Source organism: Dasypus novemcinctus, chromosome 9 (assembly GCF_030445035.2).
Source record: "Dasypus novemcinctus isolate mDasNov1 chromosome 9, mDasNov1.1.hap2, whole genome shotgun sequence".
Classification (NCBI taxonomy): domain Eukaryota; kingdom Metazoa; phylum Chordata; class Mammalia; order Cingulata; family Dasypodidae; genus Dasypus; species Dasypus novemcinctus.
Window position 1 is genome coordinate 27218607 of NC_080681.1, and position 72089 is coordinate 27290695.

A 72089-nucleotide genomic window follows, 5' to 3' on the forward strand; every position below is an offset into this window, starting at 1 on the left:
CTACGATGCAGTGAGGTGTTGTCAAGATTTTTTTAAAATTTCCAATTAGTGTTTGGAGAGCTTTCACTACAATGTCATCAGCTACAAGCCTGTGTGAAGGCATTTTCACTGCTGACAAAACCAGGAAAATATCATGTCTTTCCAAGACTTACAAAAAGTGACGAATGTAACGTTACATGTAGACTTTTTCAGGATGGGAAACGACACCTTAAAAAATTAGATCTGTGCCACTGATTTTGCATTAACTCGTATAGGTCATCACAATTGCTCATTATCAAAGTAGAACTTAATGAAAGAAAATATGTTAATCCGTCTCATATTCAAAATGTTTGCTTTGTTATTATACTTGAATTTTGCTGTTTTATGGATAACTTTTATTTTAGCTTGACACTAAGGCGGACGTAATAGGATGAGCTGGTGTTCAATAGGTTAAAAAGAATTTATTTGATTTTAGGAAAAACTAGATTCCATGTATGTCTTTCTGTAATTAAAAAGCTTTTCTGGATAGGTAGATATTGGCCATTCCTCAGTTCTTCTAGACCACAGACAAGACAAAAGAATGGTTTCTTATCTACCAACAGGATAACAATATAGCTATGTATAAACTAACATTGTCCCTTAACCTGACAATGCATAATCAAACATAATAAAAATGATTTTGAAAGAAAATCCAGTCATTTGGCAAAACATTTCACCTTAATTTTATTTCAAAAATTATTCTTTCAATTTACAATCTGCACTAATGTATTGGGCTTTATTTCTTCATCTAAATGGCTACATTCTACCTTTCAACCCTACGTTAATCTCCCTTTCCTTTGCTACATTACACAAATAAATGCTGAATACTTAAATGGTTTGTTGGTCTTCAAGAACAAAATATAATTTCCTATTCAACAGAAACAGGTTAGCAAAATGTAGGGACCCTGTTAGAATTTTAGATGTAATTTTAAAGAACACATGTAAGCCCTCCAATCCACAAATATTTATTTAATGCTTAAGTGGGCCTAGCACAAACCAAATGTTACACAAGATTCTCAGAGTTAATTGAATAGACAGCAAGACTAGACATGCACCTGATGAAACAGTTCAACAGTAATGCAGTCAGTATGTCCTTAAGGACCAAAAAGAGAGGTATCTCACTTTTAAGCACTACCATTTCTTTGAACAGGCCAGAAAGCCAACAACGCATAAGAGGAAGGTAAGTGAAGGGACTCAAATCACCATTTTGTCACTAACTAGTTAGCCTTTCTGGGACTCAATTTCTTTTTGCATACAAAAAGGAGATACATTTACATAATTTCTGAGATCCCATTCCCTCTAAAGTAGACTGGGAGACCTAGCTTTATAAAGGGGTTAGGATTTCAGCTATATCACAATAGTTGGGAAATATTTGATTAGTGAGAAGGATCTACAGGAAATACGATCCTGATGAGCAAAAACTGGAAATCAAAGGAGAAAACGCAATTGTCAGGAGACAGTGACAAGCTTGACTAGAATGAAAAGTAAAGGTGAATTGAGAGAAAAAGGCTATAACAGGAGAATTCCAAGGCCAGGCCATGATTTGAACTTTTTCCATTAGGCTGTGCAGAAATATGGGAGATTGTTCAGCAGGACAGTACTAAAATCTCTATCTTAGGAATATTAATCACATGTAACAGATTGGTTGAAGGGGAGGAGACCAAGAGATAAGTGAAAGGTGACTGTCATATCTAGATCGTTTAGACGTGAAAGCCTGGACCAGGGTGATAGAAAAGAGAATGGATGGAAGCACTGACATAAGAAAATACTGAAGAAGGAAGAGGCAGAGTCAGGTCACCAACTGATGGTGGCTAAAGGAGAAGGAAGAACCAGAAATAATAAACACTTATTATTATTTTAGGCGCCTTAAAGAAGGGCGTTGGCACTGAAGAAAAAGGAAGAAAATTAGCAGGGGTATGGAAGGAGGATCATCAAAAGATCATGAATCTTCACTTAGCAATTGTTCTCTGCACCTATACAATGTATACTTCTCAGAAGTGGCTTGGAAAAAGTTGAGTTGAGCTATATTAGTTAGGGAATAATTATAGAAGACTAGGCAGAGGCGCAATGCCAAATAAGGAGTTATAATATTTTTTAGCAGATCTCTGCACAGGTTCAAAAGAGGTCCTTACATTTCTTTCCTGAAACACAAGGAGAGGTATTTATTCCAGTATAAAATTGCTTTAGGCAATAATTATACTGGTAAATTTCATTAATTTAAGTCATTCTTCCACGAGCATTTTCACTGCAAAAAGAAATCAAGCTAAAACTTGGCTCATTACTAACTACTTACTCCATATAGCATATATTTTGTTGAGCTAAAATAAATCTACATAATTAAGTTTACTAGTAACTTGTGCCATTATATTTTGTCAAACCAAAAAGTGACATGCAATTAAACGTATTTGGCTTTCTAACTTTTCCTGTTAAGATGGGTCTTTTAAACATATTGGCAGCCCTTCTCAGAAACAGGATTTTGATCTTGTAGAAGCAAATACTCACTTGAGAAAATGGTATTTGTGAGCACAGACTCGTGTTACTTTGTCTTAATGAGGCTCAGTCAGTGTTTACCAGGTAGAATTTATTCAATATACAAACATGAAGGCAATTATGCTCTTTCCTTACAGCGTTTAAGTGGATCGCCTTGCCCAAGGAGGCCTCTTTCCTAGAGATCTTATCAGCATAAATGAAGTAAATCTTAACACCTGTAATGTAGCTGTTATTCCAAACTTAAACATGGGTGTCCCAAAGTATAGATAGGGACAATGAGATCTTTGGAGGGAATTAAGTGTTGTATGTCAGGACCTACCCAACCACAAAGAATAGATCCTGTGACTTCCTTCTATGTCTTTTGTTCCCACACAATATATAAGCAAACATCTAAATTACATAGAGAATGCTCAGTGCTTATTTTGTGAATTGAAAAGTTCTAGAATTTGTTTCTTTGGCATTGCCCACTTTTTATATCCAGAGCCAAGCAGTGGGTACACAGTAGATAAGTAGGTATTAAAGACATATTTTTGAATAATTGAATGAATAAATATGTTTTCCTTCTAAGTTTAATCTTCTTATCCTAATTCTTGTGAAATGAGCACAGAATTAGCCCAGACTGTAATGGTGGAAATTTAAGCACTTTTGGCAAATTAGAATAACTCTTGGTAATGGCTAATTCCATCCTCAAACAGGTGATATCTACGGGTAGAATTCAATATCAGCCTTGGCATCAAAGCACTTCTATAAAAATTCGATGCACCATTTCCCAGTCTTTTCCATATTTCCAGTCTGTGAGTAAACATTGACATAACAGCGGAAACCAGAATGTGGGACACCTTACCCATTCCTATTCTCTATCGCCTGCCCCTAACGGGTTTCAATTTATCAAAAAAGGTAATCCAGTAAGATTCCTTGTATTCAGGATACCAGAAAGAGCTCCATCCCTCCAAACGAATGAGAACACAGGCAAAAGCTTGAGCAGGTAGGTGAAGGGGGATTATATACGGTCTGACTTGCAGAAGCCCCTGGAGACTTCCAAGAGACTTGAATATAAATACTAAGACTCACAGTCTGGCCGCCTGCTTGTTGGGGAATGACTGCCACTCTTCAGCCTCTCAGGCAGCATTCGAAATGAGGAAGAAAATTATTCTGGGGAAGAGTCAGAGTATCCAGGATTGGCGCTAGGTGAAAGAGTGGAGAGAGAATTTGAAATGTAGCAAACTAGGGTTCATTCATATTTCTTCTCTGGCACAAAGCTTCAGAACTACTGTCAAGTTCCCCTCTCAGAGGGAGGAAGAAATGCAAAGAGCTGAAAAAGTCCATACCTCTAAAAGTACAACAAAACATTTAGTAAAACTAAAAATGAGTTGCTGCCTGTCAAGGGCTGTGCAGGACAATCCATTAGAATTTTTAAAGATGTTTATTAGCACTTGTATTTATACTTTTTATATAAAAAATGAGAAAAAATGTGCTTTGGTAATATTTATTACACATATGGACACCGACAGCCATGCTAAGGCCATACGTCATCGGCCTCATACCCCATACAATACAAAGCCCAACATTGGTTAGCTTTTAGCACATTGTGATTTGCCACATTTTAAAGTGATTTATGGATTACATTGTTGTTTATAATGGATGTTTGCAATTATTTGACATAACATGGAGTGTATATGTGAACATCTATTCTGTATTTGTGCAAATTAATTATGTTGAGGCAAAGTATTTACAAGAGTTGTAAAAATTTCAGATTATTCATTTATATATTTAATCTCAATTTTTATCTACATCCAACTTTCCTCATCTCTCCCTCTTTATATATCTACTGCTATCTAACTTGCTAACTAAGGGTGTTCTAAAAAACTGCATTAGTGAGGAACACATTCACAGAGTCTGAAGATCACTGTTACAGAAAGCAAAGTGCATAAATTGATTCCACCTTGTAAATTCATCTGTCCCTTCAACAATATTTTCCCTACTTCAGAGTGGTGGCAGTAGCCACTGTCAGGAGATGTGATTTTAATACAAAGGAAGCAATACCTTCCTCCAGGAAAAGCAGGAACAATCAAATCAAAGGACCTGGAGTACCTAGGGAGTGGGGATTGAGAAAGGTATGCCAGCTCTTGGATTGGATGGTGAGGATGTTTGTGTTGGTTTATTATGCTAATGGTTTCTAAAGTCAGAGATAATTCTTTCATCTATCAATTCCTTTATTCCGTTATCTATTCATCCAAAAGTACTCTTTTTTTTTTTTTCAGGAGATGCCAGGGATTGAGCCCAGGACCTCACATTAAAATTATATAAAAGTAAATCATTATATACATAAGTTTATGTAAGACATTTAAATGTATAGAAAATAATGAGATTATAGAAACACATTTTAAATTCAATGTGCAAGAGCACCAAATATTACCTCATACAAGCACCTGCTGCTTTATGTTTGATGTTATAAATACATGGTGAAATTTCAATCTGCATTTTAATATACTTTTGGTCTTCAAACTAATATTTTAAAATGTACATAAATCATGCTTTTCCTTACACAATTTATCTAAAGTAAATGAAACAGCCATGCTTAACATTTAATTGAGAAAAACAACAAAATGTTTTTATCTGTTTTAACTATTATTAGAGTGCATCAAAATGAACTTTATAATAGAATCTTTTAAAGATGCTTATTTAATACAAAACATTTAAAAATCAGTTGTTATACATTAAGAAACTTAGAGGATGATGTAAACTTTCATAAGGAATAATGAAAGCTATTGAAGGTGAAAGAAAGAGAGAAAGAAGAGAGAGCAGGAAGGAAGAAGGAAGGAAGGAGAGAGGGAAGAAGAGTAGGGAGAGAAGAAAGAAGAAAAGATAACCTGTAGACCATTGCACCATACTGTGTTAGGAAGGACAACTGAATCTAATGTTTGTTTAGCACTTTCTAAACGTCAAGCTATGCAGTATAGTTCTTCACCTAAAGGAGTGATTTCATCTTTACTCTTTGTCAGAGGCAAATTTCTTTCCTCAACTTTTTTTTCCCAAATTTTTCTGCAAAGGCCAGATGGGTAAATATTTTAGGTTTGCAGGCCATATGGGCTCTGTTGTAACTACTTAGCTCTGCCATTGGGAAAGCAGTCACAGAAAATTTGTAAACAAATGGGTGTGGCTGTGCTCCAATAAAACTTTATCGACAGAAATTTGAATTTTTCCCATTACAGAATAGTCTTTTTAAAAATTTTTCAACCATTTATTAATGTAAAACACTATCTTAGCTCACAGGCCATACAAAAGAAGTGTCAGACTAAATTTGTCCTCAGAGCATTAATTGCCCACTTCTTTTCTACATTGTCTTTACTGTTGGGATTAAGACATTCCTAAATTGTTCTGTCAGATGAATGAGGTTACCCTTACAGAAATTTATTTGCATGAGGCATTAAGGAGCCTCATCAGAGGGAAACATCCCAAAAGGGTGTGGGGGAAGAGTTGGGCAGACAACCTCTGTCTAAGGGTGGAAGGGAATTCTGATTACAAAATATTTATTCACACAGCTTTGTCTCATAGGGTCATCCCCAGGAACTTGGGTCTGAATTCTCCAAAGGGTTTTAAGTTAAAATTTAAAGAAAAAACAGTTCCTCTAAGACTGCTCTAAGGGATCAGAATAGAAGCAGCACTGTTCCACAGCCTCAGAGTATTACACAAAAATGTGAGAAGAGCATCGTCCTCCACTTGGCATCAGAATCCTATAAACTATGGCCCTTTAGGGACTCTGGGACAGCTATGGCATTGTAGAGGCCCAGCAAAAAACAGCTGGGCACAGTGGGTAGGATGTAAAACAAGGGAAGAGGGGCAGAACAGAAAGCAAGAAACAGAAGAAAGATTCTACACAGCCATAAACGACAGAAACGGCTGTGTGCCCAAAAACAGGACCCCCAGAAGAACAGATCTTCCCTCGAAAGTGCGGGAAGAGGGAGGCCCTGGGGCAGTGGCAGGTGGGTCGCCTCATCCATTGTTACACAAAGTGCTAAAGATTTCAAATAAGTAGCAGTAAAACAGGGCTCTTACTATAAAAAAAATAATCCCACTTGGGATTCCTCACATAATTTATTCCTTAAATAATTTAATTTATAAAAATCAGAGGAGGACATTACTTGGTCCTAAAGCTAATTCTCCTATAGAGTGGCCTAACAGGAACTGGCAGCAGGTCTGGAGGAAATGCATCTTGTGCAGTCTTTTATGTCCAGGCTTCGACTTGATATGATTTTTATAGGGAGTTTATATGTGTGAAACTGAGAGCAGAGGCTCCAAGAATAGGTTTGCAGGGTTTTTTTTATACCAAGTTTAGTTCAGAAAGTGACAATCTAATATCTGAGTAAATTTTTGAGACTCAATTGGTACAGAAAAAATATTTTCAAGATTGATCTTCATCGTTACATAAATTATTTTTTAAAATGTGGGTTGCTAACCGAGCACTTACAGCTCAGTACTTATCCCCATCAATAAACACACATCTCTAAACACATTAATAATGGCACTTTACAATTAATTTTTGGAATTGATTTCCACTGTATCATCATCTCACATTACCTGACAGCACAGAATGCAACTCTTGCCTGCATAGAGGCTGCCCCTCGGGGGTGGCTTTCATGAACACAGCAAGGAGAAAAGTTTCAGAAAGTCATTTTAAAAATGACTGAAGTTGTGTCTTTGTTTTCCATGCTGAGTCAATATATATTTTTTTCAGTTTTACATAGCAGTTCCTAAGTAAACCAAAGCCACAGGCAATGCCTCCTAGATAGCAGTGCTGTGAGAAGTTCCTATCCTGCTTGAGTCATTGATAAAAACCCTCATTGCTCCACAGTCCAGAGCAATCTTCACCATTGTTGCCATTGATATTGTCACAGTGATACCCATCTTTGCCCATCACACTTGATTCTTAGGTTTCTATGTACCTGAAACCAAATTTCTAAATTCCACAATGTAACAGAAAGGAAATTTTGGAAGGACAAAATAATGTGTGCTTACAGCAAGTCCACTCTGCCTGTGAAGGAGACCACTGATGTCCACAGACTCCAGTCTGGGAGCCATTAAGAATGATCGGTGTTTTCTTTCCACCAAGACCCACTGTGTAACCCTCAGACTCTGCGAAATTGTGGTTAACATACACAATCATGGGATTACAAACCACTTCATCCATAACAAATTTTCAATCAAAAAACACACCTAACTTATTAAGTTGCACCTCCAGCTGACTTTGTATTCCATTTTCTTCCTGCATTCAGCTGGAAGCATTCACAAATAGCAAAGTATAATGCTTCCCATGTTATGTGTTGCCAGGCAATCAGGGCAGAAATAATTAACACGAGAAAGTGGACTGCCAGTATCCTGCTGAATAGCTCTGGAAAGAGTTCAAATATGACAAACATTCTTAGCTGTCCCTTCTGGGACACGTGCTCTGAAAAAAACAGTTTGAAAGGACAACTGCCAACTCTGGTTTCAAACAGTTTGACAGCACTACAGAATTTCATTCTCAAATCTGACTCAGTTTTTATTTAAAGGAGAATTCATCTACGCACACTCTGCCTTTCTGTGCCCATTCCTAACAGAGTCCTTCCTGATTTCCTGCTGCCGCTGTTAAAGTTCAGCTGCCTAATGAAGCTAATCCTGAGCTTTCTATAAATGTAGAATTCATGCTGAATTCACAGGGAGACTTGGGTCTGTGAAGTGAAGAACTTTGTGGCAGGCCGAGGGGGATCACAGATTTTTTTTTAATGCCCTACCTGGCTTTCTCTCTCTGTTTTACATTAAAAAAAAAAAAAAAAAAAAGTTGGAAAGCCAACAATTCAGTAAACACCTTCCCACAGAGAAATCTTCAACAGAAGTACCTAACATGGGAAGCAGTGTGGTAGATATAAACAGTTTTGAAGAATCATAGTTGAGTTCATTGCAATTCAGGTCAATGGACATCTGTTGAGTACTCATGAGGAACAAGGCTCCAAGTTCAGTGCTAGAAGCTATTATCAGGGCATAGCCATAACCGTGAAGAAATTTTAATCTGCTGGGAGAGACAGGCATGTAAACACTTACTTTCTCTCTAATGACTTGCTTTAGCTATATATGCTAAAATAGTCTAACACGAATCGTCTAGACAGGGTGCAACAGATGAAGGGATCAGGGATGCCTGTAGTTTCATAGATGTTAGTATTAGAAGGGGCAACGGTGACTATTAGGTATACCTCCCTCCTAAAACATCGCCCCTCTGATAAAGGATCATAAATTCTTCATATGAACACTTTAGATTTGGAAACCTGGGTTTAAGTTCTGGTACCAAACACATTCGATAAATATTTATGAAGCGCCTATTATGTGTGCTGATCTGGGATATGAAATAAATAGGAGAGTCAAGGTCCCTGATCTCATGGATAGAAATTATTTGATGTGAAAGACCGATATTTGGCGAATGATCAAAAGTGTGTTGGGGGTCAGGCAAGAAGTACAATTTTATGCTGCCCTCTTCTCGCTGTGCATGTGAGCATGCCTCCTTACTTCTCTCGACTTCAATTCCTTATCCATAGCATGAAGGAGTTGGAGAAGGTCATTTCCAACTCTGAAGTCTATAAATTCTACAAACAGAGAGCTAGCTGCTTTGTGAGGAAGTCTGCTGTCTTTTGAAATCACTGAGCTCTTTTAAAAGCTTGGTCTGTTACAAAGAGTATGCACCTTTGGAGCCCAACAGATCTGGTTTAAAATTGTTAACTCCACTAATTGCTAGCAGTGTAACACTGGGATAATTACGTTATCACTCTGAGCCTTAGTTCCCCTGTAATGTTTGAATAATAGCAAACTAATATTTGCCATGAGGATAAAAAATATATATGTGAAACAAGGAGCATTGTATAGTGACTGGCATGAAAGTGAAAAATTGCTGCTGGTAATCCTCCCCTAATTTTTTGCACTGGATCCCCCCCCCCCCCCCCCGCCCCTTCCTCTCTCTTACCATCTCTCTCTCTCTTTCTCTTCCTCCTTTCTTTCCTCCCTCCCTCTCCTCTCCTTCCTTTCTCCCTCCCTCTTTCTGGACCGCTCTAATTCTGCCTTCTTCCTTGCTATCTCTCTCAGTCATTGAGATATGATATCTATCGAATGTATTCAACATCACATTGACATTTATTGCATGCCTATGTATTTTCCAGGCATCATGCAAGGTGATGGGAATACAATGGAGAACAAAACAGTCTACTCAGTTCCTGCTCATGTAACAAATGTCTAATTTTTCTCTAGCTGTCAATCTACTTTCTAAACTAAAGCTCTCACAGTCCTGACCTGTTGCTCAGGGTGCTCCAAGTCTTGGACTCTAAGCAACATCCTTAGTGACCCTTAGCCATTTGCAGAAGCTGTCCACCAATAATTTGTTTTTGTTGCTACGGCAATGTTTCCCTGCAATGGTCTGTAGTCTTTAATACTTAAATCTACCCGGAAAAAAAAATACCAAATCAATCCCTGTTTCATGCAGTCACAAATAAATATGGGTTACACTTTGCAACCTGGTAATTTAAAACTGAACCTAATTGGATGAAGTCCTCACTCTTTGAAAATTTTTACATCACTTGAGTGTATCTTTTTGAAGACTGGCAACTAAAATGGTCTCGCCTCCCTGAGAAATTGAAAAAGAACCTATACAAACACAGCTAATTTTCAAGTCCTGACAGAGGTTCACATCTCTTTAGTGTTCACCTTTGAAGTTTCTTTGCCCAGAGTCCCATTCCCTTAATTAGTTCCCAAACAGATGAAATTATTGGCATCTCCTTTTCTCTTTCCCAGATCAGCTATTTTTAGTTATGGCATTCCTAATTTCCTGAAAGATTCATAGTGAAAACATTTATCCTTTTGGGCTCCCTCAAGTTATTTCCAATTATTGAATGGATTTCTGACCTGCGATTTAACAGGCGTCCTTCTTTCGGAAATAGCTTATGTTATGACTTTGAGTTTCTCTCCCTGTTTTAGAATCTCAAAATTACTCCTGGCTCTCTGAAATAGATTCACCCTTTCCCTCTAATGACTTGCTTTTCATTTTTGCCATTTTTATTTTTACATTGGGTAAGCTGGTTATCATTTGGGTCATTTTCTTTGAGCAACTCTGTTCCCATTGCTCGTGGATTAATAGAGTTGCTTCCCCATGTCCCTGTGGACCAGACAATCAGTGAACTACGCTGGTCAATGAGACCTGATGAAGTGTGATCAGTAAATTCTCTTATCACCATGGTAACCAGTATATTTCTCAGACAGTGCCCTATCTTGGTACCTTGGGGAGAGAGCTTGATGACACATCACTAAGATCTCCCTCTACATTAACCTTGTTTGACTCAGAGTCTTTGGGGATAATGTTGCTCAACCAATTACAAATCCATAAAACTATATCTATAATTCTGCATCTTATCTGCAGTGTTATCATAAGAAAATTTGTCAGATGCTGGTCAATGTAGATGGTATCCAATTTATTATTTTAATGATCATTTACAAAAAGGAAGGAAGTGTTTTAGCTGAATTATTTTTAAACTCCAAGTTGAGTCTTAGTGTTCTGTCTTTCCTAAGGGCTCACAAAACCAGTTTAATTTATATCAGAGTTTTTGGTTTCTGGTTTAATCTTGACATGAGATAGAATTTCCTTGAATTGATTTAAACCTTTTCTTTCTCTATTTTCCCTGGAATAATCAATATGGTTAGTCCATTTTCCAATTTTGTAAAGAAACTAGTTTTCCATGTCAGTTTCCATGTCAATGGACATCTTTGTGTGATGTGACCTAATTAAAATTTCACTGAAACAACCTTAACCATTAGGATGCTCCATTCCAATCTTCTCAAAATCATAATCATTCGCAAAAGAATGTAGTAGGGTAGTTTTAGGTTGTTTACTAATTTATATGGGTATGATGATGCTAATTAGGTTTTAATGAACTAATCCAATAAGTTCTACATCTCCAAACCATTGTTTCTCAAGTGATTAGCAATCTCCCCAAATCATATCTGTTTTTGAGGCAGTGACCTTATCCAGACTCTTTTTTTAAGGCATATCTTTGCTAGATGATAAAACACCCCCACAAACCATGGAAGCTCACATTTTGCACGCACAATAATGTAGGAAGTGATATACCTAGCCAAGGCTAATGGCTTATCTACTATAAACCATAGATGGGCATTGGCAGCTTTTCAGATTTCCACTCAACATTTTTGCAATTTAAGGCAGACACTCAGCATCACTTGAATGCACTTTTGCAGTTTACTTCATCATTTCATGTCACAGCCAAACAAAGTAAATAATGGAACTTTTGCATTATTATAAGCCTCAGGCATAACAAAAATTTTGAGAGACTTCACCAGCTTATGGGTGTGTCACAGGATATTACATTAACAATATCAAATGTAATTGGTTCAGAATCCCAAATTTAACCACCATTACAGTTATTACATGACTGCTAATGACTTCAGTCCTCTTGATGTTCCTTCACTATAGCCACTCTTTCCCCAAGTAGTCACCTTGCCAATGACAGTCTTTGGTATTCTCTGTGGGAAAATTCTCTTCTATAACATTTTTATGAAGAGCATCCCAAAGCTTCAAAATACCCTGTAAAACTCTAATGGTACTGAACAACACTGAGTTATCTAATGTCTTTATTTCAGTGACGCCACCAGATGCTTGAAGTCTGTCTGACAGCTAAGGACACAAGTCCATTCTCTGGATCCAGAATGGGGTGAGGGGAACCACCCTATACTGTACATCTCCCTGGTTTCTCATACACACATACCTTCATCTGCAAACTGCTGCACAGAAACAACACTTTAAGCATTCTCATTGCTCCCATGCATATCAGTTCACCTGAGCAGGTGGTACCAGCCCAGATCAACACTGGATACTATCTCATTTTACATTCTGCTAGGGCATCCTGCTTAACTGAACAGAGCACTCTTTAGCAAAAGGGAAAAGTGACAAGAGGGCAAAAATGAAATCAGTCTACCTTTTCTTGCTTTTTCCCCCTTTCTAGCCAGCAGAAAGTAACTTTTTTCCAAAAAAATAGTTAAGAGATAGTGATGCTTGTATCTGCTCCAAAGACGAGGGTCACAGCTGGAACCATTACACAGGCATCTCTTATGACTGAATCACTGTTTAGTGCAGGTCTGTTTCCTTACTCCTAATGAATCCTGGCTTTAGAATTGCAGGAATTCATCCAGCAGAAGAGAGGACTGCACTCATATGTTATTTGTCCATAAGTGAATCACCTTCGATAGACCTAAATTCCATAATTTTGTATGATGGATGCTTGAGTGTTTTTTGAGTCAGCCTTGAAAATCAGGATACAATTTGGATATATTGATAAGGACTTTGCAAATAACTATTGTGTTACCAGGCACACATTAGTATGCTTAAAAGCAATCTCAATTACAAAGAATGGCATATGTATGATAAAGTGATGGCTAGCAAAATGATGACCACCAAGGCTTAAACCATTCAGGATTACATTTGGTATCTGAAACAGTGAATTTTCTGGAATAGGTTTTATAGAGCTTTCTATAAAATATACCTTAGTGAGGTAGTGTAATTTTCTCACCATCAAAGCATCTGCTGGCATTGATGCCCTTGTATTTTGTGGGGTTTTTTGTTTTTTTTTTAAAGATTTATTTATTTATTTATTTATTTATTTATTTATTTCTCTCCCCCTACCCCCACCCCGGTGGTCTGTTCTGTGTATATTTGCTGTGTCTTCTTTTTCCGTTTCTGTTGTTGTCAGTGGCACGGGAATCTGTGTTTCTTTTTGTTGCGTCATCTTGTTGTGTCAGCTCTCCGTTTGTGTGGCACCATTCCTGGGAGGCTGCACTTTCTTTCGCACTGGGGGGCTCTCCCAATGGGGCACACTCCTGGCACATGGGGCTCCCCTACACGGGGGACACCCCTGTGTGGCAGGGCACTCCTTGTGTGCATCAGCACTGAGCATGAGCCAGCTCCTCACGGGTCAAAGAGGCCGGGGGTTTGAACCTCAGACCTCCCATATGGTAGACAGACGCCCTAACCACTGGGCCAAGTTCACCGCCAGTGCCCTAGTATTTTGAACAAAGGATCAATAGTCATATATCCCTGGAATGCTTTTGTGACTTGTTCTCGTAAAGGTGGATTCCTTTGTTCTCTGACCACTATTTAAATTAAGGATGGTCAACTCAAATAGCAACAAAACAGATATAAATGAGTGAAAATAACAAGGAGCAGAAGGTAATGTGGTGAACCTAAGATGGAGTCCAGTTTACCTTTCTCTTTCTAGGGGCATTAAAATTTAAAAAGGCTGTACAAGCCCAAACAAAGACTTTTGCAGGCCAAATCAAGCCACACCTAAGGAGGCCCAGTGCCAAGATACAGAGCTCAGCAATCCTTGCCACATCTGTTCACAACTTCTTTTCTAAATGTATTCATATTTCCCTCTTCCAAACCAGACCCACTCCCCTTTCACACCTGTAGGGCAGACTTAACATTTCATTCCTGTTTTTGTAAAGTTGTTTGGGGAAAATGGTAAAAAATAGTACTAAAATAGAATTATTTATAGTGAATTCATAACTCAGTGTCATTTAATCTTATGGATCTCATGTATGAACTCCTTCATCCTAGATCTACTCAGAAATTGTAGTCTTTAATAAATTCAGACGCCTAGATTTACTTTGTCCATAAAATGCAAACAGAGCTACAGATAAAGCAGTTTGCTAGTAAGTGCCATTTTCAACTGCTAAATTAAAACTTCAGAAGTCCTTTAAGATAGTAATAGCAAGTCAATGACTGACTTCCAAATATTTTTTAAAAGCTGAAAAGGGTAAAGACTGTATTAATGTACAGTCTTATCTGCACCTCTCACAGATTTTAACTAGTTATTGTAGCTATTGTGTGTTTAAATAAATACAAAGAGGCGATGTACTTCAGAAACAGTTATTTGACTTCAAAAATAATATAAGATTCAGATACTGTTTGTCTATCTCAAAGTTAAACCTCTTAGAAAATAGTTAAGAATAATGAAATGGTTCAGATGGCAGGATGAATTTTCAAGAAATAAGTGAACCTACCATAAATATTCATAATCATGTTAGTTTCACTTTTTAAACAATTTCCAAGATGTTAGCTTGCTACAGTGTAACTGCTGGTCAAATCAGAGGCACAAAGGTTAGGTTATGCTTCCTTCATTAATGATTTGGCTCAATGCACACAGCAGTATAATGTATTTTATGATGAGGGAAATGATATTGGTTTGAGAGGTCTCATGTAACAGTCATATCCTGTCCAAATATAATTTTGAAAACAATCAGAGCCATTATGGCTCATACAGAAAGAAAGATAAAGACAGATAGCAGTATATGGGTTTTTAATAAGTAATTCACCCCAGGTCTTGAAACATCAGATTGCCAAGTAATGTTATTAATATATAAGCATGTTGGTAAAGCCATGTATTCTTTCCATTGGTTGGCTTCAGATATGTTTCCAATGCAAATATTGTGTAAATGTATTGAATCCAAGCTATGCAAATCAAGAATGTAATTCATCTTTCAAGAATTTTAAATGATTATTTCACATGCCAAGAAGCATTTTTCTGGCAATGGTCTACTGACTATTTTTATCTAACATTTTCCACTGGTGGAATTATGCATCTTTTGCTGAATATTGGATATTGATGGTTTAACAGATTGATCACCTCTCAGCCTTTGTAGTTAGTATCTCATGAAACATATTTGCATCTTCCATAATGAAAAATATGTGGTAAGAGACTCTTGGTATTATTTAACTGGTTTCGTGTAGGAAGGAGAATGTGTGTGTGTGTGTGTGTGTGTGTGTGTGTGTGTATCTTCACAAATGAGAATCTAAAGCAAAGAATTAAAAATACATCTTAAATCCAGCATGTTTGATCATCAATCATGTTGTTGGAGCAGATTTCAGAGACACTCCTTCCATCTGGCCTGCTCTCCTCTCCTCAGCCTCCCTAAGACACAGTGGATCTCCGGGATACAGCTTGTCCTCATTTTAACACCAATGTTTTTACTCGAAGCCTTAGCCTTAACTGCAGAGCTACCCTGAGCAACACCTTCAAACATATATAGATTAATCTTCTACATTATTTGTGAGCCTATGTATCTTCCTCATGAACTGGCAAGTACCTCTTTTCTGGGTCCTATTCATCTTTGATACTTTGCCTTTATCCTGCCTCCACATAACACAGTTTTTAAAAAATATTATAGCTATTAATTGTAATGAGGTAATATTTATTGAACACTTTTTATGTGCTAGGTACTGGTCTAAGGATTTTATATTATTGTTTCACTAAATCTTTATAATGGCTCCTTGAGGTAATACAATTATTATCCCCATGTTTTTGAAGAAGATATGGAAGCAATGAAGTTATGGTCCCAGAGTTGAGCAAATGGTAGAGCCAAGATCTGAAGATTGGGCTATAGGACCTTCACTCTTAGGAATAAACTTGACTGCATGCACTCTGTTCAAATATTGTTTAAATGTATAATAATAATAACAATGGCTAAAATTTTTTTCTGTGCCTGGGACTATAAAACATCTTTCTAATCATTGATAGAAGAGGCAGTATTGCAGAGTGGTCCGGCGCTCTGCTCAGCTGCCAAATGGTCTTGGTTCAAATCCCAGAGCCACTTCTCATTAACTACGTGAACTTGACTAGTGCTGGTACAGTCCCATTTTGCAGATGAGGAAAACGAGAAACCAAAGGGTTCAGTGACCATGTTCTGATCATGATCAGAGGTTTGCATCCTCTTCACAACATCTTCCAACTATGATTATTAATCAAGAGCTGAAGTTTTCTCCTGATGAGAAACTTGCAAACTCCAGATGTAGCATACACTCTAATTGGGCAGCAGAAACTTTTGGAAGGTTTCTGCTCTTAATTGAAGAGGACTACCTTACCTGTAGCTTCTACCCATTAATTCTAGTTCTACCCTATTAGGTAATGGTCAGATTTTAGGTATCGAAATGAAAATCCTAGAACTCTCAGCTAGCCTTTTAGCTAAACTCCATGCCTTTGTCAACAACACAGCAAAATTATCATAATTTATATTCTACTTCATGGCCCTTTATGTATTTGATGACTGATCACATGGGTGTTTATATCTTTTTCCAATATAAACATCCTTCTTTCTTCAACCGCACTTATTTGAAGGCCTGTTCTTTGCAATGTATTCTGTAATTATTTTCTGCTATTTACTAACCATAAATGACTTCTCCCTGTGTATTCGGCCCTGAAGATTCCCACCCCTCAACCCAAGTACTCTCTGCCTTCAGTCATTGACCACTATGGTAGTCATATGCATTCCCTGATTCTCTCATTTTATTTATTCCTGATTGTGGTCTAAGCTAAAAAAAAAAAAAAAAAAAGTGTTTTGTTTTTTTTTAATTAGGAAAAAAGAAGGGGCTCTTTAATATGACTTGTGTAGTTTCATGGAACATCAACCCTGGAGCAGAAATTCAGTACTATTACAGTTTAACCATGTAGTATAGTGTGTACATATAGATATACATAATCTAAAAAATATGACTGCAGTATGCAAAGCTGACCTTCCATTCACAAAAACATTCTTCACATAAACCTGTCAACTTCAAGATCATTTAGATAACTGCATTAACTCTGGCAAACTCAGTTCACCGAAATTGTTTCCTAATAATTGAAACCACCTTCTTTTTCTCTCTTTTTCTCTATTGGTATTATCCATTTTGTGTCTTTACCAACAATAATTTCCATCTTCTACTCGATTTCTCTTTAATTAATCTGTGGATTCCATTCCCTACAGTTTTTTCCAAGATTAATTTTGAACTTACTCTATGCACTTGCCATCAGTCAATGGCTGCTCATTTTATAAGAACCCTTTACTAAAATTAAAACTTTTCAGAGAGTGGATACTCCTTAAAAATAATCATACCAGCTGTGAATGAAGCCACAAGTCAAGGCATGAGGAAGACTTATACGAAGGGAAAGAAAAATAAGGTCAGTTTCACACCTCAGCCTATCAATTCTGTTAGCATCAGAAAACAAGCAAACAACCACAAAAACACCTGTCTATGCACCGGATGCTGCTAAATTACCGCAGAATGAATTCAGTGCAAATCTAGATCTCTTGACTCCTTACAAAGGAACATAGTTATTAAAGATCTAGGAAGATTTCCTTGATCCCAAGAATTGAACCAGAATTAGGTCTTAGTCTTGGTACCAATATTTGGGGCTGGGAAGCATAAGCAGGCAGGAGCAACACATGCAGAACAGAAAGCAGTGAAATTTAGTTTTCCATTTAGCAAAGGAATAAACATATAATTTGGATATTTTACTTGTACATATTTAAGAATAAATTTTAAATTTCCAACCACTCACTGTGCAACAGAGATACTGAGATATGCTACAATCTAAAGAAACCTCAAAGCTGGGGCTACAAATGAAATAGAACCCTATGAATAGAGAGTTTTCATATACTGTATGTTATCTATGTTTTATTTTGGTTTTTTTTGTTTTGTTTTGTTTTGTTTTTATGGTGCTCTTGGCAGTGTATTAGATGGTCCAAGGGAGGAGAAAATACCCACCCTAACATATTATTTGTACCAGTAAAATGTTCCCTTGCAAATAAAACTTCAAATTTCATCATAGCCTACAGAGAATTTTGAGTTCAGGAAGCTTGGCAGGAAGGATAGAGAAAAAGTAGAAGATAAGAAAAGTTATTTTTAAAAATTGTCTTAGTTCAACAATTATTGAAAATAATTTTTATAGAAAATTGGCGTAAATACAGCCTCATCCACATCTTTGTTTATCCATTTGTTCACTCACTAATGATTTATTGATTGCCTACACCACTGTGCCAGGCACAAAATGCATATATCCATATTACAAGAAGCAAACACAATCAAACTGGTGCAATCTTACTCTTTCCTTATAGTACAGCTCAAAGGCCACTTCCTCTGGAGAGTCAACTCCCCAAAAGAAAATGAAGATGATCCCATTTTCTTCCAGGTTCCATGGAGCTATATCTATATTCTTTCTAGAGTACTTCGCACTACGTGCTATAATTTATCATAGTGCTATGCACTTAGTAACTCATTAACAAATGGCTACTCACTTTTGAGCTTTTAGACCTTCCTTCATGTCACACGTTATTACAGCAACAACAATAACAAAAAAAAAACCTACCCTTTTTATCAATTAATTGGAAATTTGTGGAGAGATTTCTAAGGACATATTGGTAAAAATTTCAAAGCAACAATTTTGTGCTGATTTTCTTTACATAAGAACGTACTTGGGGAAAACTCAATCATATCTGCATATGGGTGTCTTACAGAGGCCTTAAATTGTAGCCCAAATTGTATGGATGTATGTCTTTTCCCGAAGACATGGATTACAAAGGAGATGGATTCTCCCAAGAATGGAGGACAAATAGACCCATGGAATTTAAATGACACATGCACTGAAAGAGAGGATGGGTAGGATTGGGAAGAAGAGAAACACAAACACCTAATTACATCTCTTCTGGAGTTATTCCATTCATGATGCAAACATGAATAATAGACATTACATGACTTAACAAGAGCTGGCAAAGCCACGAGAATGCCCACAGCGATCTTTTCCTACTCCATGTGTTCAGGGTGTCCATAAAATGCAGAAATCAACTGTCTGCAAATGCCCAGTGTGAAGCATATCCTGGAGGGCCTGGCCAAGTATGGCTGACTGTGTAGCCATGAGTTTACCATCTTTAGATTTTACTGGCTTAATTTTTTCATGAAATCCAAATTAACATTACTGGATGTTACAATTTCTTCCATTCTTTGATTTTCTGGATCTGCTCACATGTAACGAGTATACTTGTATTACCATAACAACAGACTTACAAGGCAAAAATTGACTTGGTTTCTTAATCAACATCATATTTTCTAACAAAAAATAGATACGTTCTTTCAAATTGTATAAAGAATTCTAGAATTTTTAAAAGGTTATAAATGCCTGGGAGTCACTGATATTAATGCAACTTTCAACCTACAAGCACAAAAAACAAGACAAAAAGAACAATGACGATCTATATGATCACTGTACCTCCAAACTGTCTTTGAAAATTACACTGAAACTCTGATCTTTGTAACTGGTCAGAAAGTTTGCCTAGCATAGAATCTATGGACTTGGGATGGGCCTGACCCTGGCACATTAAGAAACCCCATAGAAACTATTCCTGATAGTTTCCTTTTTGTATCATTTTTGTTCATTTTTCTCCAAACTGATAGGTCATTTCCCATGTAGCTAAACAATCTCCCTTCTACCCCTCCCTCTCTCTCACACACACACACTCTCACACACAGTTATTGAGCATTTGATATCTCGCCTTATAAACTAATAAAATGCTACTTTATTTTATTGGTCATCACACACAAGAGAATACTACAAATACTTTTAGATAATATAATACTCCTGGGAAGTAGTGCAAAGAATGGGGACATACCTGAAGTATTGAACTATATTTACGGAAACTCACTTGCCTAGGCTACAAAATTACAGAACCTTGGAATATGAAGGCACCATTAATATCACCAAGCCCATACTTTTCATTTAAAGATAAGAAAGCTGAGGTGCATAAAGGTTAAAGAATTTGGCTACGATGATTGTATCTGATTATAGATAATAGATTCAGATTCTGCCAGATTCCTTTACCATAGGATTAATGGCATCATCTCAAATCTTCTCTTATGGATTGCTCAGCCCAGGAAATAATATCTTATTAGATTCTCAACATTATTATTCTTGAATTTGGTTAAAATATCTTTCAAATTTTGGTTTCTGGAAAAAGAAACCCCTGAAGTATTATAATGTTATGGCCACCAATGTACCCTAGGTTCTGCCAAGATGAATTTCGTTTTATGTTTGTGGAAAACTGCAAGAAGTATTATCAGTTGGGGTAGTATCAGCAGCACATCTCAGAGGCTGTGTAGAAAACAGATCATTGGGAGTGCATAGTTGTAAACATTGTCCATGCTTTAAAGTTATCAGAGTTGACCTTCTACCTCTCTTCATATTTCAAAGACTTTATTGTCATAAGTACAATATTAGATGATTATAAGATCACCTTCTTCCACATTCCCAGTTCAGGAAATAAGATGGGTGTACAAATGTTCCAAGCATGGTTTAATTTTGTAAAGAATATGAAATGAACCATATCAACTGAAAAGAAATTTATTCTGGATAAATAAAATTATATCTTACTACTTTATGAAAGGAAAATGGTATATGAGCTGGGAGAAGCTGGACAGGTGTCACAAGAGTGTCAGGTTTAGGAGGAAAACAAACAAAAAACATTGCCTTAAAGCAAATGGTTCAGAACCCTGGACAGTTGCCCAGGTGCTGCTGCTGCTCCTGCTGCTGCTACTGTTGCAAGTACAGCAGCTACTGCTGCTGCTGCTGCTGCTGCTGATACTGTTGCAACTGCAGCTGCTGAACCCTTCCTCCCTCCCCTTGCTCCCTCCAAAATGTGGTTATCCAAGCTAAACAAATACTTAACTGTTTGCAGTCCTTTAGAATTGCTGTTGATGGTGCCTTAGTGGCCTCAGAAGAGACAAGGTCAACTGTCTTTAAAAACATTCTGAAAAGCAATATTTTAAATCATCTGGATATTTGTATACTACCTTTTTTCCACCTCCATAATATTTCTTTGAAGGCCTAAAGAAAAGCAATGGGCTACATTTCTAGAAGAGTGTAAAGGAGCGCCCCCTCCCAAATTATTTTTAATTGAGACATTTTGCTATTCACAGACAAAGGAAACCCCTAACTGAAATAGTTTATCTTTCACTGACTCTGCAAAGTCTTTGCAAAGAAGTATGTCAGAACATAGAGCATTGGACACTTAATTGCAAGGTGAAAAAAATATTCAAATCCATTTGTTTAGAGTGCAAAATGTAGTCCATATTCAGAAAAACCTACACCACCCTTTCATGAATGCTTGAAAAACCACTTCAGTTTGCCAGCTGGTTTTGGTGGCAGTGGTACAGATTATATTCATGACAGAGCTTGAACCTTGCAAGAAATAGGAGATTTCAGCAATCTCAGGCAACATCCATAAATCTTGTGCAAAATTCAGCAACTAGAGATAGGTTAGCAGCTATGTTTTCTTCTATTTTAAAATGAATGCCTTATGCATTTAAGTAACAAATACATGACATAAGTGACCCTCAAAGCATATATCTTCAATCACAACAGAATTGATAGTTCAGTCATTATGTCCCTTATCAATGCATATCTGGATGTGTCAGGAAAAAAATAAAGTTACTGAACATAAGCTTTGTAAACAGAAAAATTACTGTCTTATAATTCTATGCTCTATGAATATTGTTAAAATGGAAGCTTCTGTTAACTCAACTAAATACACTATTTTAGTCTAGTGATACTGTGTATACATTTAGTCCTGCTAATAACATTTTTTAAAGAAATCAAAGTGATCTTTTCATTTTGGAATTTTAAAAATCTATATATTTGTTTCCATTTATTAATGAAGTTTTTGGAGAAGATTTGGCAGCTCATTTGCTGCAAGTTAAAAAAAAAAGGCTGAGGAAGCTGAGAATTTTCTCAAGGCTTTGGAGTGTAGCATTAAATGAGGATACCCAACCTTATTTCTATGTCCATGCTAATTCTAGGTCCTCAATGTTACAATCTACTCTAGAAGCTGGGACAAGTCAGGACTGGGGTAAATCTGGAGAGTCCACTCCAGACGGATGACTTCTCTAAGAACACTCTCCAGGTTCACACTGGTCTAAAAGTTCCCAGAGACCATTCAGAGATAAGCCAGTTATCAAGTCAGTTTCAGTTATAACTCATTTTGGAATCTGCTTCCCCTACAAGAAAACCTTGAACCAATGATTGCTTTCCACTCATAGAGGACCTTCATTTTAGAAATATAGGGATATGTTCTAATATTTCTAGAGGTTTGGTCTCAATCTGAAATCCCACGGAGTAAGTCAGGAATAGTACAATATAAGTAAACTGGCCCTTTACTCAGTCATGCCACGAGACAGAAGTAAAAGGTGGCAACTTTTGTGTCATCTTTGCACTTTCACATTTTACTCATGAAAATGATTAATTATTCTATAACCTATGAGATTTTTTTCATGCCAGAGAATTAGTAATAGCCTGGAGCAGGAGAAAGATTCGTGTGTCCTAAACAGATTACAACATCTTCATTCTCTGCTATATTAGGACAACGATAGTGATAGTGATTTTGTGCCCTGAGTAAATATTTCTAATTTTTCTGTTTGATGATGACAGTCATCCAGCATGGTAGAGGGACAGCTTTTTGGAACCAGGAGAAAATTGATGAAAAGTAAGGTCAAATGCATTGGCTAGCGTTCATCAACTGGTACAATATCAGAACCACTTGAAGTCACTGTGAGAAAGATCTGTACTATATGCATTCACTCACATATGATCTGTTATATGTTCTCAAACTCATGGGACTGTGACCAACTATAGAGTCTCGTGTTTGGTTTTATGCACATTTTTAAAGGGAGATGTACCAGGTAAGTATTCACAGTGTATACTAATGTAACAATAAAAAATAATAATAATTTAGCTCAGGGACCTCCCGGACTTGCTAGCATGTGAATTACATAGCAATAAACACAAGATTTATTTGGGGAGAGTTGGCATATGGTACTGGTGAGAACAAATACATAGGTTTGATTTCTCACTTGGGCCAGTTGATATAATTCTGGGAAAAGATATATTCCAGAGCCCCAGGCTGCATTACAATCCCATCCAGTCAATTTAAATATATGTGACCACAAGGGAATTTAGGTGAGAGAAAACTGTTAGCTCAGTAGAGAAATGACCAGAAGTCAGCCTTTATACAGACAAACTTTTAATTGTCAATTTCTAAGTAACAGGTTTTTTTCAAAATTCTCTGTTTTCTCTAGAAATTCACTGATTATTCTGGCCTGTAGGTGTAGGAATAATACCATTATGTGGATTTAAACATTTGGAGATTTCTGTTTCATGAATTTGAAGTTCCATGATTGATACTAACACCAACAAATTCACACTAGATTTTTTTCTTACTGAATAAGTATCAAAACCTCAACAGTGAAATAAATGATGGTTTATAACTTGTTCACAACATCACATTTTGCATGTTTCTTGAAAACCCATAGTTAAGTCTGACAATAGTATAAATAAAAATCTCTCTGATCATGCAAAATTAATGCCAGTAAACATGGAAAGAAGAAATTGTCAGTAATTGTTGGCCTAACGTTAATCTTAGTTTTTCAGATGAATTGTGATAATTCATCTGTTTCTTCTTGCCCTTCAATTATCTCGTTCATATTCTTGCTCCAAGTCACTTTTACTCACATAGCTCTTGCAAACTCTGCTGCCCTGGGACCTGAAAGGATGCCAGAAGTAATAGAGAAAACTGAAGTCACATTTGTATACATGCTGTATCAACCAGAAAGTTCAGAAAAACGCAATTCTGGACACTGGAATCCATAAGACTTCTCCTATCACTTTCCAAGTTTATGACTTATTTCTGGACCTGCTGTAGGGAACTTCTTTTTAAGTCTAATAATTATTATACTCTTACATGTGTAATTCTTCCTGACCATCTAAGACTCAAATCTTTCCATCACCTACCTCACATGAACACATAGACTTTCTGCTCTCTAGAATTAGAAAGCATTTCCTAAGATTCCGAGCATCTTCTGAATGTCGTGTGCTTTGAGGAAACCTGTACTCAATTTAGCTGTACCTATAGGAAAATTTCATTATGTGACTAATATCCTTGACACCACAGCCAAATGTCATATTAAATGTTTTATGCTTTGCAGGTGACTGAACTATCCAGAGAAAACCCAGATGCTGCCTTTACAAGAATTAACCTGAATTAACCAACTGGTATTATCAAGTAAAACCATAGAAATATGAATCAGAGTTTTTAAAAAATGCCTACTCTATTATTTAGCTTTCTCAGAGTAATCTGGACAGTCCTTTAGTATCTAAGCTTGGCTAATACTAACTAGGACTTTATCAGTCAGCTCCATTTTTGAAATACAGAATTCATATAAAAATTTTTCTGAGTAAAGAAGACATGCCTTCCCCAAAATAAAAATAGAAATGTTTCTTTGGTTAGTAAATAAATTTGCTTATTCATGAGAGCCATATCTTTTAAAGCATCATAGTACTATTCCCTAGTTTCTGTTTTAGAATAATGTTTGTTTTTGCTTCCCCCTTTGACACCTCAGTACCATGGCTTTATGACACAACAGGGTACTCTTGGTTGGTGTGTTAATATCACAGTTTGAATGCAGTAAACCATGAATTCAAAAGAGAGAAACTACAAAGGACCAGAAAGTGTATTACTGGCTGAATAAACACATCCTGAAGTGGTAATTCAAGTTTTATTTTGTCACTTTATTAATGATATTCATTATATTATAGGGTATTATATTACATAAAAGGAATCATATGCCCCCAACTGTATATGGATAATGCTGTAATTCCATCAAGGCCTTCCAGCAATGCTATAAACTACCTGAGCAAAGCTTGAATAGCTTGTTTATCAGCACCAGAACCCAGAATGGAATAATAGCCCTGATTTTATATACATTGGGGATGCATTAAATACCACAATATGTATTTATATCAGTCAGGTATACTAAATGAACACAATTAAAGTGAAATTGTGCAATGATATAATCAATCATCGCCCTACAAGGAAAATTACCACACATCCCTTTGGAGTTCCAAATCCCTTTCCATTTCTGTCCATCAACAAATCAGGGACATAAGAAAAAAAGGAGAACAAATGTGCACTGTCCAAGTGAGAGGAGAAGAGGAATTCTTTCCCCAAATTAGAAATCTAAATGGCTGCTGGAGCTTGCAACTTTCTATGCTGCATGCAGAGAACACCCAGGCGTGTGCTGTACCACCGCATGCTTGCTGTGACACAGAGGGAGTGGAGCTCTCCTCTGCACAGTATGTCTTCACTCCTTTCTGGAAAGCACAGATACTAAACCTTTTCCCATGAAAATATGAGACAACTATACTGGCCTGAAAAATAAATCATAGGACATGTTAGCAAGTATAGCATTTTGATATAGTTAGGAATTCCAAAAATAGATATTGGATTATGTTGGTAATTTGGTCTATTACTGGGCATGATTGAGTTATGATTAGGGCTTTGATTGGGTCATGTCAGTAAGGCGTTGAGTCCCCACCCACCAAGGGCCACAGATAAAAGGCATGACCAAGGACAGAGTTGGAGCTTTTGATGTAAGAGTTTTTGATGTTGGTGTTTTGATGTTAGAGTTTGATGCTGGAGTTTGAAGTTGAAGCCCTGGGAAGTAAGCTCACAGAGGAAAGAGAAGCCAGCCCCAGGGAGAAAGGCACCTTGAACCCAGAGAGAAGTAAGACCCTGGAAGGAAGGAACCCAGGAAGCCTGAACCCTTGCAGATGTCAGCAGCCATCTTGCTCCACCACGTGAAAATAGACTTTGGTGAGGGAAGTAACTTACATTTTATGGCCTGGCATCTGTAAGCTCCTACCCCAAATAAATACCCTTTACAAAAACCAACCAATTTCTGGTATTTTGCATCAGCACCCTTTTGGCTGACTAATACAGCAAGGATTGAGAAAGAAAAGAAAAGCATTCTTTTAGAGTGGTCATGGCCTGCATTAAAGCATGGAACATCAAGGGAAAACAGTTAACATTTATTAAGGATTTAATAAATGGCACTATGTGCCATACTGTGTTAACTTCTTAACATGCATTATCTCACTTAATCCTATGACTCCAGGGAAGGGCACTGCTATTATCTCCATTTGACAGAAAAGGAACCTCCAGCAGTGGTCCTGTAGCTTGACCAAGATCCCAATGCCTGAAAGGATCGGAGTCTGGTTTTCTAAGTCATGAATGCTCTAAAACCATTGTACATGGTGATATACACACAACCTGTGAGAACAATGCCTCTTCCCATTTTCCAGAGTGAAGAGTTACATCAGGAGAAGGGTGCTGAGCACTTTCATGTCTGTACCTGGAAGCTTCCCCATCATACTAGAGTGGAAAGAAAGCTCATTTCATTACAACATTATATATTACCATGTCCCAAGTTCCCAGAATTCTTGGTTCTTTGGAGAAGCCATTGCAGTCTTACAAAACTGAAAACACACACACAATCCCTCACAGCATCATTCTAGGGGATTCTGAGTGAAATTATAGGGGCTGTGATGTGGGAAATGGGAAAGATTTTGGGGAGAGAAGCAGGAACTAGGTAGTTAGGCCAGAGATCTGCACTGAGTAAAAATACGGTAAAGTAGATAATGTTTACTCATAATGGAAATGTTAATTAATATTCCTAAAACCACATTGCCACTGTTTGTTGAAATTGGTTTAAATCAAGATACATCTGTCTCAAAGTCTATCTCTTAACCCACTCTGTGTTTGGGGTCGAGGGGGTTTACTATATTTCCCTCCTCTTATTTAATCTCCCTGACAAACCCAGAAATCTCATAGTATAAGCTGTGCAAAGTAACTTGTCTGTGCCTGGCACATGAAAAGCATGCAATTCATTTAAATTACACAAATGGGAATTTTATTGTCATAGGAGTACCTTTTATTATCTTTTTTTCTCTCTCTACAAATAGAGTTATTTCTGTTGTATTATGATGCAATTCTAGTCAGGATTGCAGGGAAAAGAGTATAGCCTGTGGACAATGAACAGGGTCTAACCTTAGCGTGAAATTTGTTTTTGGTGCTCATCTTTTCCTGGATAGAAAGGTAACCTGACATTCTCTTGGCTTTAACCACGAGGAGCTTAGTGGTCAAGTAAAAGTAGTCTGGGTAGTGAGTTTTCAGTTTATCATCACATGAAGGGAGACAATAAACTCAGCCAGAAAGAAGTCATGGAGAAAAAAAGGACAGCAAGCCTGGAGAACAAGCTATATTTTTCTAACTATGTTATCTATACTGGTGCTGTGCAATAGAAATGTAATGTGAGCCATAAACGTGAGTCACCTATGTAATTCTTATTTTGCACTGTTGCAGACATATGTACATTTTAAAACATTTTATCAGAGAAGTTACAAGTTCACAGAAAAATCATGCATAAAATAGACTCCTGTCTACCCCCCTCACACTGCAGTTTTTCCTATTATTAATCCTTTGCATTAAGTGGTACAATTGTTGCAAGTAATGAAATGATATTATTATAATTATACTATTTACACTAGGATCCACTGTATTGTATAGTCCTATTTTTAAATTTTTTTATTCTAATTACAACTACACAACCTATAAGCTTCCCCCTTTTAACCACATTCAAATATATAATTCAGTGTTGTTAATTATGTTCACAATTTTGTGCTATCATCACCATGACCCATTACCAATATTTTTCATCACCCCAAAAGAAATCCTGTGTAAACTAAGCATTACCTCCCCCACTCCTTTCCCCTAACCTGGCCCTGATAACCTGTATTCTAGTCTCTAATACTATGATTTTGCTTATTCTACTTATTTTACATCAATGAGATCACATGATATTTGTCCTCTTGTGGCTGGTTTATTTCAACTAACATATTGTCTTCAAGATTTAGCCATGTTGTCGCATATATAAGAATCTAATTCTTTTTTATGACAATAAGATTCCATTGTGTGCACATACCACATTTGCTTTTCCATTTATCTGTTGACACTTGAGTTGCTTCTGTCTTTTGGTAATTGTGAATAATGCCACTATGAACATCTGTGCGCAAATATCTTTCAGGTGCACTTAGAAGTGGAACTTCCAGGTCATATGGTAATTCTATACTTAATTTTCTGAGGAACTACCAAACTCTTTTCTACAGTGGCTGTGCCATTTTACATTTCCACCAGCAATTAATGAGTGTTCCTATTTCTACACAACCTCTCTCACAGTTATTTTCTGTTTAATAGTGGCCATTCTAATTACACTTTCTTTTTTTAAGATTTATTTATTTAATTTATTTCTCTCCCCTTCCCCCCCACCCTGGTTGTCTGTTCTCTGTGTCTATTTGCTGCATCTTCTTTGTCCGCTTCTGTTGTTGTCAGCGGCACGGGAATCTGTGTTTCTTTTTGCTGCGTTATCTTGTTGTGTCAGCTCTCCGTGTGTGCAGCACCATTCCTGGGCAGGCTGCACTTTCTTTCGTGCTGGGCTCTCCTTACGGGGTGCACTGCTTTTCGCGTGGGGCTCCCTACGCGGGGACACCCCTGTGTGGCATGGCACTCCTTGCGCACATCAGCATTGTGCATGGACCAGCTCCACATGGTCAAGGAGGCCCGTGGTTTGAACCGGGGACCTCCCATGTGGTAGACAGATGCCCTAACCACTGGGCCAAGTCTGCCACCTAATTACACTTTTGATTTGCATTTCCCTAGTGACTAATGATGTTGAGCATCTTTTCCTGTACTTTTTGGCCATTCACATATCTTCTTTGGAGAAATGTCTATTTAAGTTTTTTACCCATTTTTTAATTGGGCTGTTTATCTTTTTGTTGTTGGGTTATAAGATTTACTTTTATCTTCTGGGTATTTAATCCTAATCAGATATGTGGTTTCCAATATTTTCACCCATTAGGTAGCTTTTCTTTTTACTTTCAGGATGAATTACTTTTATGCACAATAGTTATACATTTTGATGAAGTCCCACTTACCTATTTTTTTTCTTTTGTTGCTTGTGCTCTGGGTATAAACTGTAAGAAACCACTGCCTAACACAAGGTTCTCAAGATGCTTTCCTATACTATCTTCTGGATTTTTATAGTTTTGTTTCTTATATTTAGGTCTTTGATTCATTTTGAGTAAATTTTTGTATAAGGTGTGAAGTTCAGGCCCACCTTCATTTTCTGGCATATGGATATCCACTATTTCTAGCACCATTTGTTGAAGAGATTATTCTTTTCCAGTTGAGTAGACTTAGCACCCTTGTCAAAAACCTATTGGCCAAAGATGTGAGGGTTTATTTATGAACTCTCAATTCAATTCCATTGGTCTATTTGTCCACCCTTTTGTTAGTACTATGCCATTTTGATTACTACAGCTTTGTGTTAAGTTTTAAAATTAGTGTGAATCCTCCAAGTTCATTCTTCTCTTTCGAGGTAGTTTTTACTATTCAGAGCTCCTTACCCTTCCATATGATAGTAATATGATGATTTGGTTTATGCAAAGAGGCTGTTGGGATTTTGATTAGGACTGCATTGACACTGTAAATCATACATGTATTCATATTTCCTCATAGCCACATTTTTAAAAAGTCAGGTGAGGTTAATTTCAGTAGTATAGTTACTTAAATCAATATATCCAAAATGTTATTCTTTCTATATGTAAATACTATAAAATACTTATTGAGATATTTTGTATTTTTGTTCTAGGTTTTTGAAATCTCTACATATTTTACATTTACATCACATCTTACTTTTGTGTAATAAAAATAATGACTAATCTTTACAGAGAGCTAATTATATGGCAGCCACTGTTACACTACAGGGCATATATTAACTTACTTGATATTGTCTTATCAACATTGACAGATGAGGAAAACAAAGTGCAGAGAGTTTCAGCAAGTTGTCCACAGTCCTAGAACCAGTGAGACATAAATGTGAAAATTGCACCGAGGCAGTATTGCTCCTAACCATGCCTCTTCTGTCAGTGTCTTCGTCACATGCCTAACCCCTTAATTACTGGCAATGACAGCAATAAGAGGAACAATGTATATGGTTCTAGGATAAAAACCAGATTTTCTGAGCCTCAGTCTGGTGGTTCCATTTCCTAATACATGCATTAAGTAAAACCTCAGACCCTTGACTGCATCAGAACTTTTACAAGCAACTCTTTTCAGTTTAACAAGAACAGGCTTCCAAAATTTCTCTGCATATAGTCAAGAAAAACACAGCTGTTACATTCAGAAGATACTTGGCAGCTAATGGACAATTCCATAAAGAAGAAAAAATTGGCTGAGGTGAAATGCCTTTTGTTCCTTTCCCATTTCGGTCTTTTCTTATTGCTTCTTATTTCTTCTCCCTACTGATGTTGCATACTCTTTAAATTTTTGGTGGAACAATTCCAAAGGCATGGAGATTCAAGAGATCTCTTTGGCCAAAATTTGGAGAGGGTCACAAAATTTGGAACAGTAAGGTATAAGTAAGTAAAGAATGAAGTCCTGAGAAATTGCTATGGATATCAGTCTATAAATTCTCTTCTTTCCCTTCCCTTTCAAAGTATTCACCAATGCAAAGGTGAGGAAAAAACAGCCTTCCCACCCACCTACCCAACCTTCAGGATTCCTAGTGCCTATTCAGTGCTACTCTGCTTCTCTAAAGCTGTTCATGGGACTCAGTACGTAGAAAAAGAGGGCACTTTTGAATTAGACAAACCTGATTGAATCACTCCACTATCACTATCGTAGCTTCAGACACCTCATGCAATATTCCAAGGCTTGGTGTCTTCATCTGCTAAATGTGTATATTAACACCTACCTCTCAGAGTTACTATAAAAATCAAATGTTTATACAATATTCAGTATAGTGCCTGGTGCATAATAACTTTTCTTTAAATGATAACCATTAATAACATTTTAAGGAGAATGAGGGGAGGCATCCTTGTCCTTAGAGATTCTCTTTGTACAGGACTGGTGCTTTTCCATATGTAACATCCAGGTACTATACAACAAATCAAAACAGGTGCCCACCTTAGGCCAGCTCTCCTGGAGTATATCTGCTGAACTGTGACTCTGCCTATACAGATGCAGTTCTATGGTCTTCCAATTAAGGTAAAAGACACATGATGGAAATACGAAATTCATTTCTCAGAGCTAATGAAAAGAGTCTGTTGTATCCTTCTAGTATTTTTCCATTCCTTTCTAAGTTGATGTAAGGAAGCTCCTTTCTGTGAGGAACTAAAATAATTTCTCTAAGGAAACATTTTGTCCTATAACCCCTTTCCAACCTGACAAACGACAGAGCCAAACAAGTGGCTCTCTTCTCAAGTTCTTTGTGCCCAAGAATTATATCCAACCTCTAATCCAGAACCACTGAGTCACAATGGACAGTCCACACATGCCTGTCCACAATATGTCTCTGGTAAATTAGAGTAGAAATGCTAAAGCAGGTAGTTAGGAGTCATCCCCTTGAACAAAAGCAAGAGTTGTGTTCTGCCCTCTGGTGCTCTGGTGAGTCACAGGAATAGAGTGGTGATTAGAGAATTGGGCTTTCCCCAGCCAAACTGAGGAAGTATGGGAGGTTTGGGACCTTTTGTCTTGCATTTATGAGGCCTTCTCTAAGAAGATTCACATAGGCTCCGTCGCTGACCCATAGAAAGAAGACTTAAATTCCAAGTCTTTTTCACAATAGGGTTTTTTTTTCAACTTTCAAGTAACCACATTACTGAAAAGACTACATAACTTATACAGCACAAAATGTTCATACCAGAGCTCAAGACCTGTTGATGAAATGCTAACAACTGTAAAGAGGTAATACTGATCCATGTAAAAACTCTAGAGTGAGGGAGTGTTAATAGAGCCTTCAGATGTTTTCCCCTCTACTTTTCCTTGCTCTCTAAATAAACCTATTATGAAATCCTTTAATGTAAAAGGGAGAAAATGCAAAATCCCTCTGTTCATTAAGCAAAAAAGGATTAAGAACCATGGATAGACCAAGGATGGATATAAGATATGGACACTTTCTTTAAATTCACTATCTATTAGAGTTGTTGGTTGCCCGTATAAATAATTAATCACTGTGATATGGGCTCTAATGGCAGTGACTTAAAGGAGCACTAGGTTAGATTATTTAGGGGGTTTAGATTGTTAAGTATAAGGAGTGGATAATAGAAGAAGAGTCAAAAAAATAAAACAAATAGAAAAAAATTGGACTGAAGGAACACCTCAAGAACTCTACCTCATATTTAGAGTACTTAGCCTTTTGCTCCATTGAGAAAATCAGGACCACCAAATGCAATTTACAACAACTTTTCATCCCCACACAAGCAAACTCATTGCTAGGTCTACACACCCTTAGGCGCCTTCCTCCCACCTCAGATGGTAAGGTGTCTTTCCAACCATGCCTAAAGTCTGACCAACTCCCAGATCCTCCCACCTTCTCAGAAATACATTGAAGGCAATTTATCTTTCTCTCTTCTCTATTCCAAACCTCTTTCCCAACATATTCCCACAGCTTATAAACATGCTCAAGTTTCTCATCTAATAAAGCTCTCTGTTGATGTTGCAAATTCCTTTCATCACTGATTTAATCCAAATTAATCCGTTTACTCGGCTTATTACTTCTTTCATCTCTCAGTTCCTCACTGGAAACTATCTTCCATCTTCCTTTACTGAAAATGATCTTGCCAAGCTCACCAACAACTGGCTAATTGCCAAATGCAATGGACATTTTGCAATCTCTACCTTATTAAATTTCTGCTTCATTTGCCACTGTTCAACATCCTCTTCTTGGAATTCTCTTCTCTTTTAAGCATCTGTGCCTTTAAAACTATTGGGGTTCTCCTGAAGGCGCTTAAGTTTTCTCTCCTGGGCTGTTTTCTTTTATCTGCTATTTAAACCTTTTCCCCCAGGGTTTTGGCTGTACATGTAGCTGTATAGCCTCTCCCATGCTCCCCAATAAGAGAATGGAGATGAAGGGGGTGTCTGACATCACAGTCTATATGTCTAAGTCTTCACAATCTGGAAATCAAAAAGCCTGAAAACCATACTCCATGTAGTTCATATGAGGGAAATGGGCTTGTTTTATCCTGAAAAGTGCAGAGAACACAAAATGTCTCCGTATAATTGAAGAAATCTTTTGCTAGAACTTTTGTCTTTTGGAAATTTTTGCCTAAATGCTTGCATAATTTAAAGAAGAAATTATTAATGATGGGTTTAACTCCACATTAGGAGAGACTGTCTCGTAAAGGGAGTGAGGTCTGTCAAGTGCAGCATTCCATCATGTCAGGGCTTCTCTAAATTGAATTAATTGGGTAGGAATTTAAGTTATATGAACTCTAAGGTTTCTACTTTTTAGAAGGTTCTTGCATTGGCTGTGCTGCCTCCTTATTTTGTTCTCAGCCTCTTGTAGAAATCTGTTGTACACCTGACTTTCTGGTTCAGTAGCAGTAGCAAATGAAAACTACCACTCCTTTTTCCAGTAAGAGCAATATTTGTAGGCCTCAAAAAAGAATAGTCTTCCACACAGAGTTTTAGATTAAATCCTACTCCAGGAACTTTTAACTCCATTCTGTTTCAATAATCAGCTCCTCTGAATCTTGTTTTCATCCATAAATGCTCCAACTTTGAAGGTATAAAAATCCCTTTTGGTGTCTGACTACAATCTCCTACTTTGTTTTCTTCTATGACATACTCCTTCTGAAATGGTCCTTCCACTTCAAAGTAAGTTCCTTTAGCTCCTTCCATTTTTGACCAGTATATTCCAACTTGTTTCTTTTATTACCCAACCTGTTCCATATTTTCAGAGTTTATATTGCTTTCTCATTCCCATCTTCAACTCTCTGGTGAAACTGTCTGATTTCACCAAATTTCACCAAATTTATCTGATAAATTACCAAGCCTAAATAAGTTCTAAATTTTACTTTCTATAATCTGTACTGAAACTCTAATCAAAGAGTACACAACTGTGTCTGCTGATGCAGCAACAATTTTTATGGTTGTCAATCTTAGCTGAATCCTTATCTCTTCAAGATCTTACTCATTATCTTAACAGATAACCTTACTAGGTAGGGTTACTTACTTAGCAAACTTAAGTAGGTAGGCTTGCTTTATAGGGAAAGATAAGTTATCCAGTAGTCCCCATCTTATTTCTCCAACTTCTGAAATTATTTACATTCATTTTCATCTTTATCTCCTTGTTTTTGATCAAGGATACCGCTTATATTGTTAATACCCTCTAGTGTCATCATCGCTCTTATTCCATGAATTAACTCCTTCCTATTGTACCTCCTCTTTCCTCTGAACTAAGCGATCCAGTGATTTTCCCATTTTATATGGATCAGTCAATAGGTTATGTGGAGAATAGACTTGAGGATATAGGAAGAGAGTTAAGAGATCCTTGTACTGGTTCAGGCAGGAGACAATAGTGGAATAAAGTAGAAAATGGTAGTAATAGGAACATTGAAAAGTTTCAAATAATAATTAGAGGATAAACTCAGAATGGTGATTAATATTATTCCATATTATAGGCAGCATATCTTGTTGCTGCCACCAGCAATGAAGCACCACTGGAACCCTAATGCTACTTGTCCCTGATACTGGATTATGTTGGTACCATCACCTTCTGAAAAAGAAATTCTTTGCTGTCTTTTCTTCCTGAGGCACTTACTTCAGAAGCTAGCACATCTGATTGGCCAATTTAAGGTTAGATACCTACTTTCAAGCTACTTGGGAACATTGCCCCAGGAAAGCAAGAGTTTGGCCTTTTCAGCATCTGTTTGGAGGAAAACTACATCAACATCAGAAGAGCGACTGAATTCTGGAGGGAAAATACAAATATGATTTATACTTGGCAATGGATTTTTTTAACACAAAGGCAAATTTTTCTATCAATTTTATTAAATGAATTTGCCAGTCTTTTAATTCCAATTTAACCTTTTTATCTTTCTGCACCTTGAGTATGTCCTAACATTTCAGTTACCCATGCCCTGCCCAAAGCTTTAAAACACCAACAGATTAAATAAAAATGCCTATCCTGATGCATGCCCCTGGCAAAATTAAAGGGGACAATGACAAGAACAAAGCTCTGTGGGACACTAAGGGGTTAGAAGTTAATTTTAATCACTCTCACTGAAAGGTTGCCCAATGGGCTGTGAAGATGCTTAACTGCACTATGACCCAGACTTCAGTTTTCTATCTTTTTCCTAAGCAAAGTTTCCAGAACTCTTCTGATATCATGACCACCAAAATCCGGGTGCTGCCATGTTGACAGTATTCTCTTGATTGACCAGTACATAAAAACTATCAAAAGTAAAACAAAAGGAAATAATTTTGGCTTGGCTTTTTTTTTTTTTTGTATTAGTAAAGCAAGGATGAAAAATAAGAACAGAAAGATGGGGAAATGGAAAACAGGAACACTCCCAGAGAAGCTGTTACAGAACATTGGTCCTGAAAGTACTTGGATGGCTAATCCACCAACAGATAAGCAAAAGGAGACGATATATGATCTGATGATTTACAATTTCACCTGTTGATATAAAGTGCCACAAAAGAAGATGTGTCAAATATGAAGTATGGCTAGAAGCCCTGCAGCGAAATGTTCACCCAAAATAATATGCCTCAAACTTACTGTTCTGAAAACCAACAGGTGTCAAATAATTCATAACTTCAGAGGGGAACCCAGAGCTGCTGGCAAAAGGCCATATACCTTTAGACTCATAATTTGTCCCAACTGGGGTCCCCTGCAGCTTCAGAACTGGCACACCAGGCAATGGCTCTGTAGCAAAAGGCTTTTTCAAGCTGCATTTTTTTTCAGCAGTTAAATCTGAGCTGTAACATTTGGCAGGTTTCCTTGCTAACATTTGGCAATAATTGTTTATCAAATGCTAACAAGGAATGCTGCCAAATGTAACAGCTCCGACTGAACCATCTAAAATATAATATTGAGGCAAAAGTCTACAGACATGTGCTCAGTCCTTTCTGACTAATCCTAGAAATAGGATCCTGTGTCCTGGTCGTCAGACCATGCTGCACCACAGCAGGGATGCAGAAGGGCTAAATCCCCTTGCCTCTGTACAGTACACTAGATTCCTTGATTTCTAAAGGAGAACATGAGAGAAGAATGTCTGATAGACACGGAGATGGAAATTTACCACAAGCTTGAGACCACATACATTATACCTTCAGCAATTTGGATGAAAATTTGTAAAAGATTAGGCAGCAAAATGAAAGCTGAATTACTCTGACGGGCAAATCATTTTTCCATCATACTGGACCCCTGACTGATCCTTGTTATCTCCTTGAAGGCCTCATTCTTATGATCATTTGGTCACATTGTCTAGGTCTAAACACTCCTCTCTTGGTTAATCCAAACATTTAAAGGTCTAGCTCAAATTCCACCTTTTCTATGAAGCCTTCTTGTTTTAGTTTGCTAAAAGCTGCTGAAAGAAGTATACCAGAAATGGGTTGAGTTTCTAATGGGAATTTATTAGGTAAAAAGATTATGGTTTTGAGGCCATCGAAGTGCCCAGGTCAAGGCATCATGAAGAGATACCGCCTCACCAAGGTACAACTGGGGGTGATCAGGCAGATGGCAGGGCATAATTGCAGCCCTGTTGGTCTCTGCCTCCTCCTCCAGGCTTATGTTCTCCCCGATGGATGCTCAGCTGTGGGCGATCAGGCACATGGCTCATCTCTCCACTCTCCTCCGGGACTTGTCTCGCTCATGTTCTCGAGGACATCTTTTCGTGTTTGTGCTCCGCTGATTGCAGCCTCCAGGACCATATCTTCTTGGGATTTCTGTTTCTGTGGCTTTTTCCCTGTGTCTGAGACTTTTATTCCTCCAGTTATAAAGGACTCCAGAAAAACTATTAGCACCCACCCTGGGTCCTAATGAAGTGATCTAATCAGGAAGTTCCCTTAACTGAGTCTAATCATAAGGTCCCATCTACATTACATTTACATGCACAGGAATGGATTAGCTCTCACACATGATCTTCTGGGGTCTACCCAGCTTCAAACTGCCACACATTCCCTACTCTACCTTCACATTCTTTTCCTGTATTCCAATAGTACCTTTGTTTTAAACCCCTTCTCTAGGAAGTTCACATAAAGTTTTATCTTCCCCAGTAAGCCTACTAATCCCTTGACAAGAGGATCTGACTGTTTAATGTTATAAAGTTTCTAACATGAAAATATTTGGTCAAGCAATCCCTATCTTGATTGTTACTGTGAGGGTATTTTGTGGATTTAATTTAATAGTCAGTTGACTGCATCCATGGCTAATTGTATCAACAATCAACTAAGGAGATTGCCTTTTGTAATGAAAGACGTCTCTTCCAAAGAGTTGAAGTTCTTTAAGGAAGAAGGGATGATTTCAGTAAGAAAGAAGAATTTCCATCTCCACTACAGCCTGCCAGCCTCTCCTAGGGAATTCACCATCATCTTCATCAAAATTCCTAACTTGTGGTTTCTCCTGGGGAATTCAATGATCACCTTCATCGAGTTTTCAACCTATGGAATTCAGATTTTCCAATCTCAGAGATCACAAGGACTAATTTCTATAATAAATTTCTTAGAACTTACTTATATATCCTGTTGGTTCTGCTTCTCTGGAGTACCCTAATAAAGATTTTGGTTAGCTATTCGTCAAAATAGATTTTTTTAAGAAACTTTCCCAGATAATATTTGCTTATGTTAGCTAAATTTGAGTAGCTCAATAGTCACAAGAAATTAAATTGCTTTTCTTTAGAAGAATTCCATGATTCAAACTTTCGAGCATTCAGTAATCTTTTATTGACTCCAACTATATGCTGCTATGCTAGGCTGTTGTAACACAAAAATAGGGAAGACACATTTGCTGTCATACTGCCATCCTCACAAAAAATGTGCTTTCAATGCCAAAATAATATTATAATATATTGAAAGTTTATTTTAATAATATTTTAATAATAAAGAAGATCCCAAAATTAGTTGAGGGAGGGATGGAGACACCTTCTTTTGTATAATTCTGCCAGAGGTTTGCATCAAGATAGGCAATTTTACTTAATCAGTGGTTGTTTTAAAGCTTGGAGGGGGAGTAACTAAAATGTTAGGGCTTCTTTTTCATGTCTAAGAGGAAAAATGATTTAAGTTCTTCCCTAAAGACTTTTGGTGATGTTTCAATTTTATAGAAACATATACTCACATCAGGCATGCACAGAGGTCACACAGAGTGCTACAGACCAAAGGACTTAGAAATTAGCTCACTGGGGCAGAACAATGAGAACAAGCAAAATCAAGTTTCCATTTCTCCTGTAAATCTATGGCAAACATATCTCCAGAAGCAAGATTTTGGTAGTAAAGAACGAATACCTCGATTCTAAGCTCCCTTCCACTTTGCCACTAAATAGCTAGGAGACATTAGATAATTTCATTAGTTTCTCAGATATTCAGATCGCTCATCTGTAAAACACAAATAATAATGCCTACTCTGATTTTTGTAATAGGCCTCTACCAGATACTCTCTCAAATTCTACCTGTAAGACCAATGTGTCTTTTATTTAGGAAACTAAGCAAGATGACAATAATTACAAGCAGTTGAGTCCACAATTATAATTTTAAAATGCATAATTGTGTAATTTTAATAGTTTATAATCATTTTAAAGCCTTAATTTTTAAATTTCAGGCTTTTCACTTGAAATGCACATTTCCACTCCAGAGTCTTAAATTGTGTGCAGGGACGAAAGTAGGTTCCCCTTATCTACATAAAAAAAGAGGCAGATATAGTTATCCTCAACTATTTCTAAAGATTATCAGACATGGGTCATACAAGACCACCAGCCACATGGTTGCCTGCCTTTGCCTTCTTCAACTTTAACTCTCAATGAGAAAGGCCCAATATATAAATTGTAAATGGGCAGAAAAGTGGACCGTCACACAAATATTTTCAGCACAATAAAGCTGCTAATCTTGGTAAGAACGTTTGGATCAGTGCCAATCTAGACTGAGTCATAAACTTGTCATAGCATGGGCCTTCTCACAGGCTGTATAGATCAAATAGTTTTCATGCCTTTCTAGGCTATGCTTTCCTCCTGAACTTAACCAAGTTCAGGCTATGGGAACCTATCTTGCCCTTCCTGGTTGAGGGGGGACGGAGTTTGCATTGCAAGAGGACACTTGGAGTTTTGCCTGTTTGCTATAAAAAGAGGCCACACAGCTTACACGATGCCTCTGCTCAGTAAAGCATCTCCTTATTGTTTTTTCCACAAGATGTCTTAGTAAAGCATATTTTACTATGTTATGTTAGCCTCCTGAAAAACATCTGAGAAATTCAAAATAACAATGAAAAATGATTGTGTTCACAAAATCAAGTAAATCCAATAATATTTCTGACAGAATTGATTACAATAATGTCAAACGCCCCCTCCACTCTCTTTGAAAGTTATTTCAAACATAAAGATAATAAAATGCATTGCCTGTCACTTGTAAATTGTATGCTGGAAGTCTGAAGAGATAATTTAAAGATTTCCAGGTAGAACAACACACTTGCTTTATTTTATTTGTCAAAGTAATATATTAGTTAGGAACTTTCTGCTGTGGAACTTGGAAACCCCAAGAAAGAAGCAGACATTAAATTAAATATGAGATCTCTTCATTGGTCACAGTTCCTGAATCATAGAGGATATACGTTCTTTATACACTGGTGGTGGAGGTGTTAAGGTAATTTTCCATAAAATTTAGACTTTTTTATTATGGCAGTATGTTATAGTGGTTAACAGCACAAATGTTTAGCACTAGACACACCTGGGATTAGGTTCAAACTCCATCACTCACTAGCTGTGTAACTGGAAAAAGTCAAACCTTTCTCATCTGTAAAAGGAGACAATATGATTATATCATGGGTGTGTAGAGTAGATAAAATGAGATACCATATGTAAATCAATTCCATGGTGTATAGCATATAGTAGTTGTTCAATAATGATAGCTGCTATTGTTGCTATTGTATCCATAGTACCTATAACTCTTATCAGGTATAGTCTTCTACACATATTCCTTTAGTTCTCCTTTCTATTTATCTTCATTTTATTATTATAATCTAATTATATAATACTTTTCATAGTCTATAGCCCTTCTGCATTGATTCCTCTCTAAAAGCTTGTAAAGGAGGGTTATTATCATGTTTATGTATTGGTTTATTTATTTATTTTCTGTCTTCCCCACCGTTTGTAAACTCCATGTGGATCTGTCTCGATCATTACTGGATCACACGAAACCAGCGCACTTTGGTCACATAGCAAGAGCTCAATACAGAGAGTTAGATATATGAGAGCATCGCCCTACTTTTTACACAAATGAGGAAACTGAGGAGCCCAATAATTAAGGAAATTGCCTAAACTCAAAGTCATTTCGACTAATAATCAAAGTGATTTCAACTTGAGGAGCTCCTTTTACTGTATCTTGCTGCCCTGTAGAGGCTGGAGCTGTATGTGGTAGAGCTCTAGAAACCTAATTCACTTTTTCCTAACAACTTTTCAAAGCATACTTTCCCTTTACAATATTCTTAATGGAATATCAAAGGGGGCAACTTGTAAATCTCAGTTAGTGGAGTCCTTTGAACACCAACCGCTGACATTCCAGCAGTTAGGCAATTATTGCTGCTGGAAATCCGAAGGCCCAACCTGCATGTTACTAGTGCTTACATCTCTACTGAATTTACCATCAGCGACAATAAAAAGGAAAGTAGTAAAATGGCAAAGTAAGTATCTGATGGTTAAATGTCAGAATAACAGATATCCACAGCTTAATTTTTGTTGGGAGGAGAGGTGAAAGGGAATGTTCTTTGGGAAGCAATAGGGAACAGTTGGTAGTAAAGCCAATTTATGCTCATATTTTACTATCATCAATAAAAGGCATTGCCTTGATCTGGCTGAGAAGATATTTTGTTGTATAGCTCTTTTAGATATATCATATGAGACCTTCATTTTAACAGTTTCCTCTATGGACAATAATAATACACATTTTGTAGTATCTAGATATGCTTCTCACTGCTAGTATGCATGGGTGTGACCTTGTTTGATACTCATAATATCCACATACAGGCCAAGGGAAGAATTATTTCTCCCATTTTCCAGATGAGTACATCAAAGCTGACAAAAGGCTAAGACACTTGCAGTGAAATCAACAGCACTGTGACTGAGCCAGGACTGGAGCCCATATCTTGATTCATAGTCCAGGGGTCCATCAACCCATGTAAATATAAATAGGTTTGGTAACCCCATTCAAATCTTTATTTGGTTCCAAGCTATTTCAAATATGTCAAATGTTTGGTATTCATCAAAGAGAAAAGAAATGGCACAATGCTCATTTTGTTCTTTTTTTCCTGCAGTAAAATCCACAGTTAATGTCAATAGACAAGCCATTTAATATCCTCACCATGTTTATTTAGGCATTTCAATTTTCCTCTCTTTAAATAAAATTTTATAGATTTTTTTAAAAAAACAAAACACAATACTGTGAATACTTTGGAGTCAGTCTCCAAATCTGATTAGCAATCTCACACGAATCCCCACAGCCCAGCCTTAACTGTATTTACCTTGTTCAAGAGCCAGAGTATCAACATCACTCAGGTTACTGACATGTGGGGTCTGCTGTGAAATCTCAATAGTAGTATGACCTGCTATTTATTAGCAACTACAGCATTTTGACATTGACCAGACCATACAAAATAATTCCAAGGAAAGCAGCTTCCTGACTCTAGGCTACTTAAATATGAGGCAGCTTCTCAGCTAAATGTTTCATTTGTCAGGGTATCTAAAATTTATAGCCAAAAAGACAACACAATGTTCCTGTGAATTTAAAAACACCAAAATGCAAAGGGTGTGAATATAACTGGTAGTTCATTTTTAAGACAAACTGGGGATTCTCTTTGGACCTCTCTGTTCCATTCAAAATAAGACAGCATGTGTTAAGGGAGCGCTTTCCTCTATTACCAATACTTTGCTCGGCACTATAAGGGGAAACAAAATTAAGGTAAAACCCATGCTCTAAAGAAAATTACCGTGTCTCTAGGGAAAAGCACTGAACACAAAGTGAGTGCACTCTGCAGATAGATGCACTCGAGTAAGTACCCATCTGATGAAATATCTAGAGGGAATATCCATTTGATGAAATGTCCCGAGGGCTATTTGTCCCCCAAAGCATAAGGTGCTGAGTACTGCAAAGTAACTTTTTTTTTTTTTTTTTTTACTATATCTGGCCTCTTCTGCAGTCTGGAAGCCCTTTCAGGGAACCAGAGTGATCCAGAAGGAACCTGGGTTTTCAGGTTGGACAGCTCTAAGTTTTAATCGTGGCCTTTCCACTCTCTATGAAGGATCTGAGGCAAGTTATTTAACCTCTCTGTGCTCAGCTTCCTTGTCTTTAAAAATTGTCGCCAAGTTATATATAGGAAAGTGTTATGCCTTTACACACAAACCATAAGTGCCCAATAAATGTTAATTTCCCCAATTTGTTTCCTTAAATAAATTTGTAATTTTGTATTGCCAAATACCTTGCATCCTTATTTGCTAACCCAGACGTAAGGTGGAAGGACAAGAATGTTATTAGGCATCCACAAGAGTGAAGTGGCAGTTTTAACCCCATGAAGAGGTCCTAATTAGATTATTTTGCAGATATGAATGTATGCCATTCTGTCGGGCTGGTCAATTATTATAAAAGAAGAGCTTCCTTTGCAGAAGGGCGAAAATCTACCAGAAAACAAATCCTCTTTCATATTGTTCTTGGCCAAGAGCAGATGTCTAGCAATATGAAAACATAGTGGTTATTTTCACAAATGAGATCTTCCTTTCTGCAGGCAGCATTGCAAAGCTGACTCTGGCTCCTATCTGAGGTTTGAAGATTACTATCAGTGCATGTAATAGCAGTATTCTGGGAGTTGCATTAAAAGGCACTGTGACCCCTTTAAGTACACAGATGATTTCTTCAATCTATACTTCTAAAGCCTCAAAATTCATTTCTCTTAAATAGCCAGCAAGTTCCCCAACTGTTCTCCTTTGGGAAGTCAAATTAGCCTCTACCCGGTCATAGGGGGGAAGAGAGCAGAGTAGGGAGCTCCAGGAATTGGTCCCTCCATCAGAACAACTAGTAAGTAGGCAGGAACTATCTGAACCAACTATTTAAAAACTCAGGAGTCTAGTAGAACACTGTATAGCATCGACAAAAGAGCAGGAAAAAGAAGTTGGTAAATTGTGGTAAATTCAAGTGAATTGCACTCTCCCCACTGCGATTAACAGTGTCCTTCCACTCTCCCTAGCAGGTATCAGTGGGGTCAGGAGAAGGACTTAAAAATCCACTCCTCCATGATCAGGGAGAGGGGGAGGTGCAGACCTATCACTGATCACTGCTTTTGATTGGCTACTTCAGATCTCTGGGGGCCCATCTCTGAAGGTGGCCTTGTTCCAATCCACTTCAGACAAAAGCAGACGGAAGACATTTAAATGGTGCATGCTTCCTCAGAGCTGTGCAGGACAGGTGAAGGGATGCATCAGCTTGGCAGAGGCTGAGCCAAGAAAGCACAGCCATGAGGAGCTGTAGAAGAAGCTCCACCTACCCATTCTAGCACCTCATTCCCTCACCAGGAAAGTTTGGAGCCCCCAGACATTCCCTTTGTGGGTTCCTGGCCTGTTTCTTGCTGGGAAAGACTGATTTATGAAACTCCCCTCCAGCATGACTCACCTACCAGAATTTGCCTTTCAGGCAAAAGTAGTTTGAGACAATGAAAGCAGGGTAAGAAGTAACTGAGATCAACAGGCTGGGGCAAAGACTTAGCAGCTTTAAGTCTCACAGCGAAAGACCTGGAAAAGGGAGAACATCTGTTTCCTGGGAAGCTAAGGGGCCATTCAAACTCCTGTAAACAGGAGAACTCCTAAGGCCGTTAGCAAGCACAAGCCAAGAACAAGACACAGGCCCAGAAAAGACAAGGAAGACCCTACACTTTGAATTCACCTTGGGTTGATTTGATTGATAGGAGGGCTGAACTCTGATGTAAACCACCAGACAATACAAAGCCAATGTGTAAGGATGGTGAAAGGTGTTTTTCCCTTCAATTTGCTTCGGTTTGTTAGCTGCTAACACTTAAGAAAATCTCTGTCATATCACTAGCTGATTACAAACTCAAGATCAGACATCTTAAGGAATGAATGAGTAACATTTTAAAATAGTAAAATGTATAATGTGCAACAAACAGTACAAGACAAAGAAATAGGAAATGATGGCCCATCCAAAGGAAGTGGATAAAAATTCAGAAAACATCAATGAAAAAGACCTGACTGGACAAACCAGCCAAAACTTTAAAAAATTATCTTCAATATGCTGAAGAAAATGAAAGAAAATACAGAGAAAGAACTAAAGATTATTAGGAAAATGATGAATAAACAATATGAAAATCTTAATAAAAAGATAGAAAATTTAAAATGAAACCAAGTAGAACTACTGGAGTTGAAAACTGCAATAAATGAAATGAAAAATTCCCAGGAAGATTTCAAAAGCAGATTGGAGCTGGCAGAAGAAAGAATCAGGGAACTCAAAGACAAGACATTTGAAATGAATCAGACTGAGAAACAGAAAGAGAACAGAATTATAAAAAATAAAAATAGTCATAGAGACATGTGGGATACCATCATGTATACCAATATACAAATTATGGGAATTCCAGAGGAGAAGAAAGGAAGGGCAGAGGGAATATTCAAAGAAATAATGACAGAAAACTTCCCAAATTTAGCAAAAGACATGATTATGCACATCCAAGAAGGTCAAAGAACATGGAAGAGTTGAAAAATTGCCGATCCACAGACTGAGCAAACTGTTGAATGCAAAGGACAAGGGGAGAGTTTATAAAAGCTTCAAGAGAAAAGCAACATGTTATGTACAAGGAGTCTCAAATAGATTAAATGTTGTTTCTCATCAGAAACCATGTAGGAAAGAAGGAAGTGGTTTGAAATACTTAAAAGTGCAAAAAGAAAACAATTGGCAACCAAGAATTTTATATCTGGCAAGACTTTATTTCAAAAATGAGGTGAGAATAAGACATCCCAGATAAACAACAGCTGATAAACACCACCAGACTCACCCTACAAGCAATGCCAAAGAGAGTTCTTCAGAGTGAAAGGAAAGAACACTAGATAGAGGTTCAAAGCATCATAAAGAAATAAAGACCATTTGGGTAATTATAAATGTCAGTACTATTATATTGTATTCCACTTTTTACTCCCTGCGGATGCTAAAATGCAAATGCATAAATAGTCTAATAATAAACCTATGGTTTTGGGCATAAAATGTACAAAGATATAATTTGTGAGTACAAAATGAGGTGGGGTACCAGGGAGTATAGGAAAAGTGCATATGTATGATATTGAAGTCCTGTTATTATCAAGTAAATATGATTATTATATATTTAGAGTACAAACTTTTAACTCCATGGTAACAACAAGGAAAATACTGAAAAATATACCCAGAAAGAAATGAGAAGGGACTCAATATGATACAGTACAGAAATCAAATAAATAATAAAAGTAGGTATTAATGGAAGAATTTGTGGGTGGGAAGGTATAAGATTTACAAAGACAAAATAGCAAATGGTAGAAAACAGTCCTAAATTATCAGTAGTGACTTTAAATATAAATGAATTAAATTATTCAATCAAAGGCAGAGACTGGCAGAAAGGACAAATAATTATGACCCAACCATAGACAGTTTACAAGGGACTCCCTTTAAATGCAAAGACATAATAGGTTTAAAGTGAAAGGATGGAAAAAAATACCATGCAAGATGTAACCAAAGGAGGGCAGGCTAGCTATACTAATATCAGACTTTAAGTCAAAAGACTGTTAAGAGGGGCAAAGAAGTTCACTATATATTGATAAAGGGATCAATTCAATAAGAAGTCATAACAATTAAAATATATATGCACTGCAGAGCTCTGTGATGAAAGTGAGAGCCACTGAATGAGCCACTTTGGATAGAATGTACAAGGCATGGGATTGTACAATACATAATACAATGAACCATGTGGTGGAATACAAGACTTTTCTCCCATGAACTATAGCAAATGTACAATTCTAAACATAGTGTTAATAATAGGGGTTCTATGGAAAAAATATACCAAGTGTATGCTGTGGACCATAGTTAGGGGTAATAGTCTGATCATGTTCTTTCATAATCTGTAAAAAATGTTCCACAACAATATAAGGCTTTGGTGTAGGAGTGATGTTCATTCTGCACATTATACATGATTGTTTTATAAGCTCATAACTTCTTTAATAAAAAAAAATGAACATATATATGTGCACCAAAATATATGAAGCAAATACTGAAGAATGGAGAAATAAATGGTTCTACATTAATATTAGGAGACTTTAATATACCACATTCAATAACAGATGAATATCTAGACAGAATATCAATAAGGAAATAGAAGACTTGAATGACACTCTAGCTAACTGGACATAACAGGCATATGTAGAACACTTCACTCAACAAGAGAATACACCCTCTAGTTCACAGGGATCATCCTCTAGGATAGACCATATCTTAAGTCACAAAAAAGTAAAAATTCAAAAATATTGAAATCATAAAATGTACATTTTCTGACCACAGTGGAATGAAGCTAGAAATCAAGAGCAGAGGAAGAAGTGGAAAATTCACAAATATGTACAAATTAAACAATGTATTCTTTTTTTTTAAAGATTTATGATTCAGCATAAGAAAATCAATTAATGTAATGCACCACACTAACAGAATAAAGGTAAAATACATGATCACGATTGACACATTTGACAAAATCCAGGACCCCTACTTCATAATAATACTTAAACTAGGACGAGACAGAAACTTCCACAATGTAATAAAGGGCATATGTGAAAAACCCACAACCATCCTTCTTAATGAGGAAAGACTGAAGGCTTTCTCTCTAAGACCAGCAACAAGACAAGGATGCCCAGTGTGACCACTGTTATTCAACATTGTACTGGAAGTTCTAGCCAGAGCAATTAGGAAAGAAAATGAAATAAAAGGCATCTAAATTTGAGAGGAAGACGTAAAATTCTCTTGTTTTCAGATGACATGATCCTATATGCAGAAAATTCTGAAAAATCCAAAGCAAAGATCAAAGAGAAAATGAAAGGAATTCAGCATGTGGTGGGGTACTAGATCAACACCCAATAATTGGTAGTGTTTCTATGCACTAGGAATGAACAATTGGATGAAGAAAAAAAATAAAAAATAATTCCATTTACAATAGCAACTAACAAAATAAAATAACTAGGAATATATCTAACCAAGGATGTGAAGTACTTGTACACAGAAAACTCGACAATATTGCTAAAAAAAATCAAAGAAGGCCCAAATAAATAGAAGGACATTTCAAATTCATGGATTTGAAAACAATTCTAGGGGGGAAGGGGAGAGAAATAGATAAAATAGAATAAATTAAAAAAAACAATTCTACCTGAAATTATTTACAGATTCAACATACTTCCAATCAAAATTCCAAAAACCCTCTTTTCAGAATGGAAAAGTGAATCATCACATCTATATGGAAGGGTAAGATGCCTGGAATAGACAAAGCCATTTTGAAAAAGAGAATGAAAATGGAGGACTCATACTTCCTGATCTTAAAGCTTATTATAAAGCTGCTGTAATAATTTTTAAAAAGCATAGTACTGACAAATGGACAGACACATAGTCCAAAGGAATCAAATTGAGAGCCCAGAAATCAACCCTCACATTTACAACAAGTTGATTTTTGACCAGAGGCAAAGATTGTTCAATTGGGAAAGAATAATCTTTTCAATAAATGGTGCTGTGAAAATTTTATCTCCACAGGCAAAAGAAAGTAGGTGGAACTTTCCTCACACCATATACAAAACTTAGCACAAAATGGAACAAAGACTTATAAGAGTCAGAACTATCAAGCTCTAGAGAAAACATAGGGAAGCATCTTGAGGACCTTGTATTATGCATTGGTTTGTTAGATTTATATCCAAAGTTCAAGTAACTAAAGAAAAAATAGATAAATATGACTTCAACAAAATTAAAAACTTTTGTGCCCAAAGGACTTTACCATGAAAGTAAAAAGACAGCCTGCATAATGGAAGAGCATATTTGGAAATCAAATATCTAACAAAAGTTTAAAATTCAGAATATATAAAGAAATCCTTCAACTCCACAACAAAGAGACAAACAACCCAATTAAAAAAAAAAATAGGTAAAAGACATAAATAAACATTTCTCCAAAGAACATTTCTCCAAAAGATATATAAATGGCCAAAAGACACATGAAATGATGATCAACCTCATTAGCCATTAGGAAAATGCAAATCAAACCATAATAAAATACCATTTCATACTCACTAGAATGGCTATTATTTTTTTTACTCTCCCCCCTCCTTGCAGCTTGCTTGCTGTCTGCTCTCTGTGTCCATTAGCTGTGCATTCTTCCGTATCTGTATTTATTTTTATTTATTTCCTCCCCCACCCTTGCAGCTTGCTTGTTGTCTGCTCTCTGTGTCCATTCACTGCACGCTCTTCTGTGTTTTTACTTGTCTCCCTTTTTATTGCGTCACCTTGCTGAGTAGGCTCTCCACAGCACTTGTGGGCCAGCGGCACTTCGTAGCACTTGCGGGCCAGGCAGCTCTCCGCGGCATGTAGGCAAACCTGCCTTCACAAGGAGGCCCCAGGACGCAAATCCAAGGCCTCCCATATGGTAGACAGAAGCCCAACTGATTGAGCCACAGCCGCTTCCCTGGCTATTATTTTTTAAAATGGAAAATTACAAGTGTTAGAGAGGATGTGGAGAAATAGAAATACTCATCCATTGCCTGTAGAATTGTTCAATGGTGCAGCTGCTATGGAAGATAGTTTGGTAGTTCCACAGAAAGTTAAGTATGTAATTACCATATGACCTGGCAATCCCACCTCTGAAGTTCTGATACAGATAACAATGTGAATGAACCTTTAAGAAACCAGCTTAAGTGAAAGAAACCAGACAAAAAAAGAATATTGTATGATCTCACTGATAGGAAATAATAGAATAAGAAAAATCACCAAGTCAGAATATGTATATAGAACATACGTTACCAGCAGTCAGGGGATAGGGAGTTAAGATTTATGAGAATGTGGAAGGCTTTTTTAATGGATGGTGGTGATGGCAGCACAACCTTGTGTATGTAATTAACAACACTGAACTATATATATTTGAATGTGGTGAAAAGGAAAAATTTTAGGTTGGATATATGTTGCTAGAATAAAAATTTTAAAAACAAAATTTAGCTTGGGATTATTTTATCATTTGATCTTTGGTCGTGTCTTCTCTTTTCTCCTCATTCCCTACCCTGACCATTTTCTTTTCCTCCTAGTCCTATTCTACTAATATAAAACATACATTGAATTTTCAGGCTGTTTTTCCCTGGCTATGTTTCATATCAGTATTTATTTGGAAAAGATTCTGGTTTTGATATGGCAACTTGCCTTTACAGTAGCTAGGTGTTGTTTTATCTAGCACTTATTATACAGTACTTTTAGGTACTTTATTAGTATGTATTATTCAGTATTGCCTTTCTCATTGTTTTGCAGACCAAATTACCTACTCCTTCAGCTGGCAAAACAGCTCAAAGGCAACAACTCTGACTCACAACTTAGGGTAGGACTTAAACAAAATTTTCAACCTCTTTTTTTGATGTTAACTTCCACTGCTGATGGCCAAATGCATCTTCTTTATTTTGTTCCTTTCCTCATTGGGCCCAGACTTTGGCACAGTTTAGTTTGTTTAGAAAAGCAAAATAGCTATGCAAGAAACCAGAGTACCCATGTTATATGGACTTAATAGAAGGATCCAAATAATTTTGTCCAAAAAACTAAGTAAACCTCATGCAAATCCCAATTTTCATCCTCTTACCCATACTAGATTTCAGGTTAGATCCCTAAACTTACAAATCTGATAAGTGCCCTTTGTCAAACCCCACCCCCAATATCCTACTGCTTATTTTTGTATCTCCTGGTTATCGAGTTGTGAAAATTTAGGGATTTGTAAGATTCTATGGGTTTCCTTTTCAAAAAGGAAAAAAAATTGAGAGGCAGAAATAGTCTAGAGTGCTGACTCTGAAGACAGAACTGATACACCTAAGACTGTGTCACCCCTATCTAAAAATATCTTTCATAACTGCACAAAAATCTTCTTCCTTTTTTATAATGCCTAAAAGCCCAACTTCATTCATTCAACAATAATGAAAGTTTAACATATGCACAGCCCTTGTACCTTCACAGATTATATTAATTTGAAATAATAACCCTCCTTTTTGAAAGAGGCAAATATTGAATGCTTAGCTTGGATAAAGAAGTTTCCAACCACTTAAGAACTGGTGTGAAATAGTTCATTCAGACCCTTTCTGCTAACTCCAGCTTAGATGAGTAATACTGATATAAATTATGGTTATGAAAAAGGAAGGTGTGGGAAACTCTGAAATGAAAGCTTGGCTTGGGAATTGGAGAAATATTAGAATAGAGAGTAAAGAGAGATCTGAGCACAGAGAGACAGAGAAAGATACAGAAAAAAAGGAGGTGAAAGTACCAAAGACAAAATGACCACACTTTGTCCAACTTGGTCAAAGAAAAAATCCCTCTTTTCCCCACCAGTGCCATAAGAAAAAAATCCCTCTTTTCCCCACCAGTGCCATACGTCCCTCTGTTCTTAAGAGTCGGATCAGGAGCTAGTACTCTGGTGGCCACAATTGAAGTCCCCTAGGGCTAGCCTAGATACTTATTCATTAATTCATTTATCAAATTTTATTGTAAGCTACTGATAACACTCTTTCTATGAGAAAACATCTTCCAACAACCAAATAAACCCATTTTTAAACCTAAGCCACTTACTAGCTAGAGAATTTTTGAAGAACAATTAATAAGACTCACTTGTTCACTTCTTCACTAGGGCCTCCAAGTGTCAAGACAAGGTCAACATTACAGGCATAAAAAACAAATTCATTTGTTCCTTGGGGGCCTCCTGACTGATTCTTAGCCCTAAATTCATATGTAAGAGTCAGTAAGGCCTGTTAGTGAAGAATAATATATTCAACTTTCTACATATTACTGTTTTGTGAATATTTACTTGAGTAACAGGAAAATTGTAAGTTTCGCCTTAGACGTAAGGATACCATAAAAGATGCATTCCAAAGGAGCTGCCAGACCTTGTGCAGAATTCAAAAAGGAAGGGTAGAAAAGATGTTACAAGTCTCTTGAAAACCCTCACCCCCGTCAACGATGTGAAAGAGTCACTTTTTGAAGACTGAAAGGGCATTTGTGAAGAGGGCCATTTTTTGGAGCTGTACAGCCAACCTGTGCCCTGAGGTGAGGGAAGGTATATATTCTCCTCATCTCAAATTTAGAGAAAGGAGCTAAAACGTATGCTCAGGGATGTGTTACCTGGAGTTCAGGAGGCACAGTGGAGGGGGTCTGGCATACACCTGAGGAATCTAAAAGAATCTAAAGGCATTGTTGTCCATCTGAGGCAGCAGGCAATAAAAGAGAGAAAACAGATATGGCTAAATTCTACACTTTGTGAAGACAAGGATTCTTAAGCGTGGCCTGGGTGAGTAAAAGTCAGCCTGGAACCTGTGAAAATTTAGTTGAAGAGGGCTATCCAGAGAGGGTCCAACAGGAGTGGGCACATGAAGGGCTAAGGAAGGAAGAGCTGGGAAGAGGAAAATGCAGCATCCAAATTCCAAATCACCCACACTTTGGGACGTGCATTCAGAAGCTCCCAGGGCAGTCTCTGAAGAATCCAACAAAAAGCCCGAGAGGAAGAGGCAGATTTAAACCCCAGAAGCCACCTTACAGGAGTAACAACTAAATACGACCTCCTTGGCTCCCTTCCCATCCTCCCTTTCAGAACTTCAACTCTAACAGCAGCAAATGTAACAGCTGGCAAGGGAAAAGGACAAGGAAAGAGAAAGAGAAAAGCCAAAATGCTGGACTACAACTAACCGTTGGTTGCTGGTGACGAGCACATTTCTAACTGTGAATGAAGTTGGAAGCTTTGGTTATTATATGGAGCCCCAGGCATTTCTAATTATTCAATGGAGACTGTGTTTCTGACTTAAAGTGGCTGTAGGGCTTTTTATTACCTAGGAGTAAACAGAAAATCTTTGGACTGCATGAATTTTTATCTAGGGTCAGAGGAGGAACTTCTCCCCACTGAATAAATGTTATTAGAATAATGGGAGACAAAATAAAGTTGCTTTTGATTACATCCCATGTGTCTTACTCATTGTACTTATCAGTTATACTTACTTTTTAAGACAGAGGGAATTGCTTAAGGGAATACATGATCATTCTTCTCAGTAACTTATAAACAGACTCTAATTCATAAATTTGCTAATGGTTCTTCCTGCTAGACATTAACAGGGGGGTGAAATCTCTGTTTGGTCATTAGCTTTAATTTAAATATAGCCTTAGAGTTACAAGGAACATCTTGAGGACAAGCAAATGGCTCTAGACTTTATTAAAACCACACTCCAATGAAACACTCTTGAAGCAGTGCCCTTTAAAAATGAATGCTGGAAAACACAAGCTTATGAAATGCATTGAAAATTTGACCATTTCTCGTTGCCCTTTTCTTTTCAGCTCATTTGCAAGATCTGCTCCCTTTCCCCCCACATCAAGAGTGAAAATCCTCATGATACAGTTTCAAATATAGAGGCTATAGGAGCTTACTTTCTATTCTCTGATATTCATCTCCATCATACTATGCCCAAAATGACTTATTTAACAAACATTTCTCAAACAACAAGTATAGACCAAGCACTGGGCCATCATGCTAAGATGATTGGAACCTGCCTTTCCGGGACTCTGAATCTAGGAAGGGAACTAGATAATTGAATAAATAAGTAAATAAATCTCTGGTAGAGACCAGAGAAAGATTCTCTGAGAGCACAGAAGAAGAAAATGATTAATTCCACTTGGAGAGGACGGGGAAGCCATCCCAGAAGAAACAACAATTTGATCTGAGTCTTGAAAAAATAAGAGTTCATCTGGCAAACAGCACACAGATAACATCTGAGGCAGAGGAAACAGCACCATGAGACTGTAGGACAGTGGGAAAGAGCATGGCTTTTTCTGGAAATTGGACAGTATACTGATGAGTCTGGGAGATGGGCTGGGATCGGATGTGGTGACCTGTGTTGTAAGTCTTGTTGGTTGGTTTTTCTATCCCAAAGATGTGGTGACCTGTGTTGTAAGTCTTGTTGGTTGGTTTTTCTATCCCAAATGTGATAGGAAACCACTGAAGAATTCTCAAGCTACTAGATCTCAGATTGCCACCACAGAAACTGAATGAAGGAAGTTATGACTCTCTTCCACACATGGACAATAACCAGGCATTTCTCTTGTTCTTCACAAACTAACAGATGGATGCATGATATCAAAGTGTCTGGGCATTGTAGTGAAACTTCACAGTCATATCCACCTCAAACCTAACTCAGATACTCTTCTTCAAGTTTCTGATTAAAATGCCAAAGAAAAAAATTAAGTTGATGTATTAGTCAGCCAAAGGGGTGCTGATGCAAAATACCAGATATCTGTTAGCTTTTATAAAGGGTATTTATTTGAGGGTAGAAGCTTACAGTTAACAGGCCATAAAGCATAAGTTACTTCCCTCACCAAAGTCTGTTGCCATGTGTTGGAGCAAGATGGCTGCCGACGTCTACAAGGGTTCAGGCTTCCTCTTCCTCCTAAAGCACCATCATCCCAGCTTCTTCCAATATCAGCTGGAGGCTGGGATAAGTCTCATCTCTCTCTCCAGACTTGTTTCTCTCTGGGCTCAGCTGCTCTGCTCTCTCCACAAGGCCAGCTGTAGACTCTCAGGCTAACAGCTCATCTGTTTTCCCAGGACTTCTGCCTTATATCCAATTAGACCTCTGTCTAATGGAGCCTTCTATCTTTCCTCATGTATCTGCTTCTCTGTGTATTTACTTCCTGGGGCTCGAGCATTCAAAAACTCCAAACTCTGTCCTCTGCCATATCTTTTCTCTGTGAGTCCCCGCCAACCAAGGGAGCAGGGACTCAACGTCCCACTGACGTGACCCAATCAAAGCCTTAATCATGATTAAATCCAGTAAAAGTGAAACCTCTGAATTTAATACAATCTAATACACCCAGAAGAACAGATCAGTTTATAAAAATAATCTAGTATCTATTTTTGGAATTCATAAATAATACCAAACTGCCACAGGCCATAACACACCACACCTTAAGAAAGATGTTCTTAACAAGTAAATACCATTTCATTGTTTATAGTTCTCGTGACAAGACAAAGTGCAGAATCAGAAAAATAAAAATTATGACAATTTGTATGTGGTGACAAGCTGCTTAAAATTTTTAACAGACTTACAAACATTTATTTTTTGTGTGTTTCTTGCAGTCATGTGTTTCCATCTATACCTCCTACCTTTTGGTGCTGTGATTTGTACTTTGCTATTTTGTTTGTATTGATTCTTTTTACTTTTTTAAAAGATTTATTTATTTCTCTCCCCTCCCTCCATTGTCTTCTCTGTGTCCATTTGCTAGGTGTTCTGTGTCTGCTTGTATTCTCATGAGGCGACTCCAAGAACCAATCCCAGGACCTTCTGGAGTGGGAGAGAGACGATCATTCTCTTGCACCACCTCAGTTCCCTGGTCTGCCACTTCTCTTACTGTCTCTCCTCTGTGTCTCTTTTTGTTGTGCCAGCTCTGCACGTGGGCCAGCACTCCTGCATGGGGCAGCACTCCTGCGTGGGGCAGCACTCCGCATGGGCCAGCTCGCCACACAGGCCAGACTGCCTTCCCCAGGAGGCCCTTGGGTATTGAACCCTGGACCTCCTATATGGTATACGAGAGGCCAATTGCTTGAGCCACACCCACTTCCCCTATATTGATTCTTGTCAATAAAACCAAGCTTACATTCAACCCTGGGTTTGCAAATTTACTATTCTTATGCTGTTTCCTCTAGAACCAAAGCATATGGTTTTACAGATTGAAGATATTTATAATTCTTTTATAATTCTTTTATGAGGTGACCAAAGAAAAACCAAGAGAAGGTTGAGTTTTATTTTCAAACTTTCCAAAACCGTGATGAGTTTATTTAAGAACGTTGAATTAAATTAAGAATAAGGTGAACTATATTTCTGTTAGATATATTAGAATTTATATATGAGATATATGAGATAAAGGATATTTTATTCTGTGATACTTGGCAGATTCTTTTAAATAAAAAATTATTATTTATAAATATTTTTACCAAATACTTTCTGTATTCAGTCAAAACTGAATAGATTATCCTATTTTATTTCCAGCCCACAGCACTTTTGATTATAGCTGTTCTCTCAGTATAGAATTTTGTTTCTACTTATAGACAGCACTTTGCCTACAGCAATACCACAATACTTCTTGCTATCATAATGACAGATTTATTGAATCTTTCACCTTCAAAAGATGATAGGTATCATGAGTTCAGAGGCCATATCCATCTCACTCATCCCTTTACTTCCACACCTAGATCAGTGCCTAATACAAGACAGATGCTTAATAAATATTTGTTGAATAAACAAATGGGAGATAATTGATTATCAATTAGAAATAACATACTGGTTCTTTGCATACTTTTCAGATAATCATGGGAGTCATTGTGAAATGGAAATAGAAAGAGTACAGGCTTTAGATTCAGATAGCACTGATACTTGAATCTGGAATATGCCATTATCTGTTGTATAAGCAGGGGCAAGTTAGCCTGAGCTTCAGTTTCCTTATGTGTAAAATGGGGATAATAATATGAAATTCACAGGACTGTTTTGAGGAATAAATGAGATAAATACATAGAGTACCTGGTTAAGAGCTCAAGAAATTCTGACCAGTTCTATTTGTTCTTCTGTAGCCACAAGCTGGAGAAACAATTTAAAGGGGCAGAGATGTAAAGGAACAAGGGAAGGTTTTAAATAGTAGGAATGAGCATTGCTTGACATTAGTCTTAAGCACAAAAATGAGATTCAGAGGGACCAAGTATACCACCCACATGAAGTCTTCTGCCCACACCAGCAATTCTCCCCACTTTCTTGGGGTCATTGACCCTACTCTCTCTAATTATTTTCACCACTACACAAACCTAATAGTTTTTTTCTCTTGACCTTACACCCCCCTCTAGCTACCATTCCATATTTCTCCTTCCCGTTTAATGCAACTTTTTGAAGGTGCTGTCTTTATTTAAATGTTTCTCATCACTCCTTTGATTATCTTTTCAACCACTCCAATATCTGTTTTGTCTTTACCCTTCCTCCAAAACAGCTCTTGTTGAATTCACCAATGACCTCCCATTCACCAAATCTCATGGTCAGTTACACAGATTATTTTAGGAACCTATTGACAACATTTGAAAAGTTGACCACTTTCTCCTTTCTACCCTTTCCTTTTAAAAATGTAATTCAAATACCAAAATGATTTTAAAGTATATATTTAAAACATTCCTATCCCTGTCATGATCTATCTCATTCCACACCTGTCCCCATATAGAGTAAACAGGTTTTACTATTTTCTCATATATATTTCCAATATTTCTCCATTTATAAACCGCAACTGTGAATGTGTCTTCCTATTTACCCCCAGTCCTTATAGGTAAGGTAGCAGACTATATACATTTTCAAAGCCCAGCATGAAGATCTTTCTATATTAGTAACATATATTAGCTTCCCCATTCTTTTCTACTGCATAGTGAAAAATTCTCTATTCTATGGAAGCACTGCAGCTTACATACCAGCCACTATAAGTGAATATTTGCTTACAATTTTGCTATTACATACAATGTTTCAATGAATAATGCTGTTCAAACATAAATTGATATTAGTGCATATATTTATGTAGTATAAATTCCTGGAAGTGAGATTACTGGGGTGAAAGGTAAATGCATTTGTAATTTTCACAGATATTATCAAGTTGCCCTCCAATACAATAGATAAGAAAGGGTAGTTTTATTTTACATTGCTCTTATTCTAAGTCACTCTCTCCTTGTTGAAAAACTCTTCACTTGGCTTCCAGAACAACATTCTCTCTGGTTCTCCTCCTCCTTAATCATAGGGTACTGATTTTCTCTCTTTTGCTAATTCCTTTTTATTGTCCAACCTCTAAATATTGGAGTGCCCTATGACTCAGCCTTCAGAATTATTTTCCTCCCTAATTTCATCAATTCCTAGATAAGCATTCAGGCTCATGAATTCAAAACCCATCTATAAACTGACATCCCCCAAATTTAATTATCTAGTCAGGCCCTTTCTCTTGAATTCTAGACTTAAGTATCCAACTGTCTTCTGAACACATCAGAAAAATATCTAAAACATATTTCAAATACAATGCATCCAAAATCAACTCCTGATTTTTCTTCTATATCCAAACTTTCCACATATCAGGAAGTGGCAATGCCATTTTTTTTTTTCAGATTACTCAGGTCAAAATTATTTGGGTCATTTTTAACTCCCCACTCTCTCAAATATCCTCAATATGATCTTTCGTCAAATCCTACAGACCCATTTGAAAAAATTTATCCAGGATACAACCAGTTCTCTAAAAATCACAGTCTCCGGCCTGATTTTTCCAACATCATCTTGAATGTTCTCCCTGCTTCCACCACTGCCAACCTAGAATATATTCTCAGCATAGCAGCCAAACCAAACCTTTTAAAATTTAAATCACACTGTGTCTCTTCTCTGCTCAGATTCCATCAGTGATTCCCACCTCACTCAGAGAAAAAGTCAGATCCTTTCTAAGACATACAAATCCTCACTTACCTATGACCTCATCTACTAGTCTCCTCCTCAGGCACTGCTTCTCCCTCACTGGCCTATTCCTGCTCTACAAATGACACTCCCACCTCAAGCCTTTTTACGTGATGTTCTCTGTGCCTGCAACATCCTGCCCCACCTCCACTCCATTCACCCAGATGGTCATATGGCTTGCTCCATTGCCATCTGCAGTTTCTGCACCAATACCACCTTAAATGAGGCACTACCTCTTCAGAAAATAATTACCCTAAATTCAGCACTCTCTATTCCCTTTGTAATACTTCATTTTCTCTTGAGTATTTGTGTATATATCATCGCATAATATTTTGCTTATATACATTTTACAAAGTGTGTGTGTACACACCATATTGTCTGTTTCTCCTATGCAAGCAATATTGTAGAATTGAAGGGGATTTTGTTTCTCCAATGTTGTATCCCTTGAATCTAGAACAGTACCTTCCATGGAATACTCACCCACTAAATATATATGGAATGAATGTAATATTTATGGAATTCAAGGCTTACAAAACCTTGCAAGGTAATGACTAGTGATACCCATTTTACAGATGAGGATGCCAAAACCCAGTCAATTTTCATTGTTTGCCAAAGATCACCCTTAGTAAGTAGTAGAGAATGAGGTTAATCATAATAGGCCTGGTGAATCTAGAGCCAAAAGAGAGAAAAGTGATGATTACAAAGAAGTGCGTTACAACTTTACCTACTATATTTTCCTACAATATAGTATTTAAATAAATGAGTAAATAATGATATACTAGCTTGATTTAATATTATGGATCCATTAAAATGAGTATTGTAGGTGAGCAGATGTAGCTCAGTGGTTGAGCACCTGCTTCCCATGTATGAGGTCCCAGGTTCAATCCCTAGTACCTCCTAGAAAGAAAAAATAAAAGAGCGTTATAGAGATTATGTAACCACAAGAGAAATTAATCTGATGCATTGTTAAAATTTAGCATCTAGATTATGATTACAAATGATTAAGAAATTAAGAGTTATAGATTTTAGGCTGAAAAGATTATGAATAAAGTTTTGCTTTTTATCTGATTTCAGTGATTTTACACTTGTCTATAAAACTAAACATTTATTAAGAAAATATCAAAATGCATGTTAAATATTTTTAAATATATTTTTATTAGGCTAACGCATTCTTCTGAATAATAATCTTCTCTATGATATACCCTTTCATTTCTGCAAGAAAAATAAATATTGAAATCATAATTTAAACATAACCACACAATTTCAGGCATATATTGTTACAGAAAATGTGCAGTAGATACTGGTTTGGGATTATTTGAATACAATTAACAATCTTAAAATAAATGATAGGTCAGGGACTGTGTAAATCTTCAGGAAACAACCCACAATGCTATGTAATAACTTCCTTGCACATCAAAAGCAGATTTTTGCCTTCATGTTATCATTTAAACTATCTTTAATTTGGCATCGTTTTCTTCATCCTTTAATAGACTCCTCTATAAAATGTAATACTTCCAAGAACATAAAATAGAACTGCAGTTGCTATTTAACTTAATACTTTAAAGTTTTTAAACTAACAAAAAACATTTAGTTATGTGGAAATTAATGATGATATCTGTTGTAAATCCACCATTTTATACGTATATCTCTGGTCATATTGTTGTTAAAATACAGCAGAGTGCAGATGGTGATAACAAAACTGATATTATCTGACATAAATATATATTTCTCAGACAAATGTGTTATCTCATTCTGTACTCTATGAAATGGAGGGGTAAACTACAGAGACTTTGAATCTAGTCAGCGAATGTTTTTATAGAGTTATTAATATCTGGTAGAGAATCAAAAAATTCAAATATTTAAACAAGTTTGAAATCAGTATGCTTACATGTTCCAAAAGAAATCTAACAAAAATGAGAATAGGGCCACTTTCCCAGAATTTAATTTTTAAAATACACATGTGCACACAGACACACACACGACAAACACAAAAATCCTATACAAACATTGATTATGGTCAAATACTGCCAAACTTGACTATCTTCCTTATTCTGTGTCTCAAATAATAGTGGGAAGAAAAGTAGTGATGAAATGTAGAAAAGACCTGAGATATCACTATGGTAAAGAGGACCTGAGCATGCTGCTCCATGAGACATCCAGTATAAACAGGGTAAGAGAGTAAAAGATGACTTTCTCCACCCATCTCTGCCTGGGCTCACTGCACTTTGCCTCCTTACATACTGAGCGATCTTGATGGTATACTTGCACCCTCTTTCTCTTCCATATTCATTGTCTCCTTCTCCATGGGATCCTTCCTTTGCATCTCCAAATACGCCTGGGTCTTTCTCATTTAAAGAGCAATAATCATTTCATCTGACCTTTATAACACTTCTAGCCAATTAATAAATTCACTTCCACAAATTTCCACAGGAATCAGTTGCATTTTGTTTGGGATGAAGATGGCTGATGAGATTGAGCAGCATCTCATTTATTTGTTAATACACTGAACACTGGGAAAGGCTGTAGAATTGTCATGATCGTTAAATGAGTGCATGAGCCTACCAAACAATGTCCTTTCTTACCACTTGATTCTTTGGAGACGAGCCATTCTCACTGATACGTATCACTGAACTTCTATTCAAACTAAATATGTTTTGCTTATTTCTCATCCCCTCAATGACACTTGGCTTGATTTTATAACTGGAAGGCTCTTGTCTGTCCTCCTGTTACTTGAATTGACCATTCATTTCTAGTTTCATCTACCTGGAGATGCCTCCTAAATTTCACTAATTTCTCCTCAGCATTGTATGGGATCTCACCCAGTAGGATAGTTTCTCATCACAGATTCATTCTAAAAACAATTAGACAGTGTTTATTGTATGCATTTTATTATCCCTGGCAGTAGGTTTGAAAGTATGAGTAAGACAATGTTGATGTCCTCAAGTAGCTTAGAGTTCAATTGGGGAAAAGACAAGAAAACTCTCACTGAAGTATAGCTAGGAAGGTTGGCCCAGCAGAAGAGAACAAGGTTCCTTGATAAGAAGACACCTGAGTCATGTCTTGAGTAGGAGATGATCATAAGTTTAAATATACATTTACATCCAAAGATCTATATTATATATGGATGGGCATTCTGAATAGCAGAAGTAACATGCAGAAGATTTGAAGGAAAATGAGATTATGACAGGAAAATTCCTAAATCTCTTAAGTAGAGCTGATTTCTTACATAAACTTAAACCTTTTCAGTGTTCCCTAAAACTCCACTTAGCCATATTTAGGCAACATCAAACTCAACATGCCTAACACTCATTATTTTTCCTTATACTGGCACTCCTCTGATAATTCACCATTTCTTTAACACTACAATATGACTCTCTGGTCCACTAGACTTGAAACGCCCATTCTCCATACTGAGTCCTTCTTATGGAAAAAATGTTTTGGCCAAGCCACTAATCCTGTTACATTTTTAAGTTTTAGAAAGACCTGGGAGGATATGGAGGCTTTATTAAAACTATGAATTCTAGGTTTCTTCCCAAGCAGTAAATTTAATCATTCTGGGGTAGAGCTTGGAATGGGAGTCTTTTTAAGATCACAAGCATGTCTAATGTGTAATCACTTGTCTATGTTCTCATTACTTTACACCCCAGTTTAATCTGTCCCTAATCTGTTCCAAAAGAAAAATGTCAAATAATCTTTCAAAAACACTATTTGCATCATATTTCTCAAATTGAAAATTTCAAATGCTTCCTCCAACCTATCAAATCAAATACAAACTCTGTAACCACACATTCTGATTAACTAGATATTGTTTACCTTATACACATTTGTGACCATTTAATCACTCTTATTTGAAGTTTACTCTGTCTGTGCTTGGATCTCTTTCACTTTGATCTCTGTCATTCAAATTCTACAAAAATCTATCTTCCAATATACCTTTTTCCTTCCTTCCTCCCTTCATTCAACCATTTGGTTAGCAATTATTAAACAACTAAGTCTCAGGCTCTGGGAATTGACAGTCCTTAACTGCTTTCCAGCAGGAAAGTATTAGACTCTGTGAGACACAAAATAAAAGAAACCAGCTGGGTTTAGCTGTCAAAGAACTCCTAGAGCAAGTAACTTTAAATTGAGACCTGAAGCATCATCAAACATTTCTCTGATAAAATGGAGAGGAAGAGGCAAGAATTCTAAAGAGATAGGCCAGTATAACCAACATATGATGGTTAAGTGAAAGCTGCTTACTTTTGAAATATTGAAATTATTTCATTTTGGAAGGAGTGTAATCTGTAAGGAGATCTGGTAAGATACGAGTGAGGTCAGGCTACACAGGAAGTTATAATGCATGTTAAGGAGTTTGGACTTCGCCTTGAGGGAAATTGAAAGTCACCTAATGCTTTTAGGTGGGGGAATAATTTGCAGATTGGTGTTTCTGAAAGATCACTCTGGCAGTAATGTGAAGAACAGAAGCAAAATTCAAGTAAGGAAGAGCACCTGAGAGATTTGCAGTGATGAAGAAAAAGATTGTGGCTGGACAATGCGGAGAAAGGAAAAGTAGATGGATTTGCAATGCAGTTCGGTTTTAGAACAAACAAGTACTTGAGGACAGACAGAATGTAAGGAATAGGGTATTTTCAGGGCTGGTTACTATATTTCTGGTTTGGAAAAGCTAGTGGATTGAAGCGCAATTTACTAAGGCAGAGAATACTAAAAAAGTAGAATTTCTGTGTTGTGAGAGGGGTGATTAATTCACTTTTGATATGTTAAGTTTGAACTGCTTGAAAATGGGTTGGCTTTGTGTGAGTGGAGCTCAGGAAAGACGTGAGGAGCAGGACAACAAACAGCGCAGTGAAGAGCCACGGATGCCAAAGGAAGCGCATTTCAGGAAGGGAAAGAGGTCTTAAATGCTGCTTACAAGGGGGTTATTGGACTTGTGGGCACCCTGGTGACCTAAGAGAAATGCAGAGTATGATGATGACTGACTATGTAAGGAGAAAATGGACAGTAAGTGTTGATAACTTTCAAAAAGCTGATCAGTAAAGGAGTGAAAAGCATTAAAATAACTTGTTTTTCCACTTCCAAGCACCAACTTTGTGCAAATCTCTCTTCAGTGTATAAATGATTTCAAAGATATAGGAAATGTTAATACTAGAATTAGTTAGCCAGTCTTTTTTCTTTTCTTTTCTTTTCTTTTTTGAGAAGTGATGACCGATTTTTATTGTAACAGGTATATAACATAAAGTTTGTCATTTTTGTTACTTCTAGTATACAATTCAGTGACATTAATTACATTTACAATGTTGTGCTACCATCACAGCTATCCATTATCAGACTTCTGTCATTAACCAAAACAGAAACTCTATACCAATTACACAATAGAGCTGCATTTCCCCTGCCCTGTCCCTGTTAACTTTTTTCTCTTTGCTATTCTATTTATTTTATATATTTTTATATATTTAACTTTATTTTTAAAGAGGTTTTAGATTGAAGAAGTGTTACATCAGAAGCATAAGGGATTCCCATATACCTCACCCTCTCTCCCTCCCACATCTTCTCCAATTAATAACATCTTCAGTTGTGTGATACACTTGTTACAACTGATGAATAAAAAATGAAGCACTGCTAACCTAAATCTATAGTTTACAATGTTGTTTACACTTAATTCCAATGCCCTAGGAATGTCGCGTGTTGTACCTATTCCCTGACCCTCCCCTCAGAACCTCTGGTAACCACTATCTTTATATCGATGTTACATGTTCTTCCGTTACTACAATATTAATAAGTTTACTTTGTCCATGGTTGCATTGCCCCCTTATGTTTGTTCATTCCTCAACCCTGAGGATTTTGGGATAGTGATGCCCACTCTACCTCAGACTGAGAGGGGACCTGTATCTTTTGAGGCAGATGGAGGGAACTATTTTGCTTGCAGTTACAGATACTGTCTTTTGGGGGGATGTGGGTTGACCTACATGAATGGATAAGATTAAGCACATGATTTTCTGGGTACATAACTCCAAACCACAACAAACAATTCACTGCATTTAATTTTATGGATAAAATGATTTTACACACAGAAAACAGAAAAGAAGAAAATTAAGGGAAAAAAAAGACAAAAATGAGAAGACTATGTAAGGCATATAATTAATATACAATAACTAATAGCATTCACATGTAGAGACAATAACCAGTTAGAAAATAAATGGAAAAAGCCACAGGAAGAAAAAAATCTTGGAATTATAAACTTAACAAAAATGTGCCAAACCTACTTAAGAACTTAAAAATACTCCTAAAGTACACTTTACTAGGAGAAGAAGGCTCAACATCATGAAGATTGAAACTCTAAGTTAATTTATAAATTCAATACAATTCCAATAAAGATACCAACCAATTTATTTCTAGAAATATACCAGCTGATCTTAAAATAAACAAGGAAAAATAACTATGGAAACACTGGAAAAGAAAAGCAATGAAGTAATACTAATTCTAACATGTACTAAAAACATAGGAATGCTGATAGAAATATAATGAAATACAACTTTTAAAAAAATTTTATTTTTATTATTTTTTTAAGATAAATAGATCACACAAAATGTTACATTAAAAAATAAAAGAGGTTCCCATATACCCTACTCCCCACCCCTGTTCCTCCCACATCAATATCCCCTTTCATCAGTAAAGCATATTCATTGCATTTGGGGAATACACACACACATATACATAACTTTAAATTCTGTAGTAGACACATTTTTAAAAAGATGAGGTAAATTAATTTAAATACATATTGTATAAGCCATGTATCCAAATTATTCTCATTTTAATATATAATCAACTTAAAATTACCAAGATATTTTAATGTTTTAAATTTATTATACTAAGTCATTAAAATACAGTGTGTAGTTTTCAGTTTCAGCACATCTCAGTTAACATCTCAGTTTGGGCTAGCCATATTTCAAGTGCTCAATAGATACATGTGGCTAGTAGCTACTGCAATGGATAGCACAGCTCTAGCATAATTTAAAAAGTGAGGAATTGGCAAAAGAGTCAATGGACAGATGAGTGAAATAGAATGAATAGTCTAAAAATAGTCTTAAGTAGAAATGAGAATTTATTATATAATGAGGCAGTGTTTCATATCAGTGAGATAAGGATGAATTTTTTAATAAATAGTACTCTGATAGCTGGGTAAGCATCTGAAAAAAGACAAATTTTGATCTTTACAAGGTAAATTCTAAATGGATCAAAGTTGTAAATGTAAAGGTAAAAACATTAATAGGATTAAAAGAAAATACAGAAAAATTCCTTCAAAACCTTGGAGGAATAAGTTCTCTCTTGTTGGGACTCAAAATCCAAACACCAGTTAAAAAAAAAAAAAAGATTGATAAACTACATTAAAAAAGAAAATAAGTACCAGAAGTAAATGCAAAAAACAAATGATAAATTAGGGGGGGAAACCCTGTAAGATAAGGAGAAGAAAAAGATCATCAATCCAAAAGGAAATTAGGCAAAAAATGTGAATAGACAGCTCTCAGAAAAAGGAATACAAGCAGTCCTTAAACCTATAAAAAGATGCTCAACATTTCCCAAAATAAGAGAAAGTCAAATTAAATTTGCATGATAGTATCATTTCCCACCTATCATAACAGGCAAAACTGGAAGTGTGATAATACACTCTGTTGTCAAAGCTATGTGAAAATGGAGGCTCTCATAAACTACAGGTGGGAATGTAAAGTAATATAGGCCCTGTTTACATTGCCAAAGGGGTGCCAATGCAAATTACCAGAAATATGTTGGTGTTTATAAAGGGTATTTATTTGGGGTAAAAGCTTACAGTTCCAAGGCCATGAAAAGTCCAACTCAAGGCACCGTAAAGGGTGCTTTCTCACCCAAGTCAGTGGCCATGTGCTGAAGCAAGATGGCGGGCCATTTCTGCCTGGTCGCTGCTTTCCCCTTCAGGATGCTCCATCTCCCTGAGCTCAGCGGTGGGCAACCAGGCACATGGCCTCCTCTCTCAGACTCCTCTGCTCTGCTTTCTTCCTGATTTCAGCTACACGCTATCAGGCATAAATGCTCATATTCTCTGGGGTCTCAGTTCCTTGAGCCTCTCCTTTCTGTCATATGGCAGGATCAAAAATGGCAGAGCTCCCTTTTCCTATGAGTCTCCTTTTTTTACCAGACCCAGCAAGAGGGCAGAGACACAACCTGAGTCACGCCTCACTGACACAGTTCAATTTGGAAGACTCTCATACCCACAGGTGTGAACCAGCCCACAAACATAATCTTTCTCTTTTTAGGATTCATAAAATAATTTCTAACTGCCACATGACCTATGAAGGCAATTGGGATTTTTTTTTTAGTTTGAAATTTTAAATTTTATTTTCTGAATCAAAAAGAAGTGTTTTCACAATAAATTAAGAACATTTTAGCTTTCTATTGATATCTCAAACTGCTTTCCAGGTATTTTAACATGCTCAGAACTATGTAAAATTTAAATATCTGATATCAAGTTTTGAAAGAACAAGTTTAGCAGTAGGACCTATTCCTAAGAAACCCTTCTCAAAGGTTAAGGCATTGGCAATTCTAATATAAAATAAAAGAATTTTAATGACTATTGGAAACTTAAGTGATGATGGTTTTCAAAAGCGTTTAGTCTTTAATCCACTTCTGGGAATTTAGATACCCCTTTACATGTACAAAATGACAAGTATACTAAGATATCATCATAGGATTCTTTGTAATAGCAAAAGGTTGGACACAGACAAAGAGTTCTTCAACACAGAATTGTTAAAAATAAATGATGGTACATAAACACACCAGCTATTCATACTATGCATCCCAAAGAGAAACCCTACACTATTGGCACGGAAAGAACTCCAAATATATTCTAAGTGAAAAAAACAATGTGTGTGTGTGTGTGTGTGTGTGTATAAAGGAGGCCAAAAATATTTATATTCACATACATTTGCATAAGGAAACACTAGAAGTCTGCCCACCCATGGAGGGTAAAAGGAAATGGGATGGATGAAGAAGGGGTTGTGATTTTTATTTCAAACCATGTGAATGTGTTACCTATTCATAAAAGATAATAAAATGTCATATGTGTACATACTTTTTTGAGGTTATGGGGGAATGGGGATCATTTTTGGCATCAGAAAATTCTTGTTGTAAGGCTAGTGCTGCAACCAGCTGTGTAACTTTACCTCTAACTTTTACTTTTCCTGTTTTTAAATTTTTTATTTTGAAATAATTTCAGGCTTTTAGAACAGTTGTAAAAAACATACAAATCCTATACAGAGAACTCCAACATAGCCCTACCCTGTCCCAGATAACCAGATCCACTAATTTTAACATTTTGCCACCTTTGCCATATCTATCTACCTATCTATTTATCTATCTATCTATCTACCTATCTATCTATCTATCTTCTATTTTCTGAACATTTGAGAGGAAGTGGAATACATCATGCTCTTTAAACACCTAATACTTCCCTATACCTTTTCTATGAGCAAATCTATTTACTTATATAATCACCTTAAATGCAATTATCAAATTCAAGAAATTTAATGTGGATATAAAGCTTCCACTCTACATTCCAGTTTTTTCTTATGCCCAAATATGCCCTTTGAGCCTTTTCTCCTCCATTCTTAGATGCCATCCAGTATCATGCATTGCTTTTAATTATCATTATCTCTTGAGTTTCTTGTCCTTTCTTTTTTTATTAATTGTGGAAGCTTATATACCACATAGATCTTCCCATCCCAACCACTCCCATGCATATCATTCAGTGGGATTAATCATGTTCACAAAGTTGCAATACCCTCACCACCATCCATTACTAGACTTTTCCCTTCATCCCAAAGAGAAACCCTACACTCATTTTGTATTAGCTCCCCATTGCTCCTGCACCCTAGTAACATATACCTTAGTAACATATACTCTACTTTCTGCCTCTGAGTTTGCATAATCTTTCCTATTTTCTTAGTGGTTACTAGGGGGCTGAAATTTAACATCCTAAATTTATAACAAACTCATATGTGGTGATACCAAAATAACTTGAATAAACTATGTTCCTAAATCTCTCCATCTCCCCACCTTTATATAGTTCTTGTTACAAATTACATATTTATACGAGTTCAAAACCATTGATTTATCATTATATTTTATGCACTTGCCTTCTAGATCCCATAGGAAAAAAAAAAATGAGTTGCAAAGCAGACATACAACAGTACTGGTTTACTATTACCCATGTCATTATGTTTATGAAGATATTTATTTCTTCATGTGGCTTCAGTCAATTGTCTAGTGTCTTTTCTTTTCAACCTGCTGAACACCCTAAAGCATTTCTTGTATGACCAATCCAGTGGTGAGAAAGTCCCTTATTCTTGTTTATCTGGGAATGTCCTAATTCCATCCTCAGTTTTGTAAGACAGTTTTGCCAGATATAGAATTTTTGGTTGGCAAGTGTAGCAGTTTGATATGGTTTATGGTTTAGGAATTCTAAAAATAGATATTGGGTTATGTTTGTAAACTGGTCTGAGGTTTCAGTTTTACTTGATTAAATAATGATTAAGGTGGGAAATGGATGTGGCTCAACCAATTGGAGTCCCATCTACCATACAGGAGGTCCAGGGTTCGATGCCCAGGGCCTCCTAGTGAGGGCAAACTGGCCTATGTGGCAAGCTGGACCATGCAGAGTGCCAGCCCATGCAGGAATGTGGCCTTGCAGAGGAGTGCCACCCTGCGTGGGAATGCGTCCCCCTGCAGGAAAGCCGCCCCACACAAGAGTGCAGGCTGATGCAGAGAGCCAGCACAGCAGGATGACACAAGAGACACAGAGGAGAAAAAAAAAGAAAACGTAGCAGAATAGGGAGCTGAGTTGGCACTAGAGAGTAATCGCCTCTCTCCCATTCCAGAAAATCCAAGGATCTCTTCTAGGAGCCCCTCATGAGAATACAAGCAGGCATAGGAGAACACACAGGGAATGGACACAGAGAGCAGACAACAGGGGGAATGGGGGGAATAAAAATAAATAAATCTTTTTAAAAAATTATGATTAAGGCTTTGATTGGGCCAGGTCAGTAGAAAGTTGAGTCCTTACCCCCTTGGTGGGTGGGGATTCACAGAAAAACTGCACCAGAGTATAGAGTTTTGAGTTTTGAGCTGGAGCTCAGGAAGTAAGCACCCAGAGGAGCAGAGCAGCTGAGCCCAGAGAGAATCAAGCCCCAGGGAGAAAGACAGAGCCAGTCTCCTTATAGTCTACAGCTGGCCTAGTGGAGAGAGGCAAAGCCTAGACATAGTCTAGTCTACAGCTGCCTTTGTGGAGAAAACAGAGGCACTGAGCCCAAAGAGAAATGTACCCCAGGAAGAGAAAAACGTAGAAAGCCTGAACCCTGGCAGGCTTCAGCAGCCATCTTGCCCTAACACATGGCAATAGATGTTGGTAAGAGAAGTAACTTATGCTTTATGGCCTGGCAACTGTAAGCTTCTACCCCAAATAAATACCATTTATAAAAGTCAACAGATTTCTGGTATCTTGCATCAGCACCACTTTGGCTAATAAATACAGCAATGTTTTGCTTTCAGTTCTTTAACTATGTCTTCCCACTGCCTTCTTGCCTCCAGAGTTTCTGATGAGAAATGGGTACTTAATCTTATTGAGGCTCCCTTGAATGTGTACATTCTTATCTTTAGTTATGTTTGGGAAGTTTTCAGCCATTATGTATTTGAATATTCTCTCTGCCTCTTTCTCTCCTTCTTCTCCTTCTGGAACTCCCACAACACATATATTGGTACACTTGATGGAATCCCATAGACCCCTAATGCTCTGCTCACTTTTCTTCATTCTTTCCTCTTTCTGCTTCTAGTCTGTATGATTTCAATTGTCTTACCTTCAAGTTCATTGATTCTTTCTCCACCCAGCTCCAATCTGCTGTTGAACCCCTCTGGGGAATTTTTTACTTTCTGCTACTTTGGTCTTCAACTCTGTTTGACTCCTTTCCATAATTTCCATCTCTCATTAATATTTTCTTTGTGTTCATCTATCATCTTCCTGATTTCCTTTACTTCTTTGTCTATCTCTACCTTTAGCTCTTTGAATATATTTAGAAACATTTTTTAATTTTTTATCTGGAATGTCCCAGGTCTGATTCTCCTTATTTATGGTTTCTAATGCTTTAATTTTCCCCTTTGTCTGGGCCATTACTTCCTGTTTCTTTGCATGCTTTGCAATATTTAGCTGCAACCTGGACATTTTGATATTTTAGTGTGTTATTGATGGAATTTAGACTCTGAGGCCTCTGTTTCTTAACCTTGTATACAGCTACTATTCTGAGAGAGCTTTCTTTGAATGAGCTAAAGAAGAAGAAGTGGAGAAAGAGGAGAAGGAGGAAGAGGAGGGAGAGCAAGAGGGAAAAAGAGAAGGAAAAAGAAGAGAAGAAGAAGGAACAAAAAGAAAACACCTTTTCCCAGCCTTTGAAGATTTACCTGTGTGAGTACTCTCAGGGTATATCCATACAATAAGTTTGGGGAATAGCTCCAGGCCAAAACATAGAGGTCTCCCTGATCCTTTCTGAGCATGCATCTTTTCTTGAGCATGCTCACGTGGCTCTGGAAATTCCCCTCTTTATATGGCTATGAATTCCCTCTCTTCCCTAAGTAACATTTTCCTCACAGTCTGAGCATTGCACTGTACATCCTACAGTCAGCAAGACCTTGCCCCAGGCAGCACACCTTGAATGCCCTCCCACAGCATTCTGTAGGAGAGCTTGGTGAGCTGCTTTCTACACAGGGTAAATTCTGGGACAGCAAGTCCCTCAGGGCACCATCATGAAGCCAGACATACATGCATGAGAATAATTCTGCTCCTTCTGGAACCGAGACCAGAGTCTGCACTGGGAGCACTGGCCAGCTCTGCATACAACGAGTGTGGTGAAGAGGGAGATGTGAGCCAGGGTGCCGTGAGAACCTACTGCTTTTTCCTTCATTCTTTTTTTTTAATTAGAGAATTTATAGATTTACAGAAAAATCTTACATATACTACAGGGTTCCCACCACAAGCCCCCTTTTCTTGATTTGATGCTGACCCTGTTACTATAGTTGTTTAACTGTTTTCTGGAGATGTTTATTGTGCTTGTTTATTTATGACCTTCATGAATGCTGCAGAAAAATTAGGGATAACTTTGTGAATATCCTCAAATGAATTACTATGCATAATGGGAGAAAAAAATATGGATTTGAAGTCAGAAAAACTTATCTACATTCCTATTCCACTTTACTTCCTGTCTGTGTGAACTTGGCTAAATTATTAATCTTACCAAGCCTCAATTTTCTAATTTACAAAATGGGTATAATAGTACTATTTAATAGAATTGTTGAGAGTATTAAAGAACATTATGTCTGTCAAGCAAATGTTTGTTCATAATCACCCAGATTGCTTTCTGCCCTGGAATCCATAATAGTCCAGGGTTCAATAATCACCATTCCTGGTGTAATTTCTGAACAAAAGACTGCTAAGGAAGTTGGACCTATTACAAATGCCTCTACACTTACTAAGATGACTCTCCCCTCCCTCTAATTTATTTAGTTACTTCCTTTTCTTCAATACTCCATTAAAAACATTTTTTTTCTCTTTAGTTTATGATTATCTAGAAAAGGTCTTAGTGAATGATGCTTCATATTGAATTGAGAACAAAATAACTGAAAACAGTCTGAAGCAGTTCTAGTTGGTGTGCAAATCAATTATACATCATCATTTAACAGAAAGTAAAACACAGATGACTGAGATTGAATAAAACACAGACATTAAGAGACAATTTTGCCCTCACCTCTTCCTGAGAGAAATAATTATATATAAATATATATGTATATATATGTGAAAAAATATATATATAATGTCAACCTATCACATTCACTGGTTTTAAATGAAAATAACTTAAAATATCAATATTGCTATTATTCTGAATCAAAATTTTAAAGAAAGGTTATCTCTGGTATGTAGCAATAGAAGTTACCTGCAGTAAAGGAGAAATTAGATTCTCTACACCTTAAAGTACTATGTTATGT